This window comes from Mytilus edulis, chromosome 8 (genome assembly GCF_963676685.1).
Source record: "Mytilus edulis chromosome 8, xbMytEdul2.2, whole genome shotgun sequence".
NCBI classification, from domain to species: domain Eukaryota; kingdom Metazoa; phylum Mollusca; class Bivalvia; order Mytilida; family Mytilidae; genus Mytilus; species Mytilus edulis.
This window is the reverse complement of record NC_092351.1, coordinates 77529932-77602020: the sequence shown is the minus strand read 5'-3', so window position 1 is coordinate 77602020 and position 72089 is coordinate 77529932. Positions and strand designations below refer to the sequence as shown.

General features: G+C 32.8%; 1 protein-coding gene across 1 annotated transcript; it reads right to left on the bottom strand.

The window, feature by feature from the left end:
• Positions 1-20417: 20417 nt before the first annotated feature.
• On the bottom strand, positions 20418-53052 carry LOC139484366 (uncharacterized). The gene is made up of 12 exons (XM_071268103.1): positions 52980-53052; positions 48728-48870; positions 48241-48480; positions 41622-41712; positions 35450-35713; positions 33469-34125; positions 32185-32294; positions 25728-27017; positions 25401-25434; positions 22706-22983; positions 21124-21154; positions 20418-20710 (listed from the first exon to the last, which is right to left on the bottom strand). Exons 1-12 carry the CDS (start codon positions 53050-53052, stop codon positions 20418-20420), a joined length of 3504 nt encoding a protein of 1167 aa, XP_071124204.1.
• Positions 53053-72089: the final 19037 nt, after the last annotated feature.

Genomic DNA, 72089 nt, shown 5'->3' with positions numbered 1-72089 from the left:
GCGTTTCGTGTACTTTTAGATTTGGATTTAATGTGGCATCGTTTGCAGTTATGACATATTTTAATAATGGAACAGAGCAAAAAGGGTCTTTGGTTTTTTTTATTTTAATATTAACTTTTATCTTATCAACTTTTTTATTCACGTGCATATATATTTTGATTCACGTCATAAATAGTAATTATTTAAAAGAAAAACTCAATAAAATAACGAAAAAATTTCGGAATTTGGTAGTGGAAAAAAAACTACAAATATTGTTAATATTAGAACTTATAATATCATTTAAGTGTCACCAGCTCGTATTTGATGCTTTATTATTTGTATATGGATTACAACTGTCGAATTGGAAACCGGAGACAAACGTTTGATGCATTGTCATGATGACCTTGTCATCATTCGATATAGTTGTGAATGTATATACTACATTTCGCGATACTAATAAAATACTTAAGATCGGAAAGAAAAATATTGTAATAAAAGATAGTTCATGTTTACAGACACTTGTAAAATGCATTTTAAATCAGTTCAATTCTATTTGTTTTTGTGGACCGATGTGTGCAAACAATGCAGGTAAGAACGTATAAAACAAAAGTCTTTTCTGTTGTAAATATTTTTTAAACTAAAATAATCAAAATTAGGATCATTATAAACAAACAATTAATATTGATTGCTGATTAAAGTCCAGTGGCAAATATTTCCTGTCCATTCAAAGAACAAAGGAAGTACATAGGGTAGTACTAGCTCGATATATGTATTACGTTGAAGCTCACAAGGTAATATGAAGATAGATTGAGCTGGGGAATAATAGCCGTCAGAACATTTAGATTCCTCCCAAAACACTATGATGTATATACCGGATATGTTCCTTGTGTTATACTTGCAATTACGTCACAAATATGATTACCCCCACTACATATGCCATTGTTGTCTACGTGCTGCTAAGTTTTAAGTTTTCTATGTTGTGTGTTTTGACTGCTATTGTTTGGTAGTTTTCTTTTCTTTTTAGCCAAGGCATTGTGAGTTCGTTTTCTACATTGAACGTTCGAATGTCTCTTTTATATACCATTTTTTAGTCTTTGATTTACTTTCCTAATATTAGATCGTCAAGTATTACACTTGCTAAATACTGTTTGTGTCCTTATTGTCTATCATAATTACCATTACGTTATATCCATTTGTAATTAGTTTTTTTTTTCTGGATCAACTTATAAAGTCGTTCAAAATGTACAACATAACATTGAAAAACATATGTATATGTACATAAGATTGGAGGATACCAGTTATCATTTATATGAACCCCATATCTTGTATTATTAGTTACATGGTGTTTAAGTGAGCTAAAACGATACATATTTGGTCAGTAAATCGTAATATGAAATTTACTGACCCATTTCGTATTAGGTCACTGTAACAAAATTATCTTAACGACTATCTTCACTTGTGGTATTTAGACTAGAAGCTTATTAAAGCGATTAAGTCTTCAATACTTAGTATGAAGAGCCTACTTCCATGTGTCAATACAAAAAGAAAACTAATGCCAACAATAACCATTAGTTAGTTTTAAATTTGTTTTATGAATTTAGTTCAATCGTTGATTACATGTATCCATGATTTCTTCGTATGTTGAAACCATTCAGATTAATTTTTTTTTGAAAGGCAAGTACAATGTAACTTATCAATGCCACCAACAATAACTTGTTAGTTTTATGAGTTATTTCAATCATTCATCACCGATTTCTTCGTCTGTTGAAACATTTTACCTTCTTTTCAACACCGTGTTGTTTTATAAAGGGTCGTTCCGTCTTTTTTGTTTTGAAAGGGAAGTAACTCCTTACTAACCCCATTTGGAAACTAACTATGTATGATAACTAACCAGGTATGACATCATAAATCAAAATTTAAATATATATAGTCACCACGTATAGTTCTTTAACCAATAATATATGTATACATCCATATGATGTTAGATAATAAGTAATATCCTATGCATCTCAATCTATCTCAACTGTTACTTTCTGCAGTAAATTTTGTTTATGGATTAGCCTGTGTCCTCTCAAATAGATTGATTTTCTAGCTTGAGACAGTGCAGAGAAAATGAGAAAAGCATTCCAGTTCAGTTGACCAATGATAATATATTTTTCTCTAGTTTACCAATTTCGGCGTTAACATTTACATTAACAAAAGCAGATGCAATTTGATGTTCTAGTGATAATTTTGCTATCGAATTGATTATTACATAATTCAAGGCTGATTTATAATTCGCCATTTCAAATATTTAATATGATAAGGTAAAAACTTTTTCGACCTCCTTTCACTTGTTTAGGAACGATATACATGATATAGCGCAATTCCATAGTTCAAATTTTCATTGTTTGTACACCAAAATTCCAAGAAAAGTAACTATAGTATATATATAAATTTTTTGTTACTACTTTTTCCGGAAAATTACACAATTTAAAAATCTGCCATAGATTTGGAGAAACCAAAAATCTACCATAGATTTGAAGAAAACAAAAAAATATGCAATAGATTTGCTTTGCTTGACATTTGTAACGTCACATTTGTGAAAGATTAGGAATCTGTCATAGATACGGAACCCTCCATAGATTTGAGTCCTAAATATATAAGACCAATAATTTGCATCCATAAATTTTAAGATTTAACATTGCTGATACAATTACTGATATGTATATTTTTCAATGACTTTTTTTTCAGTGGAAAACAGTCAATCAGAGAAACCTGGATAGGTAAAATTTCCAAATTACGTAGTGTGTGTATAAAACAAATGCCAACATATGTTTGATAGTTATATTTACTTGAAGTCTAAGGAATATTAAATTATGCAAACAAAATTACAATGAGATTTAAAGGGGGTTTGGTCATTTCATTTTATTTCTGTTTTTCTCTAATTTTCACTATCCGTCTTAAATTTTATTATCATGTGTTTTAACTAATTGTAGTTTTTAAAAGTTTTCAAACGTAATGAGCTATAAAAATAATGAAACTGACACCGAATGATTTAACTGAATGTTGTTTGATTGTTGTTGTTTTTTTTTTTAAATTTGTTGCCGGGTTTTTATTTAGACTTCATGTCATCTGTTATTAAAACAACGGATGTTTTGTGTGTTTTTTTAGTTATGGTTTTATACAGATTTTACCGAACAACTTGCATGAATTTAAAGACATAATATACTGTTACAGGGAAGGTTATGACGTTGCTAAGTTAAACTTTATTTTATTATTTTTCCGACGCAAAATTGTGACAAATCGACAAAATATGCATTTTTCGACAGATTTGTATCATGCAAACTAATTTAAATTTAAAAACAAATTGATGTCCCCTTTTTAAATTTCATTTAGTTTAATTACGTTTGACTGTACCAATTTTCATAAAAAAAAGTCAACGATTTTTTTTTTAATTAGAAGAATATACAGCAAAAATTCCGGTTTTTTTCTAAAATACCGAAACTTTGATAACAAATAAATTAGTTAAAAAGAATTGTTATACAAATCAATAGCATACCTATGTACAGAAGTTTTGCTTGAGTTTTTCACTAACAACATATTTGTTGTATTTTGAGATAGATGGTTTTTAATAAATTATGGGTATTTCTATGGGAACAAACTGTACACCAGTTCTTTTCTACGTCTCTTTATTTTCATATGAGTCCGAGTTCGTTCAGACATCTGTTAAAGCTAGGTCATGTAATTTCAAATCTGATATATTAAAGACTTTCTTTCCATCAACATTCCAAACTTTGTTGATTGGGTTCCATATATTCCCAGAACTAAAAATGAAACGCGGCTTCCTCCGACTCATATTTAGACTTATACCTCAAATGTTGTCATGCAGACATCATCTCAGTACCAAAATAAAATGGATTACAACTGTCATATGAGACGAACGAGACGATTTTTATTTTGAAATTATCAATTTCATTATCTTTAATAGCAATATACAAACTTCAGTTGCATTACGTGTATATGGGATATACATTTCCAACCTTTTTCGGTATTCAAGAGCTTGCAGCTACTCCTCTGACTTAGGGTATGTCGGACAACGTTAACCTTTTTCTAAAAAAAAAATCATCGGAAGAAACAAGAGCTTGTTGGTAAATATTCCGTATCAACATTAAAAATAATACACGATGGTCTTTAATTTTGCCGTTTGACTTTCTTTTTTTTTTTTCTCGAAGTTTGGTACTTTTGTGATTAAACCTCTTATATATTTGTTTTTCAATTATATTCGCAACATTTCGAAAAGATACAAGTTACCATTACCTGACATTTATGCATCCTGACATTTTTGTTAATATTACATATTTACATATATACTGACAGGAAAATAGGGTTTGGGCGAAAACAATACGACTTAGTGATGCTACATTTTCTGTTTACTGACAATGTATGCGTGGTAAATTTTGATTATTTCTCATATCGATGCTCTTCATTGGAAAAACTACAATAGACAGAATAATACTAAAGTGTTTACTAATTACATTTTGCATGAAACGTAATTAACTTAAAATGAGTACTGGCTATTAATACAAAAAGAAGCATTTATTTCAGATAACTGCATTTCTATTCCTGATAAATTACAAGAAATAACATCTTTTCTTTGTTGTTGTTTTCTTTGTTTTAGAAAAAAAGATATGTGTAAACTATTTAAAAGGAAAAGGATGCATGAGATTATTAGTTATCAGTGAAAAAAAAAAGAAATCAGCATACAATTTTCAACCAAAGACCACTGCATGTAAAATATGTTATTTTGCTCACCATTTGTTAAAACTTATTGATTTGTACATGGGGATGCTACTTTTGAATTATCAAAAACGTTTTGCTTATTTAATTCAGTTCCACAGTCTATTTTATATTATAACTAGAGTCTTTTACTCGAACACATAATCTAATTCACTTTTCTTAAATCTTTCTTTTCCAGACCATCAAAGGATCAACATGTGAAGATGGACGCAAGTGAATTGTTTCATAAAAAAAGCAAGCTTCCTCCTATTAGAGTCTCCAAAAGCTAAAAAAACAAAGATGGACCTAAGTTTTTAACAGATTTAGTGGGATCTATCTTGAACTCACAGTCGATTAAATATCTGAGAAAAAGAAAAGAAAATCAGAAATCTACACAAACAAGTAAAGAGAATAAAGTTGAAACACGACGCGTGTCATCGTTTGAAAGATGCAACACACTGTATAACTAACGATATGTCTTATATTTGCACTGTACAATGCTATGTTTATCCTATTTGTTTTCCCTTTGAATTATTTAAATTTTCTTATGGTTTGTACTGCTCGCCATACATGATTAGTATAATAAAGTATTTAACTTGAAGAAATCAACTAATTAAAGAATTTAAGTCATATGATACTTCATACTGTTAAAAACATTTGGATATTGTGTATATTCTTGAATGGTTTTTTATCTTTAAAACAAGTGTCCATTGACATTCCTGTAAATGAGACTCCTTTGATATTATCTAAAAAATTTAAAAAAAAGTATCATGTTTATCTATTTTCATAAACATTTAAATACATGTACCTAATTACATTAGTAGATTTAGCTAACATAGTCCTTATATTTCAATAAAGTTACATTTATTTTAGTGGAAAATTGTTTTAACGTAAGTTAAGCTATAAGTAAAAATTAGTTACTAGCTCCTCTCTATGATTAATGTAAGATAACTCTGGTTAATGTTTCCAACATTCTGTTATGGGGAAAATATATATTCGGTTTTTTTTTATAGTCTTTTTCAAGTCTGTTTTTCAATAGTTGAAAATGCTTTATCATTGTTTATCTAGGTTTTAATTATAATTTTCTACTAAAGCATTTGGCATACGTTTCAAGTTTCTGGAATAAAGTTTTGACTATGGTTTTCTGTTTTTTTTGTGTTTGTGCATAATTGTGCATGTGTTAGGGAATGTTACACTTAATTCATGTATTAGTATTTAGGAATGGAGTGATTCAGATGAGTTAAGACAGCATGTATGCTTCAATAGAGTTCTGACATAATTGCATAAATATGACAGCAAAATAAAAAAAAGTTATTTCATCAGCATATTCTATTCTAAATCATTACCTAAATGCAGCTTTAAAAGGGTACAATTTCATGATAACTTTGAAGAAGATGCTGTATATGTAATTTCAGAATAATAAGTCTCATCATATGGCCCGTCGTAACTGTCTCATAGTGTAAAAAGATAATGTGTTTTGTCGCTTTGCCTTTACGTCCTGTCATTTCTGCTTTATGCTAAATGTATGTGCCTTTATTTCCCGACACTGCATATCTGTGTTATGTCAAATCAATTTTTTGTTTGATTGAACAATTGTGTAATAAGTCATTCCTATGCTTTGTTATGTGCAAAGCGCAGTACATTAAATATTGTATCTTCTGTTCATACTTCTAAACTTTATGATCAATTGCAATTACGTTCTTTCACATTTTCTCTGTATTGTGTGTATTAATCGTTTAAGTAAGACATTAAATAACTGCATCCTGTCCAAAATGTGATTGATATGTTGAATATGTTTAACGTTTTGCTATTAAACATCTGTGTTCTATGAATACCTCTTGATATTGATATATTCTACTGGCTTTATGTTGTGTTTATATATATATGTACCTTTTGTAAAAAGTATGACAAATCATGGTATACCTCATATGCGTTTTGCCGAAAAATTAACGCTCTCTGTTAATATCAAGGATGTCATGTGAATCTGCCGGAATGTTATGTGCAAACACCTATTACATTATGTGCAAACATGAATAACATTATGTTTAAACAACTATAACGTTATGTGCAAATAACTATTACATTATATGCAAACACATATCACGCTATGTTCAAATACCTGTTACATAATGTGCAAACACCTATTGCATTATGTACAAACACTTATTACGTTATGAGCAAACACGTAGAACGGTAATGACAAACGCCTATTACATTATAGTAAACGTCTTTTTAACGCAGATCAAAACAAAACGCATCAATATTCATATATATATTGTGAGGTTTTATGTTTTTATTTATTAAACTGGTTTTAACAATACTGTAAAACTATTGACACATGACGAAGGCTATTTGTTATGCCAAAATATTTGTCAACACGATTTATAACAACACCTTCGTATAATAACATCTTATATAAGTACCGTTGTGCAAATTCTTAGACTTATATATTGTTTTCCTTTTCTGCATAGTATCATCTATTCTAGAGGATCCGGTACATAGTAAATTTACTGGTTGGTCCTTTTTTATAGACGACTTCTATATATATGACGAGTTGTATACACATAATGTACACAGCCATGTATCACCATCATTGCTGGTGATCCGATGGATAAATCTGTTCTAGAGTTGTCACAGACTCAGACGTACTTATATATATATATATACAACTCGTCTAAACATCAACCCAACAATGTTAGATCTGAGTTTTAATCTAGCAGCGTACTGCAGTACATGATATATAAGGCCTGAAGATGTTATTGTTACAGATCAGCTAAATTATCTATAGTAAAGGATCCTACAAATGAATGTAAGATACAGTCACAGAAAATAATTATATTTATGAGTACGTCTGAGTCAGTGACAACCCTACAACAGATGTATCCATCGGATCGCCATCAATGATGGTGATACATGGCTGTGTACATAATGTATATAGAACTCGTCTAAACATCAACCCAACAATGTTAGATCTGTAAATTTGCTTTCGCAAATTTTTGGTTCTTCCCTCGCCGGGATTCGAACCCATGCTACTGTGATATCGTGACACCAAATCGCCTGCACTGCAGCCGTCCCGCTAGACCACACGACCACCTGGACTCTCAAAAAAAGATCTTTTGCTGGCCGTGTGTTACCTTTCTACGTCAGTTTTAATCTAGCGGCGTACTGCAGTACATGATATATAAGGCATGAAGATGTTATTGTTACAGATCAGCTAAATTATCTATAGTAAAGGATCCTACAGATGAATGTAAGATACAGTCACAGAAAATAATTATATTTATAAGTACGTCTGAGTCAGTGACAACCCTACAACAGATGTATCCATCGGATCGCCATCAATGATGGTGATACATGTCTGTGTACATAATGTATATACAACTCGTCTAAACATCAACCCAACAATGTTAGATCTGTAAATTTGTTTTCGCAAATTTTTGGTTCTTCCCTCGCCGGGATTCGAACCCATGCTACTGTGATATCGTGACACCAAATCGCCTGCACTGCAGCCGTCCCGCTAGACCACACGACCACCTGGGCTCTCAAAAAAAGAGCTTTCGCTGGCCGTGTGTTACCTTTCCACGTCAGTTTTAATCTAGCGGCGTACTGCAGTACATGATATATAAGGCATGGAGATGTTATTGTTACAGATCAGTTAAATTATCTATAGTAAAGGATCCTACAAATGAATGTAAGATACAGTCACAGAAAATAATTATATTTATAATAGTCCGGCGGCTACAAGCATATTTCAGACGAATTGTGCACATCCTGCTACGAGCATGAAATTTGGCATAGACCTTCCTCAACTATAACTCTTTTATTTCAGATAGGGAGGCATTTGAAAAAAAATGTCTCACTTCCGGTAAAATCCAAAATGGCGGACGTCATACTTGAATCAGCCTAATATCAAAGGCTTGTATTTAAAAAGGTGTTATTATCATGCTACTAGCATAGTATTTGGTACAAACCTTTGTTCTGTACTACTTTTGGTATATTTTATAGATTAGATGTCTTCAAAAACCCTACTTCCGGTTAAAATCCAACATGGCGGACATTGTACTTAAATAAGCTTATTTTTTAAGGGAGCGTAATTGAGATGTGTTTTAACGTATTGCTACTATCATTACATTGTGCAGGAACCTTTCTTTGGTGCTTCTGATGGTTATAATGTATAAGACATATGTCTTAAAAACCCTTACTTCCGGTAATATCCAAAATGGCGGACATAGAAATATCAATTAATTATTCAAATATTAAACTTTTTTTTAAATGTAAAGAAAATGATTTTATTTTGCTGGTCATTAAACTTTTGGCTTTAAGTTATCCCAAAGACCACTAATTCTATCATGTTGTAAATGTTTAAATATAAAGTTGACACTTCCGGTAAAAATTTGACGTAAATTTCAAAGATGAGTCCTCAATCCATTTCTTCGATGTAGAGTTTTGGATAAATTGGTTAAAACAAAATAAAATCACTATAGTACTACAACATATTTAAAATTACTACAATGTTCGGCCAAAAATAACAATCACCACGACATGCACTCATCGCAGTGCACGGGAGACCCGATTTTCCACATTAAAAATGACCGCGGCATCCTTTCTTACATCCACAATGTACAAGCTTCTGACAAAATGATAAGGCCTCAAAAAGTTTTTTAAAAGTTATCCTCTTTGTCGCCGCCTGGAGTGGGTAGCATAAGAGCCAATCCCAAGCTCGTCTCCCTAAACACCTACCTTAGTATATTGCATGATTTACATGCTAGAAAAAACTAGACCAAGTTGAGGGAATAGCCTCAAAAAGCCTTCCCTTTTGCGCAAATAGTTATTTTCTTGCTTCGTTAACCATGTTATACCCATCTGTTAAGTTTGTGCGATCTTACAGTAAAACCCCGGTGATTTAGTCTGATCAATCATCATTCTTTATGTCACATCTATAAATGCAACCAATGTCTCCCACATAGTTTTTTTCCCCTTTCAAGCAAAGAGAGAACCATATCACAACAGGTGTAGGCATGGATAACAATAAGTGTGTCAGATCACTCATTGCCTAGTGCATTTGAAAGGCCATTGATAGATATTAATCCAAAGTCTTTTGCCCTCCCAAACACAATCTATAGTTCGTCTACCCCTATGTCACGGAATAGCGAAACAGTAGTGACAGCAGCATCATTAACGACTGTTCGAATCGTGACTCGTCTAAGTTCGTGTTTCATTGCATCAGACACATGCACCATGAATCTAGTGTCTGCCTCTAAATGTGAACTTGGTGCTAAACTTGAAATACATCACGTGGTGGATAAGATAGAATGTCCTGACCATTTGTTGCTATAACTACCATACGCATCCAAGACTACATCCACTCGTATTACAGTTTCAAGGTATTTTATTAAGGTAAGGACATAATACCCAATCAGCATACTCGTTAGGCCGCAGTTCACATTTGGAGAGCTGATTTCCCACATTTACAAAGATTGTGGTATTGGTCCTCACATCTATAAATTGCAAAAACACATATTCTCTTGCTTTGTTAACCCAATCTGATCAGTTTTTTTCGATCTTACAACAAAACCACGTATCGTTTTCAATGACATTAAATTATCAAATCCATATGGTGGTGTTGGCTGGTCAATCATCATTCTAAATGCTAAAGTCACATCTTCAAACGCCATTAATGTCACCAATGCAGTTCCTTTTCCAGCAAACGTGTTATCTTTTTATGCCTAGTGCATTTGAAAGGTCATGGATAGATATACAGTATATCTTAAGCTTTTTCCCCTTCCAAATGCAAACCAAAGTTTGTCTGCCCCTATCTCACGGAATAACGCAACAGCAATGACATCAGTATCGACTGTTCGAGTCATGACTCAGTTAAGTTTGTGTTTCACTGCATCAGACACATCGATCTTGATTCTAGTGTCAGTCTCTTCGTGTAAACATGGTGATAAACTTGAAACATCATCAAGTGGTGGATGATATTGAACATCATGAACATTTGTTGCTACAACTACATTGTACTTAAAATTGTATTGAGCAAGCTTCTGTGAATGAAAACTTAAAAGTTCTTTCTTATTGTCGTCATCTCTCAGAAAACTTTGCCAATTTTGAGGATGTTTATTCCCTTTCCCCTAAATGTTGCTCTTGCTTCTTTTAGCAGCTTTCAAAGTACCAGTATTGTCTATGTTCGCATCCGACACTACATTCACTGTTGTTACAGTTTCAAGGTGTTTCCTAACGAGTATGATGATTTGGTAGTATGTCCTTACCTTGATAAAATACCTTGAAACTGTAACAAGAGTGGATGAAGTCTTTGATGAGTATGGTATTTGTAGCAACAAATGCTCAGGATGTTCTATCTTATCCACCACCTGATGTATTTTAAGTGTAGCACCATGTTCACATAAAGAAACCGACACTAAAATAATGATGCATGTGTCTGATGCAGTGAAACACGAACTTAAACGAGTCATGATTAACAGTCACTGATGATGCTGTCAATACTATTTCGCTATTCCGTGAGATAGGGGCAGACGAACTATGGATTGTGTTTGGGAAGGCAAAAATCTTTGTATTAATATCTATCAATGGCCTTTCAAATGCACTAGGCAATGAGTGATCACACACACTTATTTCTGACCCATACCTTTACCGGTTGTGATACGGTTCTCTCTTTGCTTGAAAAGGAAAAAAAGACTACGTGGGAGACATTGATGGTATTTGAAGATGTGACTTTAACATAAAGAATGATGATTGATCAGCCTAAATCACCGGGGTTTTACATGCTAACATGATTAACGAAGCAAGAAAATAATTTTTTGCACAAAAGGGAAGGCTAATTATAAGTGAGGCTATTTCCACAACTTGGTCTAGTCTTTTCAAGCATGTAAAGCGTGCAATATACTAATGCCGGTGTTTAGTGATACGAGCTTGGGATTGGCTCTTATGCTACCCACTCCAGGCACTAATAGATTGCGAAGGGACAAAGAGGGTCCCTTTAAAACAAAACTCTTTCTAAGGCCTCATCATTTTGTCAGAAGCTTGTACATTGTGATGTAAGAAAGGATGCCGCTGTCATTTTTAATGTGGAAAATCGGGTCTCCCGTGCACTACGATGTGTGCATGTCGTGGTGATCGTTATTTTTGGCCGAAAATTGTAGTAATTTTAAACATGTTTTAGTACTATAGTGATTTTATTTTGTTTTAACCAATCTATCCAAAACTCTACATCGAAGAAATGGATTGAGGACTCATCTTTGAAATTTACGTCATTTTTTTACCTGAAGTGTCAACTTTATATTTAAACATTTACAACATGATAGAATAAGTAGTTTTGGAGATAACTTACAGCCAAAAGTTCAATGACCAGCATTAAAAAAAATCATTTTCTTTACATTTTAAAAAAAGTTGAAAATTTGAATAATAAATTGATAATTCTATGTCCGCCATTTTGGATATTACCGGAAGTAAGGGTTTTTAAGACATATGTCTTATACATTGTATCCATTAGAATAACCAAAGAAAGGTTCCTGCACAATGTTATGATAGTAGCAATACGTTAAAACACTAAGAAATAAGCTTATTTAAGTACAATGTCCGCCATGTTGGATTTTAATCGGAAGTAGGGTTTCTGAAGACATCTAATCTATTTCATTTATTCAAAAGTAGTAAAAAACAAAGGTTTGTACCAAATATTAAGATAGTAGCATGATAATAACACATTTTTACACACTAGCCTTCGATATTGGGCTGATTTAAGTATGACGTCCGCCATGTTGGATTTTACCGGAAGTGAGACATTTTTTTCAAATGCCTCCCTATCTGAAATAAAAGAGTAATAGTTGAGGAAGGTCTATGCCAAATTTCATGCTTGTAGCAGGATGTGCACAATTTTTCACAAAGCCGCCGTACTATAAGTACGTCTGAGTCAGTGACAACCCTACAACAGATGTATCCATCGGATCGCCATCAATGATGGTGATACATGGCTGTGTACATAATGTATATACAACTCGTCTAAACATCAACCCAACAATGTTAGATCTGTAAATTTGCTTTCGCAAATTTTTGGTTCTTCCCTCGCCGGGATTCGAACCCATGCTACTGTGATATGGTGACACCAAATCGCCTGCACTGCAGCCGTCCCGCTAGACCACACGACCACCTGGGCTCTCAAAAAAGAGCTTTCGCTAGCCGTGTGTTACCTTTCCACGTCAGTTTTAATCTAGCGGCGTACTGCAGTACATATATATGGCGATATAATGAGTTTTTTATGCAGATATTCAGCCTGGTTTCCATAAACACCCTTATTTGTATATCGAAGTCTAAGTTGTGAAATTGGAAAATACAAATATTTCCTGGCCAAATAAGTACCTTTTTATATTTTTCTCAGATACCACTTATTCATTTCTTAAGTTTTAACTTCAGGACTTATTGTTGCAGCCGAAATGAAAAATACAATATAAGGAAGTGATTGTGGTATAAATGTCAATGTGACCACTGTACTCACTTGTCTGTAGATATTTCATGATATTTCAAAATGTTGACTTTCATTTATTATCTTCATCGTTTCTTTCTCCTCTTTTGTCATTTCCCCTTATTTCCATGCTCACGTTTATGATTCAGCATCATTTAATGACATATCTGCAAGATTCCGGCACAGTGTATGTTTATAGCATATTATCAATTTGAAGAATAAAGGCAACAGTAGTATATTGCTGTTCGAAACTCATAAATCGATGGAGAAAAAAAATCCGGGTAACAAACTAAAACTGAGGAAAACGCATCAAATATAAGTGGAGAACAACGACACAACAGAAACACAACATTAGAATGTTAAACACACAGAAACGAACTATAACATAAAAATGAACATTTAGAACTATTTATTGTAAACATACATAACATGAATTGCGTTTTGAGTTTTCATCTAAAAGCTACACTTACCATTTCTGACTCGCTGTTATGTAACCAAACTTGATATATATTGTTATTGCCTTTATCTTATTATGTGAATGTATGGAACACAATGAGTGCCATAGGTCAACTTTGTATGTTTGTATGTTTTGGCAAATGGTTTTTATTGATAGGGTTTATATTTTGTTTTTTATTTGTTCTTTCAGCTTTTTATAGTTCATTTTGAAATTTTACTCATCTGTCAACCTTTGTTAATCATTTATTGAACGCCATACCTTTGTTATTAATGCTACATTGTGTTAATAGAGTGGATTATATAAAAATAAATAACACGGTTATCATTAATGAGGTTCAATATTAAATGACCAGCAAAGAAAATAAATGGGAGTCATTACAACAGCTCTTCCTTAGAGACCTCGTGACACAGATATTTAAAAACTACGATTCACCGTACGACCTTCAGTAATGAGCACAGCCCATACCGCATAGTCAGGTCCATAAGAGACCTCATGACACAGAAATTTAAAACTATATTTCGCCTTACTGCCTTCAGCAGTGATCAAATCCCAAAATGACATATTTGATATAATTCAAACAAAAAATAACGAACACCCGAGTATTTATACACAAAAAATGAACGAAAGAAGAAATAAAATAAAAGAGAAACAAACGACAACCACTGCATTACAAGACTACGGACAGATGCATACATAATTTGGCGAGGTTTAATATGAATTCTGCTTGTAAAATTACACCAGAAAATAAAAAAAAAGAAAAGGGTTAACCGTTTTCGTTTTAGATACGAGACGTTGAAATTAACAGCATGATACACAAAAAATACAAAGCATATATAGGGAAAATCATCAAAACTAGCAGATGTTTTTACATTATCAAGATTTTCTATTTTGTTTGTCCACAGATTTTTGTTTTTAAATTGATATACGATTCAAAAATGAAAGAAGAATCCATCGGTGAGAAAAAATCTCCTTCGAAACCGTCCCTATTAAAATTTGTTTTTGTTGGCCGGAACATTTAAAATATCCGACGTCGATATTGGTGTCTACAGTAACGTTGCAGCAACTTTTAAACCGTAACTGTATTATACCGTACAATGTCGTAGCAAAGTGGTGCGTTTGTATTATCCATCTTCCTAATCATTATAAATGATCAAGCGTTATAAATTGATAAAAACATAAACTGACTAGTTTTAAAGAATATTTCTGCCAAAAAATTGTCAGTGTGTCTATTATTTCATTGTTTGCCTATTAAAGGTGAGGTGTTCCCTCGGTGTCAGTGTCTAACCCGGATTTACTTTCTCTCAATCGATTTATGACTACTGAACAGCTGTATGCTACTGTTGTCTTTCAATTTAGAACAGAAGCTGTGTGAAATCTTTTTATATTGTGTGAAACTGTCGAAAAGCTATTGCATAACACTAAACAGTGTTAATTTACGGAAGACAAACAAATAGAAACAAAAGTGCTACACAATTATAATTATTTCTAACGTAAGATGATATCCCATAATCACTTGGTCCTGCAGGTTTTCTTTTGTTTCCTTGGTTCTCAAATGGAAGCAGTATTGTATTAAATTCGTAAAAGATTCCATTGAATACTGTGTCTCCCAGGATATAATTTACTGCTGTCAGAGTAAAAGCGTTATGTTGATTGTACATTTATCGGTACCTAAATTTATTTTATACCAAAAAAAAAATTAAAAGAACATGTGTTTTCTGTAGTTGATTTATTGTTATCTTAAAGAATAACTCCGATACAAGTTTAATAACAATTCATGGAGTTTTATAAATGTATCATAGATGTACATGTATCAAAACAGTTTAATTCGGTATTATTTGATGCAAAAAGAAAAGCCTTAAAAAAATAATGTGGTATGATTGCATTTACAATGATGAACTCTCAAATACATACCAAACTACGTAGAACTATATGTGACTGTATGGTCTTTTACAATTAGTAAAACCCTTACCACATACATGTAGTAAGCTATAAAAGGTCAAAAAATGAAAAATGTAAAAATAATTCAAACAAGAAAACTATCGATCTAATTAAGAAGACGCCGACGCCACTAACGACGACTAAATAAACGTTTGTTGTGCCTCACTGCGCCACTGCATGAATGGTGCATGTTCGACACAATTCAAGAGATTTTTTACTTTAAAGTAAACAAATAAAACACTCTAAATAATCTCCCACTACAGTATAGTTACAGGGAAAAGGGAGGATCAGACTAAGCGGCAATTAAAGCGTCAATTCTATAAAATAAGATTCTCCGATTTATTGTTAGCGTGTAAGATCATTTGAACATATACAAATTTCAATCTGTTAATTTTATCAATTGCATTCTCTGATATACCTTGCACTAATTGAAAAAAAAACTTTTTGGAATATCTGTTTCACAGGTGACTGCAGATATGTTCCAGTTGTCGAAACTACAATCCCGTCATTTATTGCTTAAATGTGATCTACCAAATAAAACCAAATCACTTGGATCGTACTTTTACGAAAAACAACGGATGTCACTCATTGAGCAGAATATGCCCACCCTTCCAGAGCACCCGATTTATCCGCCGATGGATTCATATTACCAAAAGAAATTGTATTTTACATTTTTGTTCTTTTGCCGTGGAGTCACACTATAGTCCGATATAAGATTAAGGTTTAGCGCTCATTACATTCATGTAATTCAGCTTAGTGCACTTTCTTAATGAGGACACAAACCAGTCAGATCTGATGAATGACCCGACTTCAATATATAACTATAATGATTCAGGATGTTCAGGTCGTCCCCTAAAAGTCCTATTGCAGGACGAGTCAAGATTTCTACTGCGTAAAAGAACTAACAAATTAAGAATTCACAGACGCAATAATAACATAATTCAGACGCTCGTGAAATGGTCTGGACAGAAATAACGTATTGTCGAATCACTGCTCCAGGAATTCGTAATCGTGACTAAATTAGTGCTCCAATTGTTCAACCGTTGAAAAATAAGGAAAAATTATTTGATAAGATATATTTATTGTTTCATCCATTTTGTATATATTTACATACTATGCAGTTTTGTTGGCATCCTTATCATGCTTATATTATGTTTAGTTGACTATATGCACATAAGATAGATGGAATCAATTGCAGATATGAAAAATAATTGCATAATGAGCTGTCTATACTTGTAAAATAATATTGCTTTTAATTGAAAATTGTATCTTGATAAGGATTCTAAAATCAATCACCGCAGACGGATTTTAACTTACATTAACACTATTTTGCCATCCTTCTTGCTGAATCATTTTATTGCTTAAGTAGAAAAAAAATATAAAAGTGAAAATTCTTATCATAAACTTCTTAAACATTTAGTTTATCGTAATTATTGAACCAAGACATATTTACAAAACTAAGTCAATTATGCACGTTTTTCTTTACAATTTTAATGTATTCTGAAATTAGTTTCAAGTGATTGTTGTTCGCAAGCTATTTAAGTTTTGAGTTTGTTGCCAAAGTTGTCGGATCATTATAAACAATCAACACACGGGGTGAACATGACATCATGCCATTATTTGAATGAACATTTCCTTAACTGTTAAAACATTCTATCATCACAGTTTTCCCTTTCATTTGCGTTGTGCAGTGGCTGAAGTTCTTTTGATAAATTTCGTAGCGAAAGGTACTGGGGAAAACTTCGGATAACTAGTGTTCATGAAGTCACTAAGTTAAAAGAAGTACATATATGAAGATTTTGATACAGTATAAGATTTAATTTCACAGATAAGTACATTGTTTAATAGTAAATATTTGCCAGTTGGGTATACAACATATATTCCCCTTTTTTCATTTGAAGTTTGATATGAATTTTAAAAGGAATAATTCTAATAAAACTTGATGTAAAGTTCACAACAACAACATGAACAAATTGTATTTATCCAGAGTAGAAATTCAGTTGTACATATTACAACATATCAACAAACGAATAGATCTACAGGATGTTCATAAATGGAATATATATATCACTTACCTATATATATTAAGGTTCATTTAAATATCATACATATATATTTGCAGTAAACATATTTACATTTATATTTCATTTTATAGGTATATTGTTTCAATATGTTTTCAATAATACTTCTCATTGTTTTTCTTTTCTTTAAATTCTTTAATAACTCCTTAGTGAACCTCATAATCTGTTAATATACATTCACCAAATATTTCAGGTGCACGTCAAAGAATACTTTTAAAGTGTTAATTTTCCCCTATCTTATTTCCTTAAGTTGACATTATAAGTGTTTGGAAGAAAATCAAACGCAGTTAGCTAAAGTGAACTGACCATCAAACACAGATATGTTCTTTTCCAAAATAACTGACCGCATAAACCATTTTTGGGAAACTTATAAATAGTATTAACAAGCACCGTTTTGTGTTTCAGCCCACATGTTTTGTTGATGTTGGGATTGTTTATTACTTCATGACAAAATGCTATTAATTGCTGTTCTGTCCTGTCAATAGTACCGACATAATTACACACTAATGACACACTGTCAATGGATGATGATATCCAAAGAAGTTAGAAAAGATGAAAAAGCGGAATTTGCCAACCAGCGCATTATTAATCCTGTTGTTTGTTTTCCGATTTTCTATCTCTTAATGGTTTTCCCTTGATTTTTCTGTTTTAATAAACGCATATGACATGTTTTAAAGAATAAAATTGAGAATGGAAATGGGGAATGTGCCAAAGAGACAACAACCCGACCATAAAAAAAACAACAGCAGAAGGTCACCAACAGTTCTTCAATGTAGCGAGAAATTCCCGCACCCGGAGGCGTCCTTCAGCTGGCCCCTAAACAAATTTATCCTAGTTCAGTGATAATGAACGCCATACTAATTTCCAAATTGTACACAAAAAACTAAAATTAAAATAATACAAGACTAACAAAGGCCAGAGGCTCCTGACTTGGGACAGGCGCAAAAATACGGCGGGGTTAAACATGTTTGTGAGATCTCAACCCTCCCCCTATACCTCTAGCCAATGTAGAAAAGTAAACGCATAACAATACGCACATTAAAATTCAGTTCAAGAGTAGTCCGAGTCTGATGTAAGAAGATGTAACCAAAGAAAATAAACAAAATGACAATAATACATAAATAACAACAGACTACTAGCAGTTAACTGACATGCCAGCTCCAGACTTCAATTAAACTGACTGAAAGATTATGATTTCATCATATGAACATCAGGCACAATCCTTCCCGTTAGGGGTTTAGTATCATACCATCATAACATATATGAGATGAACATAACCCGTCTCATGCCAACAACTGGTTTTTGAATAAATGTGTTTAGTTCCGCAAATTACCCTATAAGTGAATCAATATTAATGCCAAAATATGCAATCTTTAATGACCTGACAACAGTATTGTAACTGTATCCCTTCTTAATAAGTCTATTCAAAGGTTTTGTTAGTTTTTGAGGTGAATACTGACACCTTTGTGCTTTATAAAGAATATTTCCATAAAAAATTGGATGTGAAATACCTGAACGTATAAGAAGTCTGCATGTTGAGCTATATTTACGAATAATGTCCTTATACCGATGATAAAATTTAGTAAATGTTTTGACTAGTTTGTGATATCGAAAACCCTGGTGTAATAATTTTTCAGTAATACATAAATTTCTCTCGTTAAAATCTGAAAAATTGTTACATAAACGAATGAATCGTACAAGTTGAGACATATAAACACCGTAAGATGGTGACAAGGGAACGTCTCAATCTAAAAATGGATACTTAACGATAGGAAATGAAAAATCATCTCTTTTATCATAAATTTTAGTATTCAGCTTTTCGTTAGTAATATAGATATCAAGATCGAGGACAGGGCAGTGGTCATTGTTAGTATTAGCTTTATTTAAAGTAAGTTCAACAGGATAAATTTCTTTAATATACATACTGAAATCGTCATTATTGAGAGCCAAAATATCATCCAAATATCTAAAAGTATTATTAAATTTGTTTATCAGATGTTGTTTCGATAGGTCTTTGCTTATTTTTGTCATAAATTGTAACTCATAGCAAAACAAAAACAGGTCCGCAATAAGTGGTGCACAGTTAGTCCCCATTGGAATTCCGATAATCTGACGATATACGGAATCCCAAAAGCGAACAAAAATGTTATCTAGTAAAAATTCAAGGGCATATATAGTATCAAAGCATATCCAATTGACATAGTTTTTTTGTTTATTGCTACTAAAAAATGACCTAAAAGAGTTTGAACATATATATTCACATTCTGATTTTTTAAAAGCCCATTTAATTATGTGTGTGAATTTTTTCTAAATGAGTATGTGAGTCAATGTGGTATACAGGGTAGAAAAATCAAAACTTTGAACAGATTCTTGTAATGATTTGTAATTTCAAATGCGCTAAATAATGTATCAAAATGAACATAGGCCTTTACTTTATGAAACATTGGAACTCCAATGCGAACAATAACAAAAGCAGCATACAACTTAACTGGGTTGGTTAACTTTTCTTTACTGTAGGTTTTTACCTATGTTTTCTATCTGTTTTTACGCATAGATTACATGTTTTTACGAATATGTTTTGTCTGCTTTTACACATGTTAATATCAGATGGTTTTACATATACTTGTGTAACTGTTTCTACACATACTTTCCACTAGTTTCACATATATATCTGTTCTAACAGATGCTCATGAATATTGTCATCGGTTTTATGTGATTCCCGTTCAATTCATATATAATTTTGTAGAATTTCGTATGTCGGAGCATATTTTCCAACTCTATGTAAAGCTTTAAATAATCGTAGAACTGTTGGCTTTGGATATTTGCCATGCCTCCATTTTAGAAACATTTTTCTGGTCTGATCTAAAAGTTTATTTTTATGATTATACTGAATCTGCTGTATATAAGATAAATCCACCTCCAGCTCAATTGCCAGTTGCATGGTGCTGTTTCCGATGTGGTTTGACAATTCGTGAAGTGCATCGACTGACGGCATTTTGTTCAAAGTATCTTCTGACATATCTAATAAAAAAGAATAAAGGACATTTTTTAGTATGTTGATATTATTTAACATTTCATTTTACTATGTTATTTGTGTCAGGGATTATGTCTACTTAAATTGTACATATTCAAAAAGACTATTTTTGTAAAATAACTGGAAATTCCTATGGATTTTAAATACACAGGTCAGCAACATCAAGCCAGTTCAATATGGAAGTGTTTTCTTTTTTTAAATTCAACAAACTAGTTCATCGACTAGCAGGTAACATGATTGACTCTGTCCGTATTTATCAAAAAACCGTGTTATCATAAGTAAAATAGTAGTGCAGTCTAAGTATATTTAAAACAGATTCTGCATTGCAATAACTTTGCCAAATCAAAGGTTTAAAGACTTACAAATAAAGCGATAAATAAAAAGAATTGACTAAGCTTACCAAATACATCTATTTTGACATCTCTAAACAACTGAAATATAAGTTCAATCTAATCATTTTAAGATTCCATCTAAATTGTATATCACAATATTATGCAGACTTCAAATGAAATGCAGTAGTACATATAAGACGGAGAAGATAAAACATTGAAAACAATATAAATAAACACTGCAGCATAAACTTAAAAAAACGCCTTTTTCAAATGACTTAAACAGTATTTTCTTATGTTGTACTGTCCCAGGTAAGGGGAGGGTTGGGATCCCGCTAACATGCTGAACCCGCTTTATTCTGTACGTATTTGTCTGTTCCAAGTCAGGAGTCTGCAATTCAGTGGTTGTCGTTTTTTATGTGGTACATTTTGTTTTACGTTCATTTGTTTTACACAAATAAGGCAGTTAGTTTTCACGTTTGAATTGTTTTAAATTTGTCATTTCGGAGTCTTTTATAGGTTTTTATGCGGTATGGGCTTTGCTCACTGTTGCAGGCCGTACGATGACCTATAGTTGTTAATTTCTGTGTCATTTTGATCTCTTGTGGACGGTTGTCTCATTGGCAATCATACCACATCTTCTTTTTTATATGACTTACAGTTGTTAATTTCTGTGTAATTTAATCTCTTGTGGAGAGTTATATAACACTTAAATTACACCATTACATGACAGGAATACGGTACAAATAGTTGCAAGAGTATTCAGGACAGATAATTACGCAAAAAAAAAACAATACAATATAGTATATTTAATCCGTTATCTATATAAATAAACAATAAAATATATATAGTACATCTAAACGCTAAGGTGAATAAATAGATTAATTGGAAATTTCAAAAGTCGAGGAAGGGCGGAAAACTAAAACAACCGCAACTTGAAGCGTATACGACCCTTTTTTCACAATAGATTAAAGATGGCAGTATATATCTTCAAGTTGATACGATATTCCATTTCATGATTTCTTTGATATAGGGTTGCTGCTCATAAGTAAGCAACTAAACAACTTTTGATTAGTTAATAAGAGGTCATCCCTTCGTTAGTTTTAAAACACGCAATCACGAGTTGCTTGATCGTTATGATATATCCGTGTCACAGATGATAACGGAGATGTTCATAATGTCGTAATTACAATCCCCGTACCGTTTTCCCGAATGTAATCTACCGAATTAAAGGTATTACCGGGTTTGTAAAACTACGAGCACCATAACGGTGCCACATGTGGAGCAGGACCTGTTTACTCTTCTGGAGCATCTGATTTAATTTCAAGTTTACGGTGTGGTTCCTGTTGCTCAGTCAATAGTTTTGAATGTTGTGTTTAGTGTACACTTGAATTGTTTGTCTATTTTTCTTTTCTTTTTTAGCTTGAGCGTTGACCGTTATTTTCGATATATGAGTTTGAATGTCAATCTGTTATCTATATAAGTACAAATATGAGATGTATCACACGGAAATAATAATAAATCCAGTCCATTCTTGCCTTCTATGTCTGTCTCATTAAGGGTGATGTCATGTTATACCATTTTTAACCAGGATATGATGTGACGCTCACAATATCATCATCACTTGAACGCTCTTATAAACATTATACAAACCTCACAAAGTAAATGAGCACTACGACCTATTTTTTCTAGAACATGTTTCAGACTGTCAAAACTGAAATTCCCACTCTTTATTATACATGACCATAATGCCATCAATTTAAAGTCATTTGCAGGCTGTCGCTGAAATTCATATTCTAAATCATTCCATTCTTGCTGTGTGGATCCTATCATTATTGCAATTTCCCGACATTCGTCAATGGAAAGTTGAGCTGCAAGTCTTCTAACATGATGTGGTAAGGGACATCTTTCCTTTTCTAATCTTCCAAGGCCTAAATCGTAAGTATGTCTACATTGTTATATAAACCAATTATTTATTTTCATAAAACCTTTACTTACTTCTGTGAAATAATCAAACAATCACCATGAGGCTGTCAACAACAGACAAACCATTTACATGTATCATATAATAAGCTAATATGGCTATTAAAGACCACAAAATGTTAAAAAAAAAATGCCCTGGTTGTGGGGAGTGTAATGTGGAAGGGGTCTCGTCCTATAACTTGAAAAGGTAATATATCATTACATTAGAATAAAATGTAAGATCAGTTAACTAAGGTGTTCTTCGTAAGATCAAAACAAAACATGAACACACTAGCATCAATCACTACACTTGATTCCAGTTTGTGTAGATATAACATAAACAATTAGAGAACGTATGACCATATCCCTTACAAATTATATTTTCGACAAGATGTACATGTACACATGTAAGTGTTTTTCTGTGTATTTGAATATAAAAAAGAAGATGTGGTATGATTGTCAATGAGACAACTGTCCACAAGAGACCAAAATGACACAGAATTTAACAACTATATATCACCGTACGGCCTTAATGAGCATTGAGGCCCCGAAATGACAATGTAAAACAATTAAAACAAGAAAACTAACGGCCTTATTTATGTACAAAAAATGAACGAAAAACAATATGTAACACATAAACAAACGGCAACCACTGAATTACAGGCTCCAGACTTGAGACAGGCACATACATACATAATGTGGCGGGGTTAAACATGTTAGCGGGATCCCAACCCTCCCCTAACCTGGGACAGTGATATAACAGTACAACATAAGAACGAACTATAAAAATCAGTTCAAAAAGGCTTAACTCATCAGATGGACAAAAATACAAGTGGACGTGGCAGGGTACTTGTACATCCCAACAACAAAAAGACACTAGTACAGATCTGAGAGTACTCGCAGTTATCTGACAGCTAGTTAAAAGCCACTAACAACTAATAAAAAAAACATACATCAGAGACTAAATTATCAATCCGTACACCTTTAGTTATGTTTGAATACATTGATAAAAGAGTGGAGTAAATATCATTAAAACAATTTTTAAAGATCTTATTACAGCACTTCTTTACTATGTCCTTGCATATACATAAACCTCCGACGTCATTTAAACTAACTGCACTTCTTTGTCCAAATTGATTAAGTTTAATCATAATTGTTTCTTGTAAAATATCATAATTGTTATAATACCTATTTAACTCATTGACCTGAACGATTTTTCTTCCTAAAAGTACATTATGTAGTTTTATCCAAACGATTTGAGCCCTTGGCTTGAGTTGCTAAATATTATATATGTATATATGTATACTAATAATTCGTTCCAAGTAAGTTCAGCATTTTAGAGCATGAATATGCTTCTACGGGTAAAGGACTTGTTTTCATGTGAAGTAAGAACGATATTGAACGGATAGAATTTTCTAAATACAAAAACATACTACATGTAAATGTGACATCAACACATATCAACGGTTTAAATATAGATTTAAGAAATAAAAACTAACACATTAAGAACTACCGTTTACGACATGAAAAAGTTTACCACTGGTGTTTGTCACATTGTATATGTACAATTAGTTGTAAGATGTAGATTTACCTGTTGAAATATTGATTACGGTATATTCTCTTTTGAAGTATTGTTGTCTATCTGATGAGTTAAGCCTTCTTCAACTGATTTTTATAGTTCGTTATTATGTTGTACTGTTATACAACTGTCCCAGGTTAGGGGAGGGTTGGGATACCGCTAACATGTATATCCCCACCACATTTTGTAAGTATGTGCCTGTCCCAAGTCAGGAGCCTGTAATTCAGTGGTTGTCGTTCGTTTATGTGTTACATGTTTGTTTTTCGTTATTTTTTTATATGAATAATGCCGTTAGTTTAATTTTCTCGTTTCAATTGTTTTACAATGTTATTTCGGGGTCTTTTATAGCTGACTTTGCTCATTGTTGAATACCGTACGGTTACCTATAGTTGTTAATTTCTGAGTCATGTTTGTCTCTTGTGGAGAGTTGTCTCATTGGCAATCATACCACATCTTCTTTTGTATATTAGCAAATTGTAAAAAAATAAAAATTTACGAAGAATATATTCTAATACATTTCTATACATACACATTTTGTCTTTTTAAATATTGATCGATTATTTAATTTTTTGTTTAGAATCGTCCTTATTGAGTCCTTATAAAACAGAATTACAAGAATTCATGATATAATCAAAAAGGTTTGTGATGATTAAATCAGAACACATTGTGAAAACCTCTACACAATATCACTACATTTTTCATCGGAGGAGTTCTAACAAGTACAAAATGTATGTTATTTAATACGGGCAAAGGCAAAATACGTCAGAGTACAATCAATATAACAAATGTATAATGTCCAAAACTTACCTCTGCAGAGGCCTGTACAAACATCGATATTTGGCTGAAACACATATTAAGTGTTGATTACTAAAACAGTATAGGGTCATACCATTGTAGGCAAAGTAACAGCCAGTCTAAGATATTAAACCGTTTTATATTATTCTGCACAACATATTTACATAAAACGACTTATAAAAAGAATTTGAAAAAAAAAAACATTTAACTTAATTTCTTGATTGAATGTTTGAATTAAAAAAAAAGTAAATTGCTCCTCAGTTCGAATTAAAAAATATATTATGCAATATTTTGAAACATAGAAATTTGAAAATTTCAAGCTCTCAAACTTTATATTACCTCGAGCTCCTGTGTTTCCTTTTCTGAAAACCAAACACTGAGGTTTTTAATCTTATGTTTTTGTTTGTGTTTTTTACAAATCCAAATTGGTTCACCAGTTGATAGAGACATCTCATTGTGATTAAAGAAACACATATCTGATTCGCAGAACACACCAAATTCAATGTTGAAAGGTATAGCTGATTTTTCATTTTGTGATGGTAAACCTTCTGATAACTTTGAATAGAATTTAGAGATTCCGACGATAGTGGCTGTAAGACATTCTTGGACAGAAGATGCGAGAGTTGGAATTATATCTTCTTTGGTCTTGGCATGGATAAGTGATACAATAATTTTATTGGTTTTCACTTGGACTGCTACATCATGACAACTATCAATCTTGACCACAGCCAGATCACAAAACAGCATTCTTTTTTCTTTATATCTTCCTCTGTAAATCTTTATATCCCATGATGCAATCAACGAACTCAGAAATCGATATGACAATGCTGGTGGTATAACCTCTTCAATAAATGTATATGCAATCACGATGGAATTGTTCGAATGTTGAAATCTTTTCAGGAACATTGTGTCGTTTTCTCTTGTTATCATACAGGGAACCAGAAAGTGAGAAACATCTTGTATTGAAACGTTTAACTCTTCAAAACTGATTTTCGGGGCAATTAAAACATCAAGATGGACAAGGATTTGAATCATATATTCCTTGTATGGCAGAATATGCTTGAACTCATCCTGTTCCCAAAGATAGTAGATATCAACTCTTTCAATCATCCCAGTTTCCTGAAGGTTTTTCAAGATTTTGAAATGCATATCCCCGTTAGGCCAGAATTGTTTCTCCGTAACAATAGATCGTAGTACTTCAACTAAGTATGCAGGTGACAAAATTATAAAACCACGAAGGTTTTCTACATCAAAGTACAGCAGTTTACCAAGCGAATGCTGGACCTTCAAAAATGCTGCTAGTTGCCTCTCTGATAAGATCATCGCCTCATTGTTTGTATTTAATACCAGTAGTTGATCATAGGAAATAATATGTGTCCCTTCTGCCGATTTCTGGGCCAATTGTAGCTCCAATGGAATCCAACGTGTTGGCATCAATTCGCCCCATCTAGGATGTTCAGTTGCCCTCTGCATTATCCTCTCTCTAAGATCTGCAATTTCAGCATCATCTGGATTTGTGGCATCAACAAATATCAACGGTTTAAATTCTAAATGTTTCAAACCACCATGTGTTTCAAACAGTTGTTGCAGCTCATTTTCAAGTTGGTGTTTTCGGGCTTCCTTTGTCCACTGTAATTCATATTGAATGTTGTTACAAAAAGAAACTTTATCAATCAGTACATATTTAAACAGATGTTTTGAATTTTTTTTTTTCTTCAATAAAAAATCATCAACGTTTTGCCAACAAACATTCCTTTTTATGACAATGACATTAAGATACTATTTATGAAAAAAGAGATGTCGTCAATTTGTTGAGCTCTAATACTTGTCAAAATGGTACATTATTATCTTATAACTATCTTTGTCAATATAGATGAACAAATATCTTCATAGACTTTCAAAGACTTTTTAAGCTTTGTACGATCTGATACCTATTCCAAAGACTTTTAAAGATGCAAATAAGTCTAACAGATTATCAAAATGAAGACATGGTAATTTTCATCTTAAAAAATGTTAACACATATTTAATTTTTTTATTTTTTATAGAGAGACGATGTTTCAAAAACAAAATTCTTTTAACAGTCTTGTGCCTATGATTGAAGTACAAAAGGTATACTAGTCTTATCTCAAAGAACTTCATATTGGATGAAACATAGAAGATGTTGTATAATTGCCAATGAGACAACTCTTAACAAGAGACTGACAAAGGCTTAATTCATCCGATGGATATAACACAGAAGTTTACTATCATGGGTCATCGTACGACCTTCAACAACACGCAAATCCCAAACTGCACAGTCAGATAATAAAGCTCCCAAAAGAACAAATGAAAAACAATGGTAAGAAGAAAACTAACAGCCTAATTAATGCCAAACAAAAAAATGAACGAAATGCAAATATGTAAAACAGCAACATAGGACAACCACTAAATCACAGGCTATTGGCCTGGGACAGTCACATACATACAGATTAGCCTGGGACACTGGTGTAACAGACGAACATGACTACGAACTATGAAAATCAGTTGAAAAGGAACTAGATCAAAAGATTGATACACATATAAATACATCTAACAGAAATATAGAATGGATGAGGCTGGGTACGTTTACATCCTAACAACAAAAAAGGACAGATTTGAGAGTACTCGCAGCCCATTGTAATTATAACAAAACAGCATTAATATAAGACTATATTATCAAGCAGTAAAACATTCAACCACCATGCAATGGATTAAGACGTCAAAAACATGAACGTCAAGAAAGTGTATACATAAACATAGGAAAAATATTCAATTTGCTTTAATTCACTGATAACAAAATAAGTTTTTCTACCAATAAAAACAATATCAAAGATGTAATAACATAGTTGAATTTTAACATTGAAGAATACGTTTATCTAGAAAATCAATAAGTTTACCAGGATCGTTTCTAAAATTCCGGGGAAGGTTAACAATATAGCCGTAAATGAGGATGAGCTGTCCCGTTTTGAATAAGATTTTTACAGGAACAACCAAACGTCACTCCCAAATTTATATATAAATTAACAGCTGCAATATGTTCAATCAGCTCATTCGTTTTCGCACTCATAGACAATTTCAAACCACGGAAGACCCAAATTGAAGTTAAAATATCTACCAAATTTACCAATTTCATTAGAGAAGAAAAATGGATTCACCCCAACCTTTTGCAAGGGAAAAATGTCATTAGATTACTTAAAAGATTAACTTTGTACCTGCAACGGTAAATCTGTGTGCTAAACTTACTGTGTTTGCTTTGAACATCACCTTACTTTGTATGTGTCAAGGAAGGGAACCGTGCTGTAATGTTAATACGCGTACTGAATTCGCAAACGATGAAGAAGAGATTGACTCATATCCAAGTTTCATGAAGCCTAGAGGTATTATATGTAGCTTTTTAAAACTAAGTTATATAAGGATTTTGACCGATTTTACAATACAACAATAACATATTGGCATTACATTTTTGTTTAATCACTTCCCAAAATACTTGATGAGTCTACATTTTTACCATGTTAATTCAACTCAAGCAATATGCATGCATCATTCTGAGTTTATTATACACTAAACTACATGTAAGCGCTAGATCAATGTAAGTCACACCTATGAACTTTTCTTTAACCTCACATTCGCCTCGGTTGACTATGATATTTTTTTGTTTAAGAACTGATCTGTTCGGAATTTTCAAACACACACCATTTAATGAGAGCCGCGGTGTAGTGGTTAGTGCATCGGACTACTTACACAAAGGTTCATGGTTCGATTCCCGTCTGGGATGAAAAGGAGTAGGTCCGGTAAGGGCCGATTTTGGCCCCAAATTTCAGTTTCATCTAACGAGATATTTAGGATACTTTTTAAACACTTAAGGGTCTATTTCAATTGATTCGATTAGTTTAAGTAAAAGATTTTAACTGATTCAGTCATTAAAAACGCTCCGATTGAAGCTTAAATATGAAAAATCTATCAAATATGCCAAAAAACGTCACTTTTCAGATGGTTTTCGTCAAAAATGAAAGTGGCCGCATCCGTGTTCATCCTCAACCTTTATATATGGTATGTATTATCATCAAATACAACTTACATTTCAATATTATGAATGAACACGAATGCGGCCACTTTCATTTAAGACGGAAACTGTCTAAAATTTAACTAAAATGCTATAATTGTGAAGATTTCAGTAATTAAGCATGACTTTATGATGCTAGTACACGATATATGTGCATTGTATTGTCAAAAACAGCACATATTTATGTAGCAGAAGCATTCTACTTTCCAAAAAATAGCTAAAAGATTACATTTTCAAAATTTTGCAAAACTGCTTAATTTTGGGGCCAAAAGGGGGTCTTACTGAACCTACTCCTTTCAGGAACTGAATTGTCGGCTCTCCCTTGACACCATTTGCGAGTATGGTCTCGAGGAAACGATGATAGTCCGTCGGAAGGGGACGATAACTGGCTGACCCGTGTTAAGAGAGAGCCATATCTCTTGCACGTTAAAGACACCCTTGTAGATTTCGAAAAAGAGCAGGCTAATGCCGCTACAAGGCAGCACTCGCAACCGCAAAGTGGAAAGGGATTAATATAAGTTGCAAAACTTGTTTCCCAATCCACTATAAATAAATATGTTTAAACTAACTATTTAATTATCTATAACTAGATTCTACTTTTCCACAAATACATATTTTTGTAGCAAAATCAAAAACACTTTTTCAGCGATTGGAATTCTTTTTTTTTAAACAAAGAAATTGAAATAATTTGATAAACTGGTGTTTTACTGTTTAAAAGACATTTTTGTTATATTCTGTAGTGAAAAAATGATAAGCAATATAAAAGTTAATGAATGTGAAGATATCAAGTCAAGTCTACATTTCCTATGACATAAATAGAAAAAAAATCAGAAGGCTCAAGACTAACGCCATTATGAAACGGCAGCTCTTCATACACACTGTCAAATTTTCGTTTTAACATCCTTTGCATCATATGCCTTTAATTGAATCGTTTTGTGGCATCCTAGTGAATAGATATTAGACATGTGTTGTACTTGTGGTTGAAATATTGATATTTTTAGGCTAGATTGTTTACTCAAATTTTACAAAAATGCAATCACTCTGGATTTTTACGACCAAATTTGTCTTATTGTACATGTTTTGCTCTTTTCATCGATATATAATTTAGGTGTATGTTCTGCCAGTTCATTAACGTTTAAAAAATTAAATCTGGTTGCAGTACTATATAAATGGCAAATAAAGGAAACAGTAATATTACGCTGTTCATAAGTAGTCAATAGATTGCGAGAAATAAAATCGTTATCAAGTATAATATCTTGCTAAAGAATAGAGAGATATAGAGAGTAAGAGAGAGAGAGAGAGAGAGAGATTGTATTTCGTTTACAAAGTTCAAACGTATTTGCATTTAATGGATCAGTTCATGATACATATTGTTTTTATATTTTCGATTATGCAATACCGACCACGTTAGGTGACCAAGAACAGACACTTAAATTAAGAATATATGTCAAAAAATAGAGGCGAAAGATACCAGAGGGATAGTCAAACTCATATATCGAAGATAAACTGACAACGCCGTGGCTAAAAATAAAAAATAAAAAAAAATAAAATAAAAGTACACATGACACAACATAGAAAACAATATATAAAGCAACACGAACCCGCAAAAAACTGGGGGGTTCATGTGCCTCGGAAGGGTAAACATATCATGCTCCCCCTGTGGCATCCGTCGTGTTGATCATGTTGTTGCAAACCGGGTAAATAGTCTCATTCAGTAGGTAGCATTCATGAAGAGGGAAAGGAATTGAAATTACGTTGTAAGAAACATAGCCGATATCATCTGTCAAACCGTTAATCATAGCGGTCAACCAACTCGTGACATTTACGAAGGGATGATTTCAACTTCACCACTTGGAAAGCCTCCTTGTGAGCAGCAACCATATATCAAAGAAATCATAATAGGAAATACAAGGACTAGAACATCGTATCAATTGGGAGATATATACTCCGGATGCAGGCGCTGCTGGAATGTTGCGACTTAGAAATGGAGAGTTCACTATTGGGAAGCTGATATCATTCCTTTGGTCCTAAAGTTTTGTTTTCAAACGACTAAATTTGCCCTTCAGGATTACAATATAGTGCTTTTGATGTCACAGTATAGGTAAAATAACAAACACATTTGCAGACATACACTTTAGGTGAAAGAGAAAGATATTTAGACCATTGCTTTTCAATGATTTTACAATACAAATTATAACTTAATGCACTACATTGTATACACGTACTTTGTAAGAATCCCTATTCACTATAAGATAAATTATCGCTATTTTGTGCATTTTTCATTTGATGTTTTTTGGTGATAATTTTTCATATCATACTACTTGCTTGAGAAAGAAAAGTATCGCTAGAAACTTAGGAGGCACGTGACGTTGCTTATGAAATTGACATGAAATTAACAAAGTCGTCATAGGTAAAATAGCGATAAACAGATTTTCATTGGTCATCTCAACGATAATCTATCTATACTTTTATATATTTTACTCTGTGCATAAAAGGAAAACGACAATGGAGTTTTGAACTGGTGCTCTGACTTCTATAGTCTTGTATCTGTAAGCGGGCATGTGTATGTGATTGGCTGTGAATATTTAAAAACATGACAACTCATACGTGGTCACACACATTTAATCGCAAAAATGTCTTGTGAATCCATTTACATTTAATGGAAATTGTCATTTGACAAAACATATTTGAAGCAATACCAAAGTAATATTTACCTGAAACCATCTCTTATCTTTATGCGTGGCTAAAAAAATAATCTTTGGAAAACCGTCATCTGTCCTTTTGCAGTACGTCAAAATTGAATTAACCCAGTGGAGAAGATAAACTGAAAAAAACAGTGGTTAACCAATATTTGAATCATATAATTAGTGTCCGAACATGCACTGTAATATGAGCTTACATTGACACTCATACCACATCTTCCTATATCTTTTTACAGTCTTAAAAATCTCATGTACAAACATAACTTTTTTAGAACTACAAATCAGCCAAAAAACTTGGTTCTTTGGACATGGCATGATAACTTAAAATAAGTTCATTTGACGTCGATAATTTAAATTATTAACTACTCTTAACCATGTTGAGAATAGATGTAAACAACATGTACAGCATGTGGAAGGTGTAAAATTCACCAAAAAACGTGTATGGGGTAATAGTTTACGGCATATGGTGCAATGTCAGAAGGTGTATGGTACTATGGTGTATAGTGAAAGGTGAAAATGGTGTAATGGTGTAACATGCGATCGGAAATGGTATGAATGAATGGTGTACGACATTTATGCAAAATATTGAACTGATTTTTGATTTAAGACATTAATTTACAATATTGTGATCAAAATTCGGTTTTAAAATATACAAATAATTTTGTAGTCGCACGCTTTTTTAAATTAAATTGCATTCTGGTGTAATGTGTAAGGTGTATGATGCAAAGGTGTAACGTGTATGGCATAATGGTGTATGGTGAAATGGTGTATGGTGTTAGTGCGAAGTTTACACCATCCAAAGATTGTAACTTTAACGGAACCAACACATGAAGTTTTGAATTGATTATTATATATAGCACGGTCAAACAAAGGATCAGGTGATAATGAGTATATTTGATTACGGATTTTGTTGACGTGTAGCTTGTTTTTTGCTCAGTCTTTTACAAATTTGTCATATATCATTCAGGATATAAAACTTATGATATAAAGTATAAATGCAAATAAGAAAATTCTCAACTTGAGCCCAAATGATACAGAAATTAACAACAATAAGTCATCAGGAGAGTGGTGTAACGCTACAATAACAACAAGCCAAGTAAAGTTGACATCAAATCAATACATCAATTGAAAAAAATCTACACAAGCCATTGGTTTGATCTTAGAGAACTCACAGTTACTAAAAGCCATATCAAAGCCGATTACTAAATTATAAATGCATTTTCTTTCCATGTTTAAAATTTTAAGAACACATATTACGTTTTTGTTGATAAGACTTAGTAAGTGTGTTTATTGTACCTGCAACTGTTGGTTTTCCAAAGTGACCCGGAAGAAAGTTAAGACCTGGCATATGTTGGTGAAGACCAATAGATCCATTAAACATCAATACAAATATTCCTCTGCTTGTGATGAAAAGCTGGTGGGTCATATAATAATCTTTCTGTCCTCCAAAGTCCCAGATGTCTATAGGTACTATCTTCTGCTTGTATTTACCTTCCTGCACTGCTTTAACAATCAGTTCGTGTATTTTGTCAGGAGACATATTGGTTGTTATCTCCCTCATCCATTCACATTCCGAATTATCAGAAACAACTGTGACGTTTTGTTTTTTCTCTTTATTTTTGTCTATCCGAGACGCATCTTTTTGTTTTTGAATCTTTAGCAAAGTATTCTTATGGATGTGATCTACCAACTCATCATCTGATGAGCTTTCTTCTTGTAATTTTTGGTCTTTCATAGTATGTAAAGTCTCGTCTGTATCTATGTTGTCAGTGGCACTTTTTATTTTGCCAGATATTTGGATGGTTTCGGTGCTTCCTTCGAATTTCACTCTTTCGTTTGTTTGCGTTGTTTCATTTAAAGGAACATAAACCAAGCTTTTGTCGCCGTTATACTCCTCTTCATATGTTGACATTGACATCAACATGTTTGTCAGTACCTCTGTGATTGCGTTACCTTCGAAACAATAATTCATAATTGTAAATTTACTGAGAGAAAATGTGTACACGAAATCATTATTTAGAAATTAAAGTTAATTGTAGTTTGGGAAAATATATTTGATTATCCATTATACTTGGCTGAATGCTACGACCGGGAACAGCTGTAACCCGTCTTTACTGTGTCATTAACGTGGTTTGTTGTTTACAAAGCTTTTGAATTTTTGAAATACAAGGGGTGTCTACATCAGGAATAGATTACCTTAGCTTTGATTTATTTGGCAAAAATTTAAGGAATTCTTGTCCTCAATGCTCTTCAACTTCGTACTTTATATGGCTGTTTTACCTTTTTAAATTTGAGCGTCACTTATGAGTCTCTTGTAGACGAAACGCGCGTCTGGCGTGATTCAAAATTTAATCCTGGAATCTATGATAAGCTTATTTTTCATGTTTCTCCTCTCTCGCTTTTATATAGCATATACCGTTAAACTTGCTTTTAGGTGTGAGCCAAGACTGTTTTGAGGGCCGTACGATATTTACTTTAAACACATTGTGACTTGGAAAGAGAGTCGTCTCATTAGCACTCATAACAAAGTTAATTGTTACTTGAACTAGTATAAGATAGAATTATCAGAATCAGTTCTAGGGTAGAACTGTCCAAATTTGATGAAGGACAAACTCTCAGAATATTTTCAAGGGTAGTTGTGTACTACATGGCGACATTATACCAACTCTGTAGTTGGGATTTACACAAGAGGCAGTTGTCACGATTTTCCCTATAGGTCATATTGTATACAAAGAGAATTAATAAAAACAAAATGATTAAGTCTTAAATTATTTTATAGTTTTCTTATTTCGACATATCTTTAATTATAAGTATTTATATTTTTTAATGATTACATATACCATAGAACTGACTCATAGACTGTTTTAGAACAATTGATTTAACAGTACAGTTCCTGTCATATCGTAATTGATGTTAGAACTGATTTCATCTGTAAAATAAAGTAACTCCGATCGATACTTTGTTACAATCTTGGTTTGTTACAAATTAAGTAGGAAGTGTTCAGCGCTTATACACATGTTTGATCCACCAAAATTCTAATTGTACCTATCCCATGCTTTGTCGATTAATTCCAAATATTAAATTTTTTTGTTAGAAATGTTTAAATTTTGACAAATGGACTATACGGCATTTGGTTTAATCATTGTTGAAGGCCTAAATACGACATATATATATACAATTGCTTAAATCCCCATACTTTATCAGACACTATTGTATGATAGAATCATAACACTTTTTAGTTTTATAATATAGCAATTGCTTTGTCAGACAAACACACCTTTTGGGAAAAATACCCATTTCATCTTGTCTATGTCCATTCCAGCTTTCCCCATGTATATCCATATACCATCAGTAGACTGCCTAGTTGTGGGTACTGGTTCACCAACAAGAATTTTGGCTAAACAGCTTTTGCCAACAGAATACGGACCAACCAAATAAACTCTATTCCAAAAAGACTTCTGGTAATTTTCATTAAATATATCTTGTAGATCAATAACATCTTCGAGACCAAGACCTCGAAGTGTTTCTGCTAGTTGTTCGCCTGAAATGATGATCAATGTAGTAAAGCACTGTAATTGGTAACTACATGAATGAAAACATGTGAGTTTGGATGAACTGAGATTTATGTGAAATTTCATATACAGAGAAAAGTAACTCATGTATGCTTTGTTAGTGACATCGACCAAGTGGGTGTTCGAACTTATATAGGGGACCCGATACAACTCGCTAGTGCTAGTAATCAATTGTGCTTTCAATACATTAAGAATACGAGGTCTATCAAAAGTGATTAATACTACATTGAATATGTTATATAAATTGTATAAATGACTATGGGAAAAAATACAAAGCACACTGTGCTGAATTTTTAGAATTAAGTTTTAAATGCAAGATTTTTTTATTTTTAAATATAAAATATAAAGTTTCGGAAACTATAAAAACTTTAAATGAATATTTATTTCTATGGTTCATATAGAAGGATCATTATCATCTGCTTGAGGATGTTCGCTTGTCATGTTTTGGATTTTTTGTCAGTTTTTCGGAATCCTCTGGTTTTATCCGTTTGAATGTCTTAAAAAAAATGCCCATTGACCCCCATTTTTCTTTTTATAAATCTTTTACATGTATAATGATAAGCCATCTGTAAAAGTTTTAAACATTTTAATAATGTTTAATAGTTTTTGAAAACTTAAACTTGTCAATGATAAAGCTATGAAAAGGCAAGAGAAAACAGTTTCCCCCCAAAATTTGAACGGCTAATATCTGGAAAACAAGCAAATTGACCTATATATTTTTTTTGGCTCTTTTGATTCCTTTATCATTTTGTTTATTACTCCCCTATCAATATAAACTAATGTTTTGAAAAGTTAATTATTTTGAAACTGAGTAGAAAAATCCCTTAAGTTGACGTCATGGAATGTTATTTTTTTGTTATAAACAGATAAAGTCAACAGTATTAAACCGATGGTCGAACATCGTAAATCAGAACATAGAATTCAATGAAAATAGAAATGAGGGAATCGCATAAAATCTAAAAAAAAAAGCAACAACGGATGTTTAGAAATTGTAAGCATCATTTGATAAACATGCATCGTAGGTAAATAAAGGCAACAGTAGTATAGTATACTACTGTTCGAAATTCATAAATCGATTGAGAAAAAAACAAATCCGGGTTACAAACTAAAACTGAGGGAAACGCAACAAATATAAACTACGACACAACAGAAATACAACATTAAAATGTAACACACACAGACACAAACTATTATATAACAATGACCATTTTCCTGACTTGGTACAGGACATTTTAAGAAAAAAATATGGTGGGTTGAACCTTGTTTTGTGGCATGACAAACCTCCCGATTTAATGACAATGTTAAATATCACATTAAAATGACAACATAGCATGACAGGACTGCAATACAAATAAATGGGAGAAAATATAGGACAGAGAAACACACGAATAACAGCTAACAAAAGGTACCATGTTTAAAATTTAACACACCAGACGTGCGTTTCGTTACACAACACTAAACAGTGACGCTCAGATGAAAAAAAATTGAAAGCCAAAACAAGTACAAAGTTGAAGATCACTGAGGTCCAAATGTTCCAACAAGTTGTGACCAATACGGCTAGGATTTTCTGCCTAGGATAAGAACATCCTTATTATTTATAATACTTCATACTTTTGCAAACAGCAAATTTTATAAAATGACTATATAATAGATACATGTATACATGGTAAAACCGAAGTGGTGACTAATAACAGAATAAAAACGGAAACATTTCATATAACAACCTTAATACCAGCACATATAAATACACAGCCGATTTAGCTAAAGCCAGTTCAACGCACAAAGTGACGTCACATTTGAATTTCTAAAACGTGTCCCCAAATATTAGATAGAATTAGGATAGAATTCAAGATAGATTTGTAAGACTTATATAACATTTATTAATAACAATGAAAATTACAATACTAAATAATATCACATTGTAGAAGTAATAAGATAATTAATTGTATTATGTAGCTATGTTGGTGTATCTTCTCAATCAAACTGTAATCCAAATATATCGTGGAAATTAAATGTACGGAGTGTCATTTTTAATCTGTCCTCCTCATAACTTTGTTGCAGCAGTTTCTGCGCTAGGAGCACACTGATGTGAATAAAGTCCGTATAGTGCGAACATGCACGATAATAACGTATCAATTGAGATATGTAAACGCCATACGAAGGGGCAGAGGTACATATTGGATTCGATTTGCAAATTATTCGACTATTAATTCTAGTCTATAAATATCATCTACCGCGGAAAATCTTTGAAATGGAAATGACAAGAAACCATAGTACCTATCAGTCAATTATTGATTGTGACCGTATAAAGTATGTCGTTTAATGCTGTATGTGAACATACACGAGCGTAACGTATTATTTAATGTAAGTTAATGCCATACGATGGGACAGAGGGAATGTTAATGCTTAGAAATGGGAAGTTGACAATCGGGAATCCCCGTTTGTTTCAGATTCTAACTGGCAGTAAATGTGTATCACTCGTGTATACTTTTGATTCCGTTTAGGTGTGGCTTTAATCTTAATCGATTTTGTTTCCATTATTGAATCAGCTCTTCAATACTTTTATAAGATTTATGATTTTTTATTATACTTGCAGCGAGCATCATTGAAGGAACACTAATTATCTCGATATTCATCTCATATAATACTATTGATGCTGTGGAAGCAAGTCATTTCGTACCCTGACCATTTCGTACCTCTGCCATTTCGTACCCAAATCTGCCATTTCGTACCCAACATTTACCATTTCGTACCCAATGGGCTAAATGCATCTACCATTTCGTAAGTCTAATAGAAGTCACCAAATTGTAAATTTAATAAAGATAAGATGAGAAGAAAACATTCTAGTTTTGGTATACAGATTTACTGGGATACTTGGGTCAATATCCCCAATGGAACTTCAGATGGTCAGAATTTATGGGTTTATTTCACGAGGAGAGTGACATTTTCATTATCTTTCGGGCATGGGCACTTGACAGGAAAACGAATCATACTTGCCTTCCCGAAAATTGCACCACACATGTGCAAATGTCTCAGCTTCAAAATGAGCCATCATGCATATCAAAGTTTATGATATGGCCTGAGCAACAGAAGAAAACATAAACATTGATAATCTATTACGCATTTTGCCCCAGTTAAATAGCACACACTCACTGGAGTGTTGGTAATTGAACAGCAGGACATAATATTTGTGTATTTTATTTTGTCTCATATGAGTACATTGTACATAAGACAACCCAATGACTTAATGGGGATACACAATAAGTAATTATCTGAATATGGACTGTCATAAATAAAAAAATATGCTGTCCATTAGATGGTCCATCAATTTGATCGGTTCATCTTTATTTCGTACATTATTTGTCCTTTTTAAATATTTTTTATAAGAGTGTCACTGATGAGTATTTTGTAGACGAAACACGCGTCTGACGTAAATGCAAAATGTCAATCCTTGTATCATTGATGAGTTTATTTGGTGTATTTATGAATTCAGTGTGACTCCTATCACAGTCAGATTTATTTTTACTTTTACTGCTATGTGTTTTTTTTTAAATAGAAGTTAGGAGCGTATAAAAACCAAATGTTGTTTTATAACGACCAAATTGTATTGATCGTAATTAAAGGATTTTTCAAATTTGTATCTATCAACATAAAATTGACAACACTGGTTGAATATATCTTATCAACATTTTGTAAAGCAAACTTTTTATCTGTTGAAGACAATAACAGTAAAAAATTTCAAAGATGATTTTGCGAGCATATACACAACGCGGATATGTATCGTTCCTAAAATGATGTTTGTGAAGTTGAGGTATCCATTATAAAAATTATGTAAAAATATAAAATATAAAAAGCAAAATTATAATCTAAATTTTCCTCTTCGTGGATAATATTGTTTTGTATATCTTTTATCAAATAATGTTTTATTAATAATTATAGAATTATAACGGTGTATCTATTAAATTGTCACGTTTCGTCAATCTTGTAGACATGTCAAACGGCAAATAATGTTGTCACACTCAACTTATCCTTTGAACACGTATTAATCATCATGATCATGAACAATGAATATAGCTAGGAAATCTTCACGAAGTATTTTTATTATAGTATGTTAAACATTTTAGAATAGTTTTAATTGGAACTTCAATGTTACAGTCTTTAGTCTGTATCAAATGAGAGATTCAGAGAACAGAGCATGTGCACTTTTTGTGAATTTCATATTACTGTGTATTCATTTATTTTCGTGGATACCAATTTTCTTGGATTGCGGAAAACTTGCATATTCGTGGATATTTAAATTCGTTTCGGTTTTGGAAAAGTTTCAAAAGGAATGTATGCAAACTTTTCCAAAAACGAAACGAATTTAAATATCCACGATGTAGATTTAAATTTGTGGTTCCCTTGTTCCCACGAAATTCACGAAAATTGGTATTCAACGATTATTAATGAATCAACAGTACAATCAACTGAATTGTTATCTTTGGACTATACTATTTAGTGAGGAAAGTTTTCCACTGGGATTGATTTGTCTTTGGATTATATGTTCTCTATGATTTGCTAGTTACATAAGAATTATGATATTATCGTTGATTTTTGTAAAATCAACTTCTTGAGTAGCTGTAGTAATTGCAATCCCCCATATTGGATTTTGCATTATTATATCAGATATCTGTCTTAAATAAGCTTTTGTAAATTTGAAAATAAAATTTATTGTGATGAATTGTTTGCTTTGTCCTTTAAAGCTAATTTTTGTTGAAACAATGAAAATGTATGTGTTATTTTCCAATTTGCTGTGATTTTCATTCTAGCATATACATTCATACTACATTTTATTACCTTATCTCTTTCTTCAACATTAACACCAAGTAACGAAACATTAATACCTTGTATCAACTTGTTATCATATCATTCTTACCTTTCTCTTCATGTTCCTACAAACAAATACTATACGTTAACGTATTAAAAAATGTTCACCATAGAATAAAGGAAATTCAACTTATGTGATCATGCTAATTAGTTAACTAAATACAGAAAAATGAGTGGTCCGTATTAAGATCTGATCGTTTTGATAACTTGTATTATATTATATCTCTAATAAGATAAATTGCAGAATCATCGTAGAATTAAATAAATCTAAATTTGTATCCATTTATTATTTATTATTAATGCTGTCAAGTTATGGATACATTAAGTTCGATAAACATATATGCTTATAATAACGGATGTCAAACACGATACAATTTCTAACTACAAGGTTTGCCTGTTGGTAGGCATTCGTGACGTCCTACACTTACCTGGCGACTGAATATCAACCTAATTCAGATTCCATTATCTTTAACAAACCCCTTGGTAGAATTAATAGTGACGTCCACGTTTTAAGAAAGAATAAGACTGAAGACATACACAATCTAACTGAATATTATGGATACAAAAATGACATTTAATCTTGTTTCAATGTAAATATAAATACAAGGAGATGTGGTATGATTGCCATTGAGACAACTCTCCACAACAGACCAGATGTCACATAAACAAGCATGTCTTAGAGCAAATATTGTAAGATTTTTTACTTGAAAAGTCTTTTATTTGAAAACTTTTTTTTTAATATTTGAATTGCATAAAGTCACAGTTTAACACAGACCAATTTTACTTAGCAAGCTCTATCAATATCCAGGTTTAATTTCAGATATGTAAGCTTTTTAATTTTTTGGAACATACACTAGTTCACTGAATTAGCATGAAATGTAAATATTGTTTAAGGCAATTTCAAGGGAAGCTTACTCAATATGATTATAATTTTACCGCAAGAGCTTGAATTTAAATAGTAATTGTACCAACAATGTCCAATTTTGGATGTTGAAAATGAGATAAGCCAACTGTTGAATGAATTCATAGCATCACTTCCTGGGGGAAGTGTTAATAGTAACATCACCTTTTGTGTGTACTCTGTAAACCTGTATGTGGTGGTCTGAAACATTAATCAAAGGATAATGACAAAGAAATAACATGGGTTGTCTGCTGTATGAAATATTATGGTCACAGATATATATGTATATAAAGAAAAGCATGACCAAGTTCCTTCTTTAAGATATATCATTGAATTAATTTAATAAAAGGAAATCTCTCTTTATTTATAATCATCCTATTAGTGCAGCTACAAACATATTTCAGACGAATTGTGCACATCCTGCTACAAGTATGAAATTTGGCATAGACCTTCCTCATCTATTACTCTTTAATTTAAGATAGAGAGGCATTTGAAAAAAATTTCTCACTTCCGGTAAAATGCAAAATGGCGGACATCATACTTAAATCAGCCCAATATCGAAGGCTAGTATGTGAAAAGGTGTTTTTATCATGCTACTATCATAATATTTTGTACAAACCTTTGTTATGTACTACTTTTGAATATATTATATATATTAGATGTATTTGAAAACCTTACTCCCGGTAAAATCGAACATGATGGACATTGTACTAAAATAAGCTTATTTTGTAGGGAGGGTAATTGAAATGTGTTTTTATGTATTGCTACTATCATTACATTGTGTATGAACCTTTCTGTGGTGCTTCTCATGGATACAATGTATAAGACATATGTCTTTTAAACCTTTAATTTCGGTAATATCCAAAATGGTGGACATAGAAATATCAATTTTTGATGAATAACTTTTTTTCAAAATGCAAGGAAAAGGTGTTTTTTTTGTGCTGGTCATTAAACTTTTTGCTATAAGTTAATATCCTCAAAACCACTGATTATATTCTATTGTAAATGTTTAAATACAAAGTTAACACTTCCCGTTAAAAAAAAAACACAATATGGCGTAAATTTCAAAGATGAGTCCTCAATCCATATATTTGATGTAGAGTTTTGGATAGATTGACTAAAACAAAAATAAAATAACTAATTAAGTACTAAAATATTTTTAGAATTACAACTATTTGGCCAAAAATACATTTTTATTCACAGTACCCACCTCACGCACAAAAGGCAGTGCACGGGAGACCAGATTTTCCACATAAACAACGACCGCGGCATCCTTTCTTACATCCACAATGTACAAGCTTCTGACAAATTGATGAGTCCTCAGAATGAGTTTTTTAAAAGTGATCCTCTTTGTCCATTCACCATCCGTTATAATTAGCGCCTGGACTGGGTAGCATAAGAGCCAATTCCAAGCTCGTCCCGCTTAATACCTGCCTTAGTATATTGCACGTTTTAAATGCTGGAAAAGACGAGACCAAGTTGAGGGAATAGCCAAAATTAGCCTTTCCTTTTGCGTAAATAGTTATGTTCTTGCTTCGTTAACCGTGTTAACCCTATCTGATAAGTTTGTGCGATCTTACAGTAAAACCCCAGTGATTTAGGCTGATCAATCATCATTCATTATGTTAAAGTCACATCTTCAAATGTCATTAATGTCTCCAAAGCAGGTTTTTCCTTTTCAGGCAAACAGAGAACCGTATCACAACCGGTAAAGACATAGATCACAATAAGTGTGTGTGATCACTCATTGCCTAGTGCATTTAAAAGGTCATTGATAGATATTTATCCAAAGTTTTTCGCCCTACAAACACAATCCATAGTTCGTCTACCCCTATGTCAGGGAATAGCGAAACAATAATGGCAGCATCATTCAACTGTTCGAATCCTGACTCGTTTAAGTTAGTGTTTCACTGCATCAGACACATGCACCATGATTCTAGTGTCAGCCTCGTAATGTGTACATGGTGCTAAATTTGAAATACATTACGTGGTGGATAAGATAGAATATCCTGAGTATTTGTTGCTACAACTACCATATGCATCAAAGACTTCGTCCACTCTTGTTACAGTTTCGAGGTATTTTGTAAGGTAAGAACATAATACCCTATCATCATACTCGTTATGCAACACCTTGAATCTGTTACAACAGTGGATGTAGTATCGGGTGCTTATATAGACAATACCGGAAGCTAAATATAGTTTTTTTTAAGGCTGCTACAAGAAGCAAGTGCTACATTTAGGGGAAAGGCAATAAACAGACGAATCCAGGGCCAAAACACATTCCTCTATCTTGGCAAAGTTTTCTGAGAGATGAAGACAATAAGAAAGAACTTTTAATTTTTTATTAACAGTAGCTCAATAGATTTTGAGGAAAAGGTAGTTGTAGCAACACATGCTCAGGATGTTCTGTGTTATCCACCACATGATGATGTTTCAAGTTTAGCACCATGTTTACATGACGAGGCTGGCATTAGAATCAAGATGCATGTGTTTGATGCAGTGAATCAAAGACTTAACTGAGCCATGACTCGAACAGTCGATACTGATGTTGCTGTCATTGCTGTTTCGCTATTCCGTGACATAGGGTCAGATGAACTTTGGCTTGCATTTTGAACTGGAAAAAGCCTTAGATATATAGCTATCCATGACCTTTCAAATGCACTAGCCGTTGAGAGATTACCCGTTTGCTGGAAAAGGAACTGCGTTGGTGAGATAGATGGCGTTTGAAGATGTGACTTTATCATTTAGAATGATGATTGATCAGCCAACATCACCAGATATGGCGTTTATATTGTCATTGTTGTAAGATCGAACAAACTTATCAGATGGGGTTAACGAAGCAAGATACGTGTGTTTTTGGAGGAGGAAAGACTTATTGATGCTATTCCCACGACTCGGTCTAGTCTTTTTAAGCATGCAAAACGTGCAGTATACCATGGCAAGTGTGAATGAAAAACAAGCTTGGAACTAGTCCAGACGCTTATAAATGGCGAAGGGAAAAATATAATCCGTGGGAACCCTTTTGGACAACTCTTTGTGAGGCCTCTTCATCTTATCAGGAGCTTGTAAATTAAGGATGTAAGAAACAATACCACGGTCTTTGTAAATGTGAAAATCAGCTCTCCGATTATGACATATTTTTGCGGCCAGAAATTAGTAATTCTAAAGATGTTCTAGTACTTTAGTGATATTATTTTGTTTTAATCAATCTATATAAAACTCTACATCGAAGATATGGATTGAGGACTCATCTTTCAAATTTGCGCCATATTGGTTTTTTTTTACCGGAAGTGTTAACTTTGTATTTAAAAATTTACAGCTGGATAAAATAAATGGTTTGGAGGATAGCTTAAAGCCAAAAGTTTAATGACCAGCACAAAAAAAAACATATTGTTTGCATTGTGAAAACCGTTGAATATCAATTCTTTTTTTATCTATTTCTATGTCCGCCATATTTGATATTACCGGAAGTAGGGGTTTTAAAGACACATGACCAATTAATTGTATTCATGAAAGGTACCAAAAAAAGGTTTCTGCACAATATAATGATAGAAGCAATACTTTAAACACATTTCAATTAACCTCCCTAAAAATAAGCTTATTTTAGTCAAATGTCCGCCATGTTCGATTTTACCGGAAATAGTGTTTTTTTTCAGACATCTAATCTATATAATTTATCCAAAAGTAGTACATAAAAAAGGTTCGTACCAAATATTATGATAGTAGCATGATAATAACACCTTTTTCACATACTAGCCATCGATATTTGGCTGATTTAAGTATGATGTCCGCCATTTTGAATTTTACCGGAAGTGCGACATTTGTTTGAAATGTCTCCCTATCTGAAATAAAAGAGTAATAGTTGAGGAAGGTCTATGCCAAATTTCATGGTTGTAGCAGGATGTGCAAAATTTTTCACACGGCCGCCGTACTATATATTACTCATTTGAACGAAACTAAAACAATATTTAGATAAAATACACTTATGCCTAAAGAATATAAATGTTTATCTTTTAAGGTCCACTAAACTTTATCAGTGATCTCTTGGTAGTATGTTTGAAACCATGATTTATTGTAATATCTCCCCACTTTAAAAACACAAGAAGATTTTGTATGATTGGCAATGACAAAAATGTCCACACGAGATAACAATGATGAGGGTGTGGATGTTAACAACTATAATAGCTCATCGTTAAAATATAAAACTGTTAAGACAATGAATGGAAAAATAAATATGACAGACATTAAATAATAACCACCATCAAGGAAATGTATATTTAAATATACAATTCCTTGCCACCATGTACTAAAGGGCCACTTACGTGTGATAATCATATACATAGTGTGCAGGGTTAACTATGTTTGCGAGCACTCAGCCCTCCGATAATCAGAAATAGCAAACAACATAAGTGCAAATTGTGAAACTCAGTTGGAAAGGACTCAACTCAAAAAGGTCAGCACAGAGTATATACATGATATACTTAACCTATTAACAAAATGACACTGAGTTCCAATAACTAGTTCAAAGCTTATTACAGTTGATGAATAAATACTTTTGGCACCGAGTAAAATATAAATCAGTAATTGAATAGTCGAAAAACTTTGTCTTTGTTGAGATAAACTGTACCCTTGTAGGATGAATTAAGGAGAGCTTCTTCTAATGTTTCACCGGTGTTATCTTTGAATACTTCGATCCATGTAACAGGTATGCGTATTGTTACCATAGGTTTTTCGTGAACGTAGACGGATATTTTTTTTTATTTAGAAAGCTGACATGAAATCAAAATATTTGGAGGGATGCTTATCGCGAATCTCATTTATTACCGGGCCACTTACTTGTGATAATCATATTCATAGTGTGCAGGGTTAACTATGTTTGCGAGCACTCAGCCCTCCGATAATAAGGAACAGTTGTGAAATAGCAAACAACATAAGTGCAATTGTAAAACTCAGTTGGAAAGGACTCAACTCAAAAAGGTCAGCACAGAGTATATACATGATATACTTAACCTATTAACAAAATGACACTGACTTCCAAAAGCTAGTTCAAAGCTTATTAAAGTTGATAAATAAATACTTTTGGCACCGAGTGAAATATAAATCAGTACACAACCGATTAGAAACCAGTGAAAAGCGGGTTCAGTGCTATTACTATATATTATATTGATGTTTTTTTTTTTGGGGGGGGGGGGCGACTTTCCTGGTATGGAACTTTCACCCTTGTGGGTTTAGTGTTACAGCCAAAGCTTTATTTATATGGTGTGTAAGTACTGATATCGTCGCTAGTTACATGAGTAGTTATTTACTTCAGGAGCCTGGAATTTTTTGTTCAAGAAGAAAAATGAAAAAAAAAATGTTTTCTTGTAACATGTTTAAAAGTTGTGGTAAAAAATAAATTAAAACCTTTGAATTTCAAAAATTAAGTCTTGCAAAATATTTTATTTTATTATTGGCAAAAAAACATGAGTTTCGAGAATACCTTTACCAACTAAAATCAACTTAAACACAGGGGTAGTTTCTGTCAAAAACCTAGTAAGATTGTGATTATGGTGGTTAATCTAACTCAGAATAGTCTTTTGTTTTAGGTTACATACCATCACTATTGCGGAGAATTAGATCTTTGAATTGTTAATTAGCAAAACACAATCTCGGTCTATATCTTTATTTAAATATACAAAAAGCGACTCATATTACCTCACTTTTACTACAAAATATTTTCATGAATAAAACCACTCTCCGCAAAATATTTTTTTGTATAGTTTTAGTATGTTGTTCAAAGATAGTAACAGACTTGTTTTTCAGAGAAAAACCTTGTGTTGCAATTAGTTGCATGTTGTTCACTAAATTGACTATATCTTAAAATAACGCATGCACACAAATTACATTAAATTAGGATAGAGCGAAGCAGTCCACAGCTTTTAAGAAAGCTAAAACTTGTATAAATTAGATTTAAAGGGAATATATACCCCAAAAACGTAAGTTAATGACACCTTGGTATACTAGTATTGCCATGGTGAAATAAAATCTGAGAGGTTATGCAAAGTTTAATAATGCAGAATGAAGAATAGCATGATTGTCTATAGTTTGTGTATAATTACATAGTTTTACTTAAGCCATGTTCGATATGTGCACTGTCCCATTAAGGGGATTACTCCTAACAGGACATCTGATATCATGACTAACGGTTATGAATATGAGATGGAAATACATCAATGAGACAGCAATCTTGTGATTTATACAGTCATATACAATAGGTATGTGTCTATAGCACACGCGTATATATATAGTTTACATAAAAGTGATTAGTGGACAAAATACAATAAGTACAGACTACAGAAATGAAGGACACCTACCCCCCTAAAAAAAAACCTCATTCACTATGTCCATGTATAAAATATCCCATAAATTGAGGCGGAATGGAGGGGAACGATGAACATTGTGTATACCCTTCCATCTATGAGTTTTATTTTTTATTTGTATTCGAATAGTAATAACCTCGAACAATACAAGAAATATATTGTGTGGTGGGAAACCCTCATGTACATTGTTTTTATGGAAAAGCTTTGATTCAAAGTCATTTAGAATAACTTTTCTGAAGAGTTTAAGTGCCAAAAACAGTTTATAGTTTGTGTCACCGCAACTTTTAGATAAATATAGACAGAAAAGAATAATTACCTGCAATCAATTTTGATGACAATTAAGTCACGTAAATAGAATGCACATACATACCTTTTTAGTTATCTTATAGGGTTCAAATCCGTACATCACGGCACCTTTCAACACAGCAAGATCGGGGTCTTTCGGAACTATAACTGTAAGGTTTGGAAACTTCTGTTCAATGGCTTCTATGATAACAGATGATTCAAAATCACCGCCTACAGCCAGTAATGTATTTATATTTGTTATCTCTGGCTTTCTAAACAGTTCTTCGAGAACTTTCAGTACATTGTTAATTGAATAGTCGAAAAACTTGCGAAACAGTTCATTGTTGATTCTTAGTTTGTCTTTGTGAAAATAAACTGTAGGATGAATTAAGGAGAGCTTCTTCTAATGTTTCACCGGTGTTATCTTTAAATACTTGGATCCATGCAACAGGTATGCGTATTGTTACAATAGATTTTTCGTGAACGTCGACGTATATCCTTTTTTTGATTTCAAAAGCTGACATGAAATCAAAATATTCGGAGGGATGCTTATCGCGAATCTCATTTATTACCGGACCTCCTAAAAGACTAGTAAGAAATTTGACAAATTCTGCATTGACTTTATTACCACCAAAATTACATTCGCAAGCCTGATGAATTTCCTTCAGAATCTTAGGACCGGTAACCTCATATACTGTTTGATCTGTGGTAGCTCCTAAAACAAATATCCTTCAATTATAAGGTCACATACTGTGGATTCATTATTATACGTTGGATACTAATTTTCATGGGTTTCTTTGATACAGATACTTATATCCTTTAGTGTGTTTGGACTGGTACCTTCATGTAATGTAATTCTGCAGAAATTATTTTCTTTTTTTATTTTAAATTCAGATGAAAACAATGCTTACATATAACCTGTTCTATAATCCTTCACCCTAACATGAACCATTATTGTAGTATTAAAACATAGTAATACACACTATATATATATCAACTTAAATGGCTAAACTCGATCAAAAAGAAAAAGTAACAAAAACAAATAATAACAATAAACGATACACTAATCCATTGTATATATTTTGATTAATATTTGATAAAAACAAAACAAACCAAAAATTTAACAAGTAAAACTGCGAGCTACTGCTCACTGATGATACCCCCACCGAAATATTTCAGTTAACAGAAAGTTGTTGAGTGATGAATGTGAAAACCTATGACACGGTATAGCTGACTTAAATTAACTCTGAAACCAAATTTCAGAAATCCTTGTATTGTGGTTTTTCAGAAAAATGTGACAATTCTTTTTAACTTGGCTATGATGTGTAAAATAATACAAGTGTTAGGTAAAAAGGAAGTTGTCGAGTGATGAATCTGTAAACACATCATACGGTATAACTGACTTATATAAACAATGAAACCAAATTTCCGAAATCCTTGTCCAGCAATTCCTGAAAAAAGCGACGAAAATTTTCATAGGACGGACGGACTTACGAATAAACTGACGGATGGACAGACAGACAGAGGTAAAACAGTATACCTACACTTTTTTTTCATTTTCTGCGGTATATTAACATTAAAGATTTTTTTATTTTATTTTCATATAAGAAGAAGATGCAAAATATTCATAACAGTGAATGCTCATCGTTTTATTATGAACAGAATGCGTAATTTCCCAAACTAAGTTATTTTTAGAAATGTAAACAAGGTACAGAGTTCTTACAACAACTCGTCGTCGGAACGTGGGAAATGATTTGGAAAGGTTGCGGTTTTTATTCTCAAATTGTTATCTTACGTTCTATTTTGATTATTATATATACTGTTTACATCATTTAGAAAAATAGTCATACTAAAGATAGGTATACTTTCAACGTAAACGATCTCAGGAGTTTTTAGTTATAGGTAACATGTTTCAGTAACTGTAATTGATGGTTCAAACCTCTCAAATATCCACTTGGTGTTTGTTATTACTTTGCAATGTTACAGAACAACCAAACAGATTGCAATGAAAACATGTTGTCAAGGATTTATTAGTTGTTACGAAGAGAATAATTTGCTATACTGTCAGAAGATTTCTTGATACGTTGTTGTATGAATCAGTTTTTAGTCTGTCGTATACCCAATGAAAATGTAATAGCATATGGAGTAAATGTACATGAGAAAATAAAAATATCAACAAGTGGTAAAACCCAAATATGGAACGTTTTTTGTTGTCCTTCCTCTTCAAGTCACCATATTTATAAATCATAACTGGTAGTAAGTTTGAGCGGAATTCATGGTTAAATATCATACAAAGCTACATTCCTATTGCAATAACTATTTTTTTATTTTTTGTCAAACGAAGTTCGGGAAGGGATATAGTGTTTCATCTGTCCGTCACAAAGTGAAAGTTCATCTATCTGTGGAAGTATAATTCATAGTTCTTGAGATTTAGTTCATAGTTGCGTCTTGAATAACCAGGGTGTCCTAATAAAATTAAAATAATCTTGATTTACATTTCACAAATGAGATATAATATTTTGTCAGTAGATACTAAAATTGAGAATGGAAATGGGGAATGTGCCAAAGAGACAACAACCCGACCATAGAAAAAAACAACAGCAGAAGGTCACCAACAGGTCTTCAATGTAGTGAGAAATTCCCGCACCCGGAGGCGTCCTTCAGCTGGCCCGTAAACAAATATATACTAGTTCAGTGATGATGAACGCCATACTAATTTTCAAATTGTACACAAGAAACTAAAATTAAAATAATACAAGACTAACAAAAGCCAGAGGCTCCTGACTTGGGACAGGCGCAAAAATGCAGCGGGGTTAAACATGTTTGTGAGATCTCAACCCTCCCCCTATACCTCTAGCCAATGTAGAAAAGTAAACGCATAACAATACGCACATTAAATAGTCAAAATCCAGGGTCTAAAAATATGCCAATTTCAAACAAAATGCATTGATGACTAAATGAGGTGAAAAGCTGCGTTTAAGTCTACATCTAAGATGAGGAATACAAATGTTTTGTCAAAAGATGCAACTTTGATAGTCACAAGTTTCAAAATTAAGTCTTGAAAATGAATATTCCATTTAATAAATTGTACTTACAAGATGTTCAACGTCATTAACTTATATTGTATAGCATGATCATAACTACTAGTAATTGGTTTGGACCAGTTCTGGCAATTGAGGATTAATTTAAAAGTCAATTCAATATACAGATTGCTTATATAATACTTTGCATTTTTTTTAAACCAAATACCTCTATATTTCCTGCCCAAAAAGTTGGTGCGTGCACCAATTAACTTTCTTACTTATATTTGGTTTGTTATATTAGGAACCAGTCACTGAACATCATATAAATGTCAGTTGAATATCAAAATAAGATGTTAACAGACATTAGAGCAATCTTGAATTGTATAGTAAGAGATCACAAAAAAGCTATCTTTCAACTATTAAAATCATTGAATAAAGTTTTAAATAAAAAAAAAATACACAGTCAGCGGTTGCAATTTGTATACATATTCTGTTAATAAAAATCCAAATACATGAATAATATTTTATCCTTGATGACCTATCTATCTGAATAAGTATGCATGTAAACATTGTCTAGCAATCAAGTGTTTACAGACGATTTATTTTTTTTTTGATGGTGTAAAATAGTAATGAATGTTCTCTCAAAATATTTCAGGACCTTCAAAATTCGCTTTCAGGATATACTGAAATATTAAACGACCTACAAATTTAGAGTTATGGAAGAATGGAGATCAGGAAATATTGCAGTTCATCAAGAAAACGAATTATTACATTTGTGACTTCTAATCATATAATGCATTGGTCAATGTTTTCTTTGCGGTTAAGTTTTATCTAAATTGAATTTATAATCATTTATAATCAAAAGGTTTTTATTCAATAATTTATTAGATTATTGTTCACTTACATGTAATAAGCGTCTGTAGTTATTGTGATATATTCATTTAATAATATATTTTTATTAATATATTATGTTATCTTATGGTTGGCAGCAGTCCTTTTGCGCCAATTTTTTGTATAAATAGATAAATCACTTATCATACTACATTGAGTTTGATACGAAAACGTGATACGAAAATCTGCTTTAATTTCCTTTGCTTGTCGAGTATCACAAGACGATATAACGGCATTTACATTGGCTATTCGTTAGGTTATTGACGACTTTTAAAGGTTCAGAGGACTACATTCCGTCCACGGCTACATACATCTTTGTGATTTCTTCAATAATGTACAAATTGCGTTTTGTCAAATTTTATTACATTTTGAAGCATACACAAAAACTTTAAATATCTGATTTTAAAGTTAGACACTAGAAAAGTACAAATTACGTCATACTGGAATGTATAAAAGACTAGGTCAACATTTCGCGGATTTTTTAATTTAGCACGTTGAGAGTGTTGACCAACTTCAAGTTGGATATCGCTTGACATCACCTCTCGTTAGTTCATTTAAATACATGTATAAATAAGAAACTCGGCGAAGGCTCGTTTATTATTATATTAAATAACTCGAGTTGATATCAAGCGGCATCCCATCCTCACGTGTTATGAAACCTTTCAATCGTATTCTAGGACTATCAACTAGCACATACTGAGAATGTAGAAAAAAGGGTTTTAACTCCAACAGGATAACGGCCACCAAAGTGTAAAATGCGTATGATCGTTTTCCAATTTTGTAGATATTTTCCGAGCGAAAACTAGATAAAACCAACAAACAATAGACCATTAACTATTTACCTAGTTGACACCCTTAATATGTACTATATAAAACATTGACTATAATGTAAGTTAATAACAATTTTTACCCCCACTGTGTAAAACGATGAACTTTGATCCAATCTGCATTGCTGCAATATCCCTTCCACTATATGTTGTCATCTCTTCTAAAACAGGACAATACAACAATGCTGCCTCAGGTTCCGAAGCCAAAGTTAGCTGATATCTAGATATACCTGCCTATCATAATTAACGGGTTTAGTGTGCGACCTTAGGCTTGAAAAATTGTATATATACATGTATAGTTGAAGTCTTTTTGTCTGTTTATGTCTCATTGATGAATATTTGGATACTTTCTATATATACCTTTGTAAAGATAAATTAAATTTGCTGTTTAATATTTTCACAAAAGAAATTTGCCTAACATGTTAGACCCCGCCACATTATGTATGTATGTGCCTGTCCCAAGTCAGGAACCTATAATTCAGTGGTTGTCGTTTGTTTATGTGTTACCTTTTTGTTTTTCGTTTGTTTATGTGTTACCTTTATGTTTTTCGTTCTTTTTTGTACATAAATAAGTCCGTTAGTTTTCTCGTTTGAATTGTTTTACATTGTCATTTCGGGTCCTTTTATAGCTGATTATGCGGTATGGGCTGTGCTCATTATTGAATGCCGTACGGTGACCTACAGCTGTTAATTTCTGTGTCATTTTGTCTCTTGTCTCTCATACCACATCTTCTTTTTTTATATTGATCTAATATTGGTACCGTTCATGTTTATACTATCAATTTGTTGATACCTCCTATTGCTAACTGTTAGTCACCAAGGGTATTACCAGTCAAATAGCCAGCTTTTTTGTATTACAATGCAGATATTGTTTTATTTAGAGTTGCTGTTTTAAAATTTTCAAATCAATTTTGTTTACATAACTTTGATTACTTAAATGGGTTTTGCTTTTCTTTTGCTTTTTAAATTTTTTTATCAGCTCTTTAGCGTTAATATTTTGGCATGCACCATCACCAAAGAGCCATTTATTATCGTAAAGTGCATATAGTACCGTTTATGTTGTTACTTATCATTGGATACCAATTTTCATAAACCACGAAATTAAATGTACAACGAATGACATATGACCTACAGGCTTGTATTCAGACATTGGCAAAACCACGAAATTAATTATCCACAAACATGAGTTTTCCTTAAACTACTAATATTGGTGCCACGAAAATAAATGAATCGCCAGTATATTAAGTGACATTAAGTTGATTCAGATGTTTACTGCTACTATGTATGACTTGTATTGTCCATTAGCCGTATTGTTTGTGTGTCTGTTTTTAATCTTTAGTTTGTTTGTTTTTAAAGAGAGGCGGAATATATGACAGGGATATTTAACTAATAAGTCGACAACTAAATGACAACGACTTGCCGAAAAAATATAAAAGACTTAAAAAAAGACAGATTGACTAAGAGAGAACCAGTAGAAAACGTCACACAACATTAAACACTAAAAACGGAGCAACAAGAACCCCACAAAAACAAATGAGATGTGTGAAGAGGGTTTGGAAAGGTATGCAGATCCTGCTCCACGTTTCAAACATACACGAAATCAGTACCTGTTTTGCAGCATCTTTCATAAGCCTCTTTGCCTTTAAACCCCAGTTAGGTGGTACGGTAATAACCCAATGAATATCACTGTGATTGAGACAATAATCATCCCCATGTCTGTTTTTGAAGAACTGATGAAGTTGGTCTTTAAAGAACTTTATGACGGCGGCAAATACATCCAGAGCTTTCATACTGCGCCCATCTTCCTTATTGTCTTCTTTGATTGTATCTTTTGTTAACACACCCTTGTTTTATAATAAGAACTAGAACACACCCGCGAAATCGCGGGCATTCAGAACGTAGTTTATAGTATGTAAAGTGTTGTTGAAAGAATTATGTAAAATATTGAATGACTGGAGAATTTCAGCAAAAGTATCATAAGTCAAAGGTTATTGGGGACAGGAAAATGTGGTTTTTTTTTATCCCTCCTCCTTTATTTCCAAAATTCCCAATTTTGGTTTTCTATCAATTTCAATATGAACATAATACATTTATTGGGGAATATCAGCAAAAGTATCATAAGTCATAGGTTATTGGGGACAGGAAAATGTTTTTTTATATCCCTCCTCCTTTATTTCCAAAATTCCCAATTTTTGGTTTTCTATCAATTTCAATATGAACATAATACATTGAGTATGTTATGAACATTTAAGTAAGGAGCCTGTAATTCAGTGGTTGTCGTTTGTTTATGTGTTACATATTTGTATTTCGTTCATTTTTTGTATATCAATAAGGCCGCTAGTTTTCTGGTTTGGATTGTCAGTTCAGGGCCTTTTAAAGCTGATTATGCGGTATGGTCTTTGCTCATTGTTGAAGGTCGTACGGTGAACTATAGTTGTTAATTTCTGTATCATTTTGGTCTCTTGTGGAGAGTTGTCTCAACTTGGCTATCATACCCAGTGAACTATAGTTGTTAATTTCTGTATCATTTTGGTCTCTTGTGGAGAGTTGTCTCAACATGGCTATCATACCACATCTTCTTTTTTTGTAATCAATGAATTTTGTAAAAGATTTAATAACTGGAGAATTTCAAAAAAAGGTAAAAAAAGTTCACATGAATAATTTTAGCGCTTATATAAATCTGTATATTATGAACATTCATTACTATATAAATATAGTGTATTTACTTTCAATTTTAAGTTTACTAATCGATCCATGGTGGTCATTGATATAGTATACAGACCCTCTCTATTTAATAAACTATGTGACCGCCGTGGATAGTAAACTTGAAAATGATAGCAGATAGAATTCTGAAATACAGTATACAGAAAAACGCAAACCGGAAGTCTAATCAGACTTAACATTTCGTCTAATGACGGGACAATATCCGGATGCCTTTTTTCTCGTTTTTCTCCCAAAATAACTCAATCTGAATAATCATATGAATGGATGACAAATGCGACTATGCACTGTACCTATAGGACACAGAGGCGTGTTGATTAATTTATTGTGGAAAGAAGAGAAGCGACACCAAAAATGAGGTCTTCTCGTTTAATAGTATAGATGCTTATAAATAGTGAAATTCGTTGAAGTACGGTTGAAGCTATACAGCACCGTTTAATCTAGTGTTCAAAGGTGTTATTTAGACTTTGAAAGTTGAGCATCTCATGGTAATTGTATACTAAAATTGATGAATCCCTGTTTATAATTGTCCTTAAGTTTATGGGTCAAGTATTCTAACTTAATAGACTTACTGTTCTTTTATGGACAGGCAACAAATTCTTTGATACGATATACTATTGGTTTTTGTTCTTGTACTTTCGTAGTCTTTAAAGACTATACCTTTATTTATCGATTAAAATGTTGTAGTTTTTTTTTCTATTCTTGATATTTTATCGAATACATTCATGTACTTTCATAAACCTTTTATTTGTCCAGTCATTTCTAAAATAATTAAAAAGAGAAAAAATGATACTTACAAACTTGTTTACCACAACATTTGCATAGTATTTGTTACTTGGAGAATTGTGGTATTCTTGGCAGATCTTTGATAGTTTTAGTTTAATTTCTTAGTTATTTATCTGTTTTTTTACTCGAGACTGTTTTGGGTTGTTGACTTTTAGATGTTTAGTGGTTTGTTTGTGTCGTCTGGTCCTGAATCATATATGCCTATTCACATCTCCTTGTGTTTATATAGAAATTCAACTCAGATTCAAAGCTTCGAAATTAATAGGACATTGTTACATGAATTCACAAATTACCTTAACAATGTGTAGTTTCGTTTTAAAGTCTTTGAAGAAGTACCATTCTTTGAAGTCAATATCATCAGAATTTTCGATGTAATAATGTTCTGCCTCAAATCCGAAACTATGGAATGTTTTATTAGGACGAAATAAAACGGACGTTGGTGCCTTGTGACTCAATTCCCGCTTTCCTTTCCAAGTTGGGCAATGTATCCTACAGTTTTTCCCTTTTTGACGTTTTTCTTGTTCAAAGTCGTCTTTAGTTAAGCAAACATATCCAGAATAGGTTTCCCCAAAGTCTATAGCAGCAACTAGTTTCTGATTGTCCTGAAAACAGATATAAACACTTTTTTTGCTTTGGCAAAAAGCAAGTTAAAACAGAAGTAGAATGAATATCAAAGATGTTCTACGAAAAGCAGTAATTTTGAATTGTATACTTTATTCAATAAATAATACTAATTCTCAGACGAATGACTTAAAGGAAAAATAATCTCGACTAAGGAGAAAACAGAAAGTTATATATCATAAGAATGTATCTGGTCCTGAAATTAAAAATTACTGTATTCGGAGCATAGAGAATATGTTTTAGTCCTTAAATGGCTAAGTTATGATCCAGCGACGATGTAATATTTGACACGGGACGTTAAACACCAAACAATCAAACTTTTAACTGAGATTTATTAGTCTTTCACAGTTTATATTACCTTGAGTACAATACTATAATATAATAGGTGCCCAGAAAAGGTTTACAAATCCTCCCATACATGTGTTACTGCTATAAAAATTTTAACATATGAAGTGATATGATATCATTTATTATCTATATATATATATATATATACATATACGCCTAAAAAAGTGAACACAACAACTCCAAATACAAAAAAAAGGTACCTATAAATGTAATTATTTATAAATATTTCGGATAACAGATTTCCTTCATCGGTATATATGATTGTGATGTTGAATGAATCAAATATCAGTCTACTTAGATTAAGCTGTTACAATCTTGAAATTCATACAATAAAAAAATCAAACCGAACATCAAGTAAGACGCTTGCACAATTCTTAAAATTTGTTAAACACGTCATAGGTTATATGACTAATTACATCAGAGAGTTCAAATATATGCTTTAAAGAGAAAAAAAATGTGCACAATTCTAAAGCTTTAACGGTGTCGACAAGTATGATGTTACAAGAAAGATTGCGTCAATAAGAATTCCAAATTAACAGCACTGATCGGTCTAAATTTGTAAATATTTCAGATTTGACAACGGTAGTGTAGTTACATTAGAGTCTGCGATGTTTAAAACAAACGACCGTTAAAATACAATAATAAATTTTGACTAAAGTAAACTAGTTGAACGTGGATTGGTACTTATACATCCCTCAAAAAATTAAGCAATTTAGATTTTTATATACAACAGATTTATTTTAGAGATGAGTAAGGTAAAGAAATAGAAACAGAGACTGTAATAATAAGTAATATAACCCAGATGTGAAGCACTGCATGGTTTCGAACTACATCTTTTCATTTGTCCAATTTGGTGCCAAAGTTGGTTATTTCCTTATCCAAAACCTTTCCCGAGCGAGTCTATTCTCCTTAGACCAAGCAGAGTTGTGGTCAATGATATGGAACGCCACAGCTGTCTTATGTGGTTCTCTGATATTACTTTATGTTGTTTTATCATTACTTAATAATAGCTTGTCTTTATTTGATATGGTTTTGACATTACGTCATGATGTTTTAATATAACTCAATATAGAATAGTCATTACTTAATGATATTTCGATATTACACGATATGGTTTCGTATTGACTTGATATGGTTTTGTCATTACTCAATATGGTTTTGTCATTACTCGATGTGGTTTCACCATTATTTAATATGGTTGTGTCATTAGTCAATGTGGTTTTACCATTACTTGATGTGTATTTGACGTAATGTAATTGTTTCATTACATGATGTGATTTTGTTATTTTGTAATGATGATTTGTCTATTTTTTATATGGTTTTAACATTACGTAATGATGTTTCAAAATTTGACCATTTTACAATATTTGATGTGCTTGTTTCATTATTTGATGTGGTATTGTCATTCTTCGATGTGGTCCTGTCATTCTTTCATGTGGCTATCCCATTACTTGATGAGGTAAAACCACGTGACCAATTCGGAAAAACCTGTTCTATTTTTAGATAGATTTCTATGTTGTATGACTGTGCCTTTAATGCATTAGGCCATCCATTTAATTAGTATTCAAACTAAAGTTCGGGTTACTGTTTAAGTTAAATTTTGAGTGAGTTTTCGAATGAAAGTCATACTTATAATTAAAGTTCTAGTTAAAGTTGATTTTCGAATAGGACTTCGAGTTTGAATCACATTTAAAGGCAGAGTTCTAGTTACAACTTTAAGTGTGAGTCACTTCTTGGGGTAGAGTTTGAGATGGATTCGAATTTAAGTCTCATTTAGAAATTATTAAGATTTCGAGTTGAAATTCGAGCTATTTTATGTCTTTTTGAGTTCGTAATTAAATTTTCTATCGCGGAACAAGGGCTTTTGTTTGGGCTTCCGAAAAGAGGGCTCCGGGATATGCGTACTAAATAAACAATGTTGCAGTATACAAAACGCAACATAGGCGTTGAAATAAAGTTAGATGTGGTGTGATTGCCAATGAGACAACTATCCACCAGAGTTTAAATGCAGTGGATGTAAGAAATCATATATCGGCAACCGTACAGCCTTCAAAAATCCGTATAGTCAGCTACAAAAAGGCCACCATGCACTATGTGAAAAAAATTCAAACGAAAAAACTAACGGTCTATTTTACAAAAAAAATAAATATGACACATATGTATACAACGACAAAAATTGAATTTCATGCTCCTGACTTGGGTCAGGTACATAAAGAAAGTGCACGTGCCGGAGTTTAACATGTATGTGAGAGAACATCGAACTGTAACAGTAGTGTAACAGCACAACACGAGAACAAAATGTAAACTAGACAAATCGATGCCCCCACACTCCACTCATTGAACCGCTTGTACCCCAAAAAGGACAAAGTTCAATTATTTATCTCCCATAAGAGGAAAAATAATGAAAAGAAAAAACCCTGACCACATGCACACCGTCAATACATGTACAAACAGCTAGCAGAGTGATAAATTCCTAGCATTCAATTTGTAGGAGGAGTTATCTGGAAACGCCCTACTTATGCAAGTAAATTTTCCAAAAATAACGAAGTTCAACTTTCTCCCGAAGAGCACATATTAATAAAAATTAAACCCTTACCACATACAGCACACCTTCAACATATATGTACAAACAGACAGTAAGGAGAAAACTTCCTAGGATTCAAACTGTTGGAGGAGTTATGCGGAATAACTACATGTATATACCCATAATGGGACGGAAAGACGGACGGACAAATGTTAAACACTATGCCCTCAACTTTCAGTTGCTGTAAAGTTGCGGTGGCTTAAAAACATTTCAATTGGCTAGCTCAATAGATCGGTATGACTGGGTAATTTAAATCAATCGGGGTGATCTCGGGATCCCTAGAAAGGTAAGGAGATTCTGCTCAACGTGTGGCATCCGTCGTGTTATTTGCGAAATTACAAACCGAGTGATTTGGTCTTATTTGGAAGCTCACATTCGAGTAAAAGATGAAGGAACATGTTCGCCGTCACATGTGAAACAGATATTCCAAAAAGTTTATTTTTCAATTAGTGCGAGGTAGATCAGAGAATTCAATTGATTAAAAGTAAAAAGATTGATATTTTTTTTAGAGAATTCTTATTTTATAGTATTGATGCTTAGTCGCTTAGTCCGAGCCCCCCTCCTCCGATATTACTGTGACTTAAGTGTGAGTTGATTTTTTTTTAACGAAAACGTATTAGTCTTTTGATTTGTGTCGAGCCTGCGACATAAATGTAGCGGCAGTGAGACACAACAACGTCATCGAAAGTGGCGTCATTTCGGTACCTTTTATAGCTTACTATGGGGGTATGGGTTTTGCTCATTGTTGAAAACCATACAGTTTTGTTTTAGTAAAATAAAACTGAATTAAACTGTTTTGACCTGATAAATTTATTACCTCCATGAAGTGTTTTAAAACTTGTACAGGAGTTTTTCTTCAATATCTAGAAAAAGCATCTACATAAAAACATTTTTTTATATTTTTTGACCGATGAATGTACAGCTCATCAACATTACGCTTTTACACTGAAATCAGCAATATCAGGCGAGACACAGCGTTCCGTGGACTTTTTTACAAATTTATTATAATGCTGCTTCTATTTGAAAATTTATAGATCAAATAACAGGACCAAGTGGTTTGGGGATATCCCAATTATGTCCGAAATACTGTAAAATTTTTAGGATTTTTTTTTTTTTATTATTGTCTGCCGTTCCCTTTTTTCATACCAAATAACTCTGAACAACCACTCGAACTTTAATTTAAATTTTAACTTTGGCGATACCCATCCAAAGCACATTAAACAAACGACATATTGAAATCTGTTAAAAAATAGATTTTTTCTCACATTGTGCATGGTGGCCTTTTGTAGCTGACTATACGGAGTGTTGGAGGCTGTACGGTTGCCGATATATGATTTCTTACATCCACTGCATTTAAGTAATTAAAACTCTGGTGGATAGTTGTCTCATTGGCAATCACAACACATCTAACTTTATTTCAACTCCTATGTTGCGTTTTGTATACTGCAACATTGTTTATTTAGTACGCATATATATCCCGGAGCCCTCTTTTCGGAAGCCCGAACAAAAGCCCTTGTTCCGCGATAGAAAATTTAATTACGAACTCAAAAAGACATATAAAATAGCTCGAATTTCAGCTCGAAATTTTAATTAATAAAAATTAGACTTAACTTATTAGATGGATGGCCAAACGCATTCAAGGCACATACAATATGGAAATCTATCTAAAAATAGAACAGGTTTTTCCGAATTGGTCACGTGGTTTTACCTCATCAAGTAATGGGATAACCACATCAAAGAATGACAGGACCACATAAAAGAATGACAAGACCACATCAAATAATGAAACAAACACATCAAGTAGTGTAAAATGGTCAAATTTTGAAATATCATTACGTAATGTTAAAACCATATAAAAAATAGACAAATCATCATTACGAAATAGCAAAACCACATCATGTAATGAAACAACTACATTGCGTTAAGTCACATACACATCAAGTAATGGTAAAACACATTGACTTATGACACAACCATATTAAATAATGGTGAAACCACATCGAGTAATGACAAAACCATATTGAGTAATGACAAAACTATATCAAGTCAATACGAAATCATATCGTGTAATATCGAAATATCATTAAGTAATGACTATTCATATTGAGTTATATTAAAACATCATTACGTAATGTCTAAACCATATCAAATAAAGACAAACTATTATTAAGTAATGATAAAACAACATAAAGTAATATCAGAGTTCCACATAAGACAGCTGTGGCGTTCCATACAATGATTTTAATGGTCAGTCGATTAAGATCTGCCTTAGTGTGGCCAGGGGATCTCAAATGTCGACTGAGAGGGAGGTCTGGCTTGCATTGGTAGTCGCTACGATGGCCGTTTATACGTTTGTGAAACGGCTATTCTGACTCGCCAACATACTGTTTGTCACATTTACACTGTAAGAGATACACAACATTTGAAGTCTCGCAATTAACATTGCAAAATATGGTGTATTCTGTACCAGTGGAGTGACTGTTAAAAGTTTGGGTGTTCAGTATTTGTTTGTAAGTCAGACATCGTTTATTTCCATAACCCTTGCAAGAGCCCCCAGATGAAGAGCCTGCTTGAGAGGATAAGTCAGCTCTCACCAGCAAGTCTTCAAGGCTTTGGCCTACGGAAAGCCAGTACAGGTGGCTCGGGAAAGATCTTGGGTAGTTTAGGATGTTTTTCTATCTCTTTCCAATTTTCGCGGATTAGATGAGATAAGTTGTCAAAGCTTGGATGGTAAGTCAACACAAAAGGCACCCTCTTGTTGACCTTTTTGTCTTTATATTGTAAAAGCTCATCTCGGCTGATGTTGTTAGCACGGGAAAAACCTTTATCAATGTCTTTTCTTTTGTAACCCCGATGTTTAAGGTGACCGCGAAGTTCTTGTAGACGATTTTTTGGCAATATCGTTGGTGGAGCAAATCCTTTTTATTCGTATGGCCTGGCTGTAGGGAATACTCTTGGTGCAGGATTAGAATGACAACTCAAAGGAGATAGATATTGATGTTTGTCTGTGGGCTTGCAATACAGATCTGTAAATATGTTTCCATCCCTCAATTGCGTTGTAGTGGCAAGAAATATGATCTTAGAGTCAGAGATTTCATACGTGAATTTGATTGATTTGTCTCAGGGTATTGTTCCGATGGGGCTTATTTTGAAAGCTTCACCCCTTACCACTGGTGCAAAATCTATCAGATTTATGGATAGATGGAATAATATTCTCCACAGTAGTTCCGTGATATTGATGGATCTATTTCACGCTGAAGCGTCTCATAAACATTTAAATTACAACGTACTTATAACCACCTTTACAACAAATCATGCCAAGAACTTTCCGGTCCTGAATTGCTCACCATCAACGAGCGTCTCCATGACATCTTACGCATTGAATCCCGGAAATTACACAAAAAACAAGTGAATACATTTTTACGAGACGGAGTACTTTTGGACACTGTTGTAAGAGAGCAGACCACCTTAACTCTCAATCGTACCAGCATTACCGGTAAAAAATCCCGGAATCGCCGATTCAGGAGAAAAAACAAAGTTGCATGAACTCTACAAACACTGTAGTCAATTTGTCAAGAGTTGCTGTGTAGGAGACCGAGACCAAGGTACTGTCAAAAGGTCTTAATTTTTGTCCCACGCCAGGCAAAATAGAATTTATTCTTTTGGAAGATGACCTAGACAAACTAGCAAGATCCCTCAGAATCAAGGAATATTTTTCTAAGAACACCTCAAAAAGTACCACTGATAGTGAGACAAGTGATCTCGACTCAGATGACGACCAAGATGATGTCGATATTTCCAGATTCAGGAAAAAAGTTCATGGATTCCTAAACCCAGTAAATGTGCAACTTTGGAACATATAATTGACAAAATTAAATCCGACGTAACACATCTGTCCACTGCCACTTCCCAAACATTCAGCAATCTATCGTCTGAAGAAAATGAAGCTGTGCGGAAACTTCAGAACAGAGACGACATTATAATAAAACCAGCTGATAAAGGTAGTGCTGTTGTCGTCATGGACAAATGTGACTACATTCAAGAGGCAGAACGTCACTCTCTGATGAGAGATTTTATAAAAAAAAATAGACTCTGACCCCACCCCTCATTTCAACAAAGAGATTACCACAAACCTGAAAAACATGTGTGAACAGGGACATATTGATGGAGACACATTTAAATATCTAAAATCTGAAAAAGCAAAGCCCGGGCGTTTCTATCTTCTGCCCAAAATACATAAAGTCAATAATCCAGGTAAACCTATTGTTTCTGCCAATGACCACCCTACAGAGAAAATATCAGAATTTATTGACTTTCATCTGAGATCACATGTAGAAAATTTACCATCCTATATACAAAACACAACACACTATCTTAAGAAAATGGAATCTCTGAACCCTCTCCCACCTGAAACGATCCTTGTCTCGCTTGATGTTACCTCCCTCTATACTAACACCCCCATGACGATGGTATTGAAGCCTGTAGGGAAGTCTGGAACTTTCGTAACACCTTACATCCACCTACTGAATGTCTCATCCAGCTTCTTACTTTGGTATTAAAATGCAATTCACATTCAATGGTGAACACTTCCTCCAAGTTAATGGAACAACAATGGGAACAAAGATGGCTCCGTCTTATGCCAATATTTTTATGGGGGAATTAGAACAGAGAATTCTCAGTTTATCTCTTCATAAACCTCTCTCTCGTTTCCGATTCATCGACGATATTGACATGAAGTGGGACAATACTGAACAAGAACTAAATGTGTTCGTTCATCATGCCAACGATGCCCATCCTTCAATCAAATTCACGTATGAAATCTCCGACTCTAAAATCACATTTCTTGACACTACAACGCAATTGAGGGATGAAAACATATTTACAGATCTGTATTGCAAGCCCACAGACAAACATCAATATCTATCTCCTTTGATTTGTCATCCTAAACACTGCACCAAGAGTATTCCCTACAGCCAGGCAATACGAATAAAAAGGATTTGCTCCACCAACGATATTGCCAAAAAACGGCTAAAAGAACTTTGCGGTCACCTTAAAAATCAGGGCTACAAAAAGAAAAGACATTGATAAAGGTTTTTCTCGTGCTAAAAACATCAGCCGAGATGAGCTTTTACAATATAAAGATAAAAAGGTCAACAAGAGGGTGCCTTTTGTGTTGACTTACCATCCAAAATTTGACAACTTATCTCAGAAAATCCGAGAAAATTGGAAAGAGATCGAAAAACATCCTAAACTATCCAAGATCTTTCCCGATCCACTTGTTCTGGCTTTCCGTAGGCCCAAAAGCTTCAAAGACTTGCTGGTGAGAGCTGACTTATCCTCTCAAGCAGTCTCTTCATTTGGGGGATCTTGCAAGGGTTGCGGAAATAAACGATGTCTGACTTGCAAACAAATACTGAACACCCAGACTTTTAACAGTCACTCCACTGGGATAGAATACACCATATTTTGCAATGTTAATTGCGAGACTTCAAATGTTGTGTATCTCTTACAGTGTAAATGTGGTAAACAGTATGTTGGCGAGTCAGAACAGCCGTTTCACAAACGAATGAACGGCCATTGTAGCGACTACCAATGCAAGCCAGACCTCCCTCTCAGTCTACATTTGAGATCCCCTGGCCACACTAAGGCAAATCTCAATCGACTGACCATTAAAATGATTGACCACAACTCTGCTTGGTCTAAGGAGGATAGACTCGCTCGGGAAAGTTTTTGATAAGAAAATTAACAACTTTGGCACCATATGGGATAAATGAAAAGATGTAGTTCGAAACCATGCAGTGCTTCACATCTGGGTTATATTAATTATTATTAAAGTCTCTGTTTCTATTTCTTTACCTTACTCAACTCTAAAATAAATCTGTTGTATATAAAAAATTAAATTGCTTAATTTTTTTAGGGATGTAAAAGTACCAAGCCACGTTCAACTAGTTTACTTTAGTCAAAATTTATTATTATATTTTAACGGCCGTTTGTTTTCAACATCGCAGACTCTAATGTAACTACACTACCGTTGTCAAATCTGAAATATTTACAAATTTAGACCGATCAGTGCTGTTAATTTCGACACCGTTAAAGCTTTAGAATTGTGCTAGTTCATATCGCACATTATTATTTTTCTTTAAAGCATATATTTGAACTCTCTGATGTAATAAGTCATATAACCTATGTCTTGTTTAACAAATTGTTAGAATTGTGCAAGCGTCTTACCTGATGTTCGGTTTGACTTTTTTATTGTATAAATTTCAAGATTGTAACAGCTTAATCTAAGTAGACTGATATTTGATTCATTCAACATCACAATCATATATACCGATGAAGGATATCTGTTATCCGAAATATTTATAAATAATTACATTTATAGTTACCTTTTTTTGTATTTTGAATTGTTGTGTACACTTTTTTAGGCGTTTATATAATTTATTTATTGTGTACATGTATCGTTACTCGTAACGGTCCAGCGCCCTCGTGGGGAAAATCGTTGACTACTATTCAGACGTTTTATAAAAACTATAACACAAATTCCCATACGTTGTCCCATATATTGCTAATTGATAATTGGCTTTCAATTAACCATAAGATATCATAATTTCTTTCATCATCGTTCAAGTCAATTATATAACCATGCAACTAGACCGAATGTAACATTATGAGATAAAGTTTGAACACGTTTTTCATGACAAAGGTTAGACAAAAAACTGCTCCTGCTCACTTCACAAACCATGCAACATGCAAAAGCACGAACAATAAACTTGAAACTAAACCTAGAGCAACACGAGTTTCTTTTAAATAAAATTAGCGTGGCTCGTAGGTGCTACGTATGGGCAAGCGGATTTGGTATTAAAAATAATACAGAAACAATGAATTCGAAAACTGAAATTTAACTAAAACATATAAAACTACCTCTTACTTACAGTACCTGATCAAGTTCTGGCTGCATACTCCTTTGGCCTCATTTTTAAATATATTGTTTTTAATCTTGAGCAATTAGAGGGAGATAATGAATATTTATGTATATGTTGATATTCGCTGACAAAAGATACCAGGGAAACAGTCACACTCATATATCGACAATAAACTGACAACTCCATGGCTTAAAATGAAAAAGACAAACCGACAAATAATAGTACACAAGACACAACATAGAAAACTAAAGAATAAGCAACACGAAATAGGTGAGGTACAAAATATACACTCAAACTTTACAAACAAACAATCTACACCTAAAGCTTTATGGGAACATTCCATTCAGAAATATTGATACTCGGTCTCAAGTTCTCAGCAGTCAGGGTCGAAATATATTAGTGCCGATAAATAACCACAAATAAGTCTCGTATTGCGCCTCATCAGCTGCAATGATTTTTTTTTAACAAATATGAGACGACTCATTACCAAGTCACAATTTATAAAGAAAAACCATTAGAGGTCAAGGTACAATCTTCAACAAGGAGCATAGACTCACACCGAACAGCAAGTTATAAAGGGCACCACGCTTTACTAGTGTAAAACCATTCAAACGGGAAAAGCAACAGCCTAATCTATATAAAAAACGAGAAACGAGAAACACGTATGAACTACATAAACAGACGACAACAACTGGACATCAGATTCGTGACTTGTGACAGGTGCAACAAAAAGCAGCGGGATTACACGTTTTAATGATACCAAACCTTTTCCCTTTTCTGAAACAACAATATAACATCACAGCATATGCATGTTTCATAGTAATTTCGTAAATACAAAAGTAATAAATTATATAATGTAATATAATGTAATATAATCACTATAAACGACGCTCTCTTCATTATCTATGCTTCTTTGAAGTTGTCAAGGTCACCAGGTACTACGTATTAAATAATCCCTGAAATGAAATTCAATTTTTTAGGGGCATGTTATCAACATGAACTACTATGTTTTTTTTTAATAAATTCCAATATGAATATAACATGTGTAATTCACAAATAATAATCCTCAAACCACAAGTTTTGTTCAGTTCATCTCATGACTTGCTGTGAATCTTTTATCTAGTTTTAGGTTAATGTTTTGGTCAAGGTAGTTTTTTGATGAAGTTGAAGTCCATTCAACTTGAATTTTAGTACACATGTCACCTTTGGTTTGATCTTTCTAATTTTAATGCCAAATACCCGAGGGTATCAGCAGCCCAGTAGTCAGCACTTCTGTGTTGACATGAATATCAATTATATGGTCATTTTTATAAAATTTCCTGTTAAAAAAATTTGAATTTATTCGAAAAACTAAGGATTTTCTTATCCGAGGAATAGATTACCTTAGCCGTATTTGGCACAACTTTTTGGACTTTTAGTCCTCAATTTTGTACTTGTTTGGCTTTAAAACTATTTTGATCTGAGCGTCACTGATGAGTCTTATGTAGACGAAACGCGCGTCTTGCGTATTAAAATATAATTCTGGTACCTTTGATAACTATTTTACCCAATTTCACGGTCAATTGAACATGGTGTTTGCGAGTGGAGCATCCGTGTACTTTGGACACATTCTTGTTTTATATAAAAACTGCATTCTTGGTGACTCCCAATGCTGTGGTGAAGATAATTTTAATCCTGATTTCTGTATTATGGTATATCACTTCTACATTCGTTTTTGGTTGATATCACGATTTGGTTGACCATTACGGAATTTGTTATTTCATAAATGTTAATAGACATGCTCCCGTTGTCGTACATTTCAACTTATTTAAGACAAGTCATTGTTTGTTTATGAACTGCCTTGTTCTACATTTTCACGAAATCTGCCATAGATTTGGAAACACCAAAAATTCGCCATAGATTAAGACATAACAAAACTTGCAATAGATTAGGGTTTTAAAAAATATACCATAGATTTGGAATAACATGACGTCATATTTACCATATCTAAAACTATCAGAAAAGGGCCAGAAGTAGACAATATTAATCTTTTATATAAGTTTTGGATAAATAAAAATGCGTAAACACAGATACTATTGTAGATGCTTTCTCACGCGTTTAAGTGGTCTCTGATTGTGAATTGCTGTTAACTTTAAATATTTAATTGTCACTTAATGCCATCCGTCAAGATTTAAAAGAATTCTATATTTTCATTGAGCTCACTTGTATCAATACTTTAACTAACTACAAAAAAAATGTATATGCATAAAAGTTGGATGATCAAAAGATCAGCAGGAACTAGCCAACGTCTTTAGACATTTTTCCTCAATTTCATTCACTATGTCTATAAAATTCCAATTTAAGCCCTCCATACATATCGATGATGAAATGTTCCTGGGTTATCCATATGAAACGATATATCTAATTCTAAAACTATTGGGTGTAATGTTCAGACTTATTTTATATAGATATTTGAACTGTTTTGTATGTGTCTGTGTGTACTTTAAGGTGGTACCTAACACTACAGGGAGATAACTCTGAAAAATCGTTGTGTTGATAAGGGAATATAAAGCTTCTCAATGATCAAAATTAGTGTTTGTCAAGCTGTTATATAACCAGTGTAATGTTTCTGATAAAACGGTTGGTTCAAATTTTTTTAATTTTATATATTTTTGTCAAGGGATCAAAGTAAATAATTTGTCAAAATAATATGAAAATTAAACGAACCAAATTAATTTTAGTGAAGGTGTTGGGTACCACCTTAACAGATCCGGTCAGTGTGTTATTTTTTAATATGTCATTATGATATATTTCTATTATAAATTAGAAAATAGGTTGAACCACAAATGTAAAATTATTCAAACGCGTAGTGGAATGAACTATTTGTGGATTCTTATAAATTCTATAGAACTTTTGGACCATTTTAAATCTCGGTCTATTTCTGAAATTAATTCTTACATACTTTTGATTTTTTAACCCTGTATGCTAACATTGCCTATGCGAAATTTTAAAAATGTTTGTATTAACATTGAACAATAAAAATATTCGACGCATACAATTTTCACGGGGGGGGGGGGGGGGTAACTTCCTATTATTAGGTATACGGGGATGTGCCAAAAATATGGGTCATAATTTTGCGAGATTTTATATAAAAATGACCCTCCTTTTTAATGACACCCTATATTAAAATGCATTTACGTTTGATAACTGTATATTGATTAGGGGTATGATTTACATATCATATATAAATATGCTATCGAGAATCTTACAGAACAGCTATTCCGAAACGATTTTAACTTATAAACAAGACTTTGCAGTATTAACTGTATGATTTTCATAATATGTAATATTGTATATAATTATTAACCAACTAAGTGCATTATTGCCAAAAGTGACTGTTTATTAAAAATTACATATTTTCTGTAATGGCCCTGTTTTTCTGTAATGGCCCTGTTTTTTTCTGTAATGGGCCTGTTTTTCTGTAATGGCCCTGTTTTTTCTGTAACGGCCCTGTTTTTCTGTAATGGCCCTGTTTTTTCTGTAATGGCCCTGTTTTTCTGTAATGGCCCTGTATTAATGCCCAGTTTGTCTGTATTTAGCCTTGTTAGGGTTTTTAATAAAGTTAATAAAACTAAGTTGTAAAGAGTATAATACCTTTTTGTATTTTATTTAATTTAGTAACCAGCAACCAACATTAAAGAACCATATAAAGGGATCACTGTTCATCCTGTTTTTAACACATATCTCTATCAACTTAATATCTTGGATATTTAGTATATTTAAAGCTTTATAATGGTGGAGTACAAATTATTTTGTTCAAACTAAACTGTCATTAAAAGAGTAAGACCGTACATCAAGTTAGCAGCAACACATACACTTTTGGTCAGTTGGTTAATAAATGTATTAAGAAATGGGTGTTTTTATAATGGCCCTGTTATATGACATCGGTCAGTAATAATGGTCGAGGAAGTCTGTAATGGCCCGAGGCAACGCCATATAACAGGGACATTATAAAAAATCCTATTCATTAATACTATAGTATAGATCATTCTTTCTTAAATATTTATATAACTATAGGTACTGAATTTCAGTGAATGTTATATTAAAATGGGTATGTTTTTCAGGCAAAAATGGCACACCCATTACCAAAAACATATCGAAGTTACCCCCCGTGACAATTTTCTGACGTCAAACACGCGAAGCAATGCACGTGTTTGTAGATAGATGTGTTTGTGTTCTGTTAAGTTGTTCTTTTCAAAATTGTTACACGATGATGACTGCTGTTCCAAAATTTTGACTATTTACCATTTTCTATTTGAAAAAGTCTGTACCAAGTCAGGAATATGACAGTTCTTGTCCATTCGTTTTTGGTGTGTTTTGTCATTTGATTTTGCAATGTGATTAGGGACTTTCCGATTTGATTTTTCTCTGAGTTCAGTTATTTTGTGATTTTACTTTTTTGATTATGCCTTACTCTAGGAGATCACCAAAAATACTTTCCTGGTCTCTTATTCGCAATAACAGGTTTGAAAGTTGTTTTTAATTCAGACATGTTTATATTTTTCGTTTGTTCTAGTATTATATTTGATTTTGGGTTTAGGTTCGTTCATTTTATTTCAAATCTTCAATATTCAAGAGTGAATCCTAAATTGAGTTAAATTATTTGGCATTCTAAAACCCATTTCGATTCTTAACACCAGGGTAGAGACATAAACTGTCGAGATCTGGATATGGTATACAAGTGTTATTACCTCCTGTTTGTCGTATATCATTTTTACCATCTCTCCCGCAAGTATAAGCAATTTGTTAAAATACCTTTGTTCACTTTGTTATCCTTTGGGAAACGTTGTTTCTTGTGTTGTTAGACCCCCTTACAAAACAATTTGTTTCGCACGCACACATATTAATATTGCGGTTTTTATCCCAGGCAATCATAGGCCTGGTTTAAACGTTGTTTTTAATTTAGACTTGTTTACACTTTTGCTTGGGCCTATAAGTTTTTGCCTTTTGGTTTATATAATCCGTTCAATTTATTTTGACTCTTCAAATTTAAGAGCATATTATCATACATTGAGGTTAATTATATGGCCTTCCAAAATCCGTTTTTATTCCTAATATTACTGAAGAGACATTAAAATTGAAAATGGAAATGGAGAATGTGTCAAAGAGACTTGTCGAAATCAGGGTATGGAGTACACATTTTTGAATCTCATGTTGCGGTATTCCATCTA

What these genes read in the sequence shown, in the direction of transcription:
- LOC139484366 (XM_071268103.1), bottom strand. Translation starts at nt 53,052, where the DNA reads ATGACAACATATAGTGGAAGGGATATTGCAGCAATGCAGATTGGATCA. An exon ending in ATGGGTATTTTTCCCAAAAG is followed by an intron (nt 34,126 to 35,449) that starts GTGTGTTTGTCT and finishes ATTGTTTCGAAG; the next exon opens with GTAACGCAATCACAGAGGTA. An exon ending in TGTCAAAATAGATGTATTTG is followed by an intron (nt 20,711 to 21,123) that starts GTAAGCTTAGTC and finishes CTTTTTTATTAG; the next exon opens with ATATGTCAGAAGATACTTTG.